The 63697-nt window shown below is 39.7% G+C and overlaps 2 protein-coding genes across 3 annotated transcripts; one reads left to right on the forward strand and one right to left on the reverse strand.

The window, feature by feature from the left end:
• Positions 1-8680: 8680 nt before the first annotated feature.
• On the forward strand, positions 8681-48445 carry hs3st2 (heparan sulfate (glucosamine) 3-O-sulfotransferase 2). Its single transcript, XM_026164498.1, has 2 exons — positions 8681-9643; positions 47201-48445. The coding sequence occupies exons 1-2, from the start codon at positions 9135-9137 to the stop codon at positions 47817-47819; spliced, it is 1128 nt and encodes a 375-aa protein (XP_026020283.1). The 5' UTR covers positions 8681-9134; the 3' UTR covers positions 47820-48445.
• Positions 11562-18690, reverse strand: LOC113020478 (uncharacterized). 2 transcript variants are annotated; one of them, XM_026164496.1, is made up of 2 exons: positions 18227-18242; positions 11562-18152 (listed from the first exon to the last, which is right to left on the reverse strand). In XM_026164496.1, the coding sequence occupies exon 2, from the start codon at positions 17948-17950 to the stop codon at positions 12302-12304; it is 5649 nt and encodes a 1882-aa protein (XP_026020281.1). In that variant the 5' UTR covers positions 17951-18152; positions 18227-18242; the 3' UTR covers positions 11562-12301. The 2 variants fall into 2 exon arrangements, with proteins under 2 accessions (XP_026020281.1, XP_026020282.1); XM_026164497.1 differs by having other exon boundaries at positions 16108-16165; positions 16552-18690.
• Positions 48446-63697: the final 15252 nt, after the last annotated feature.

Raw genomic sequence — 63697 nt, forward strand, 5'->3', positions numbered from 1 at the left:
AGACTGTCCAAGACGGGGCTCGAACCGGCAACCTTCCAATTACAAGGCAAACTCCCAACTCTTGAGCCACGATCACCCCAGATAATTAAGGAGCTGAGGGCCCAATAAGCTGTGCATTCTAACAAGATACCAGGTAGGAAAAAATAATGTGGAATACAATTGCAGAAAAACAGCAATGATCCACCATCTACAGAAAACATCAGCTGACAAAGTGGACCTCAAATAAGGCTGAAGGAAAAAAAGGGACCACAAGACCAACTTTATGTTTTTTTTTCCTCTTCTGTTTTTTTTAGATGGAAGGGTTTTCAAATTGTTTCTGGTCAATCACCAATTTAGGAATTATCTCATCTCTGCTCTTCACAGGCCTACATATCAAACAACTTCTCTGCAACGTAGCCAAACCCCTTTGAGTTTCTACAAAGTATGGGTTTCTTTCATGCCATTAAAAAGTAGCAATTTTCTTTCTTATGGCCAAATTGAAGGTTTGAAAAATAGCTTGTGGGCCATAGCAAGAAAGAAAACATTAAACATGTAAAAGGTTTTAGCAAAACACAAACTTGAGGAATGGGCAGCAATATGGAAAGGGCTTTCGTGACTGAGGATGGGGAATGAAAATAATAATGAGTGAATGATTAAAAAAAATAGTCTGCTCAGTCTTTCAGCAGAGAGGGAGAAGTTTAGAGTTGGAGGAATATTCCCCCAAGTGTTATTACTGTCATGTAACAGTCTGCTTATTACAGGAAAATCAAAAAGGTCAGCAGGGACATTGAAGTCAGAGAGTTTTTACCACATTTAATGATGAAAGCCCTGCAAAAATTCTTGATAGTCATGCACATGTGCTTTCAGTCCATCTTTGTCCAACTACTAGTAGAATTTCTGGATGTCAGCCACCTCCTCTATCTGCCAGTGGTACATACCACACAGGGGCCTGTCCTTCCATAACGGTTCCTCCTCTTGCTCCGCTTTCTTGGGTCTCTGCTGCCTGAGGTATTCACTGAGCACACGGTAGGTTGTGGCCATCTTTCTAATCTACTCATGGATGTTCGTTGTCTCATCCTGGACTGTATACTAAACAGAAGGAAAGAGGGCGGGGACTAGTGAGTGTCAGTACCACAGTCTCAGGGTGCTGGATTTGGGGTGAAACCCTCCATGCATGGCCAGGAGCTTCCTCATCTTGATGTCAGTGGCTTCTATCTCCTCCTTTAGCCAACTTATTATCCCAACAGGGTACCTGATCACGGGCAGGGCGTAGGTGTTAACAGCCTGGATCTTGTTCTTACTGTTCATCTGACTTCTCAGGACTTGCCTGACCCTTTGCAGGTTATTGGTGGTTGCAGCTTTCCTAGTGGCCTCATGGTTCCCATTTGCCTAAGGGATTCCCAGATACTTGAAGCTGTTCTTGATGTCTGCAATGTTGCCTTCTGGTAGATGGATCCCCTCAGCTCTGACTACCTTCCCTCTCGTTGTTACCGTCTGACTACACTTCTCAAACAGGAATGACATTCCAGTGTCCTTGCTGTAGATCCTGGTGGCTTGGATCAGTGATTCAGAGTCTTGTTTACTCTTGGCATACAGCTTGATGTCATCCATGTAGCAGAGGTGGCTGAAAATTGCTTCATCCTGTAGTAGTCGGTATCTGTAGCCAGTCTTGTTAATGATCTCACTGAGGGGGTTCAGGCCTACATATCAACTGATCTATCCATCTGTATGTGTGTATGTGTGGGTTTTTTGCTGTTAAATATGCATGTAGCATGTGATCATATTCCTAATTTTTGCTCTGTATGTTCATGTAGAGACTGTTTGAGTGGGAAATGTAGAAACGCTTCATATAATATTCTAATCATGCAGCCATTTCAGCGTGTGTGTAAATTAAACAATCTACAGTTTTGCTCGGAGCACAATATGAGCCAATTAAACATTCTCATCTCCGCTGGACATGAAATTCTGCTGGACTTCCCAACCAATATTTGTCATTGTTAATTCTCTCCTCAGGTGGAACAGCTAAAACCGAAATGTAGGGTCTTAAGAAATAACATCTAAAGCATTCATTCTTAACTTTGCAGAACCAATGTTTTAATTTAAAAAAAAAGGTACAATGACTTTACTGGATAGTAAAGTTGTGCAACAAAAACTTCTCTTAACCAAGCAATAGCAGCCAGTTAATTTTCACAGAAAGTGGTCTGTGTCATTATCGGACTTTCTCACTGTTCCCCCAGTTTGATTCTGTTCTGTGATACAACGGCCCAGTGAAAGACAGTTCTCATTTTGTCTGGATTCAGAATTGCTGAGCCCCAGAATAACAGAGGGGATTAGGTACTCCCCATTTGTGTGTTTTTCACAGGATGCTGGTCATCCAGAATAAAGAGGCTGTGATGCAATCAGAGAATACAAATCTGAGAGATACTGAAAGGACATCGAAATCCTCTTCACAGCCATCAATTGACTCTTGTCGCATTTAGGTAACAGAAACAGGAGTGTAGCCTCCTCTGCACAGTGATCAATCATTCAGCAAAGCTACCCTTTGTCTCTGTCATTGAGACACAAATAAAGTGCACAAAATCCATCAGCCATGTGGTCTGTCTAAATCAATAAGCAACTGTGTTCAGAAGTGCTTGCAGCAAAGCGACTGCTTCATATTTAACCACACCGATGTCCTTCTTTGGAGGCAGCTGTCCGTCAGACAGCTGCTACATCAAACTGGAGTGGTCGGTGCTAGAAAATGATGCAGATACACTTGATCAAAAGCATGACTGAGTAGCTTCTCCATAACCCAAACAACTTTATGAACTGACAAATGGTTAAGAAAAGAAGCGATGGCAAGATTTCCATTTCTAAAAAAGTCAGTGTTGGAAACTATTCCCCAGTGCAATTAAAAAGAGCATCGACTGCTTAGAATCAGTGTCTCTTACTTTATCAAATAAATTTGTATCAGATTTCTGCAGTGTTAAAGATAAAAGAAATCTGATTTTTCTTTTTTTTTTTTTGTTGCTAAATTTGTAACTAATTGGAATTTCAGGATTCCTCTCGACAGTTAAGAGTCTTTTTCACCTGCTAGGGGGTAAAATCTGTGGGTGTTAACTTCACTCTGCATGCAAGAGGATCAAAAATGTTTGCTGCATCTAGGAAAATTGCTGAGTACTGTCAAAACAAACGGTGTGATAATTAGAAGATTTTGTCAAATATTGAGATTCTCAGCAGACAGCGGAGAAGGTGGCATTTCTAAACTATGTCCCCCGTTCGGGAAGAAACAAAAGAAAGCGGTGCATCAGAATAGTTTGGATTTAAACAACGTGGGCAAAATGTCAGCAGCAATTAACAGACACCGCAGCTGACAAAGAGAGAGGTAACCTGCTGTTCAACGGCCTTTAGTCGATGCTTGGCTTTTGTTCTTGTTGTCTTTTCTTGATAAATCCATGGCAAATTCAGAGGAAGAAGAACTTTTAGGAAAAAAAAACAGGAGTTGTTATAATCATGGTTATAGTGGCAATAGAAACTGGTTTGAACTGCAGATACAAGGAATACACGTTTAAAAACAAGTTACCAAAACTCAATTATGAGAAAGCTGAAAAGTGATGATTTTGCTTCCAGAAGTTCAGCACATAACAGGTTTCATAGTCAAGGCGTCTTTATTGCAAAAGCTTTTGGGTGGCTATTGGAGAAAAAAAGAAGACTTTCCCCCCTAATTATTAAACAAAACACATAGCTTCTTCTACCCTCTGCATTTTAATACAATATGTTTATTAGGCAGTGCATGTGCATAGTGCTCAGACTCATGCACGAGATAACATGGTCTGCACTTGTACACCCAGCAGTCTAGTAGAAGTGACACAATTTAATTACATATCTTTAGAGGTTCAAGTCAGTCAGGAAATTTTATGTTGTTAATCACACACACACACACACACACACACACACACACACACACACACACACACACACACACACACACACACACACACACACACACACACACCTCCCTTTTTGCCCAGCACAGAAAGAGCTCCAGCACATTTGTTAATTAAGTAATGAATATAAAACTATTAATACATTCAATAGACCATTAAATGACCACCAGTTGGTAATTCAAGCGTAATTCTCTGACCTTAAAACACCAACATGTAGATAATTAAACTACATATACAATCCTCCGAAAGGACCACAAAAAAACCCCATAGAGTGCCACTAAATTTATTAAGCATCTTTAAATGAATTTTGATGGCACCATAATGGTGGTAGAAAAGGCTAATTGGGGTAGAAATGCCTTAGTTAAATTGTACAGGCGGCAGAAAAAGAAAGGTCTTAGCTAAAATAGAAGGAAGAAGCAAACTGTCGCTTCTTCCAGTCTTATCACACCAATGATTTACAGCAGCTCGCACTTGCATCACTGCCAGAACATTATGATGAGGGTTGTTCGGTAGTTATATAATAACATGTTATGGATTCAGTGAGAGGGAAAAAAAGAAGACAGAGAGAAATGCATCTTTGTTTTTAATGTTTGAAACATTAGCGCAGTCGAAGTGACACAAGACATTGCTGTAACTGCTCGGGTTCTGCAAACTCTTCTTTATTTGTCAAAATATCTTCTCTTAATACTTTTGGCTGCTCCCTTATTTCCCCAAGGGGTAACTACAGTAGATGGATCAGTATGTTTGAATTTTTTTTACACTGGATACCCTTCCTGATGCAACCTTCCTATTTCTCTGAGATTGGGACTAGCCCGAGAAGTGCGCTAGCTTGTGGCCCCCTGAGTCTGGATCTGTCTCCTCCCACTCTCAAACAGGAGATTTTTTTATGTATAAGGAGAATGTGTTAACCACTACACCATGGAGTCACAAACTTTTCTTTTTCTTTTTCTTTTTTTTTGTGAAGATATTAAGTAAAGACTCTTGATCTGGAGTGGGGACTGCTGGGTGAGAGTTAACCAGAAATAAACATGGCATATTTTGCTGTATAACCTGAGGTCTGAAATCCATCATCACTGTCATTGTCACCCCCACCCCTAAGGGAACAACAGCTATTGTCCTTACACCACTGTTTTGTTTTGTTTTTTCAGTTTATCTACAAACCTGCAGTCTACAGGAAGCCACATAATTTGCCACATAATGTCAGGTTTTCACATAGAGTGGGTGGAATAACTTAATGCTGTCAAGTCCTGATATCACACAGATACTTCTGATCCTATAATCTCTGAAAAGCAAGAAACTAAATGAAGAAGTGAGACATCCTGATATCCCTGGCATTATAGAATGATGGAAAGAAGAAAGGGAAGGTGTTTCATTACCACAGGGTGCTCTTGGCAAGGTTGCTTATTCTCAGTGGTTTATATCAACTTTTAAAAAAGAAGATTATTTGAATCCCCTGGAATAGTATTCTCTGTTTGAAACAGAAGTTTCACCCAGGATCCAGCTGGCAGTTTAGCAGAAATGGTATAGCAGCAAAGAGATACTATTTGAGGTTAATTGGGCCATAGTGGCAAGTGGTCAACTCAGATTAATTCAACAGGGAAATAGTGTGTTACTTTTGCTCTGCTGCAGGATCAGTATGAGCAAAACTAGGCACAGCATGAAAGTCAGCATGCTGCCCTGCAAATGTCATTTTCTGAAATCTGTGTAACAAAGTATCAGATATTGTAGAAACTTGTATTTAGAAGCAATCTGTGGGATACGAGCACATATCAGGCAACAGCTTTATAATATTCTGCTTCATTACTCAATGGGATTGCAGTTATGTGATCAGAAAACAAAAAAATAACCATCATGATTTCTAAAGTGTTGTGTTGTTTTACATAGCCCTGTAAATAAATGTGTTTGTGTCTGTTTTTATTTCCTGTTATGGATCTGTGTATGGTTATATATCATGAGCATTATTGGAAAACTCTATTATATCAGTTTATACTCCACTGTCGGAGATAAACAGGAGCTCAAGTGTTATGTAAAGATCCTTTTAATACCTTATGTCTGTGTAAGTGTGAGAAGGAGGTTTCCTAAAGAAGGTGTGTATTTATTTGCGTTTGTGGAGTGAAGTTGAAGCTTTACCTGCATTGAGTAAAAAGTCAATAGTGTTTCAAAATTGAAGCATGAATATATTTAAATTTTTTCCTCCTTTTGCTCTTGAATTTTAATTCCAAGTACACATTCAAAGCAGCTACAAGTATGAATGTCCTTGCATACTAGAGCCATTCTTTCATGTTTTATTTTTGAGTGACAGTAACTGAACTGTTTTTGACTCAGTCTGTCAATTTTGTTCTTTAGTTATTAGTGTCTCTATAGAAGTGATGCATATGTTTGGTGAAGACAAACATGAAAGACTGGTCCGGTCAAACATTCAGGTATGTGTCAGGAGTTAGGAATTTACAGGGGGAAAAAAATGTAAACTTCTATCTTACTGCCTGTTTTCCAAGAACAACATTAACTATTTTTCCGTATTTGAGCTGAAATCAGAAAGACAAATGTGGAAAAAAGGCAAAAGCAAATGCATTTCTGAGTTGCAAATGTTTTGGAGCTGGTTACATCCCTGGACACCATCCAACATCAGCTTCAGGTGAACTGATTCTGTCTGGTAAGCAGCACAGGGGGGCTGACAGATTATTTCATTAAAACTGTTCAGCTGCAGTAGAAGTAAAAACTTGCCACTTGTTTGTTTCCAAAAACACAGCAAAGCAGCATGGTGGAAAACCCCAAGGAGCCCTGAATGCAGTCTGTTTATAAAACAGCACTGAGTCTGCTGTGTGTCAATATTTCCAAAATGTATGTGGATGTTTTCTGAATTAATTAATAAGCAAGTTGTTCAAAATCTCTGCAAAAATCTCTGAATGGGCAACAGGTGCACTGGAAGAAAAGCTCCAAAGAACAAATATAATTCCAACACACTCTCTCACTTACCGCTGATACGTGTATTTAAAAAGGTACCGTACAAAGACCGTGTCCATATATTCACACACACCCAATCAAGCCATACTGGTTGATTAATACATTTATACACCATTAATCAGACGAAAACATCAGTTTAACAATGCTAATCATAAATACACATAGCCTTTTTTCTGCATAGGTCAAAGGTAGCAACAAACAATATAAACCCAATGGCAATCCCACATTGACTAAATCTATTAGCTGTAAGCAATGTGAGCAGGAGGTATATTCAACCACTTTGTGTTTTAATTAATAAAAACTGGCTGTTTTTCTGTGCAACATGATCCCTATTTGCATATTTATTTTAAATTAAAGCAGCAAGTTAATGATTAAGTAAGGGAAAATATACTATATGCACATATAGATACTAAATGTGACCTTTTAGTTCTGTGTGCAGTTTAAGAGTTAGAAAATGCATATACTCAATATTAAGCTTCTGCCTCATTCTGTTTATGAGGAATTTCACCTTCACCTCCATGCACCTAGCTGCTATTTAGTTTTATGTATTACGGTTTGAGTACACTTTTATCATTAAAATCCTTTATAAAACTAACTTTTTCACTTTCGTGCTTCACTCTTTTGTAGACTCTGTGCCTTGAAGCAGCAGCTCTATGTTGCTACATAACTCAGCTCTGAATATCTCCCCTTCCAACCATTTCACGCCCTTTCTGTTGCTTAGACTGTGCTTCAGAGGACACCGATACAACACACAGCTGCTACAAATGGATCCCAAACTTCATGAAAAAGGCAGGGATGCATCTGCACAAGGCTGGAGACGCAAACAGAATAGTAATATATTACATTGATATTTTTGCTTTAGAAATCTATCCACTCCTACATATTTAAACAAACTTTGACCATGACACTGAAAGAGACAAATATCTTTGCATTCCACCCCACATCCAGTTTTTTATTGTAGCGACACTGAGGAAACGTGATCTAATGTTCAGGTGTGCGTACAAAAAACACTCGACATGTAGAGAATTCCACTCAACCTTGATTAGTCATTTTGCTTAAAATAGAAGTTAAATTTGTAACGCACAACAGGAAACTTACTTTATGGCTTTAGAAGCAGCTGAGAACAGCTTTAAAGTCAAAGTGCTGGCTCTAAGAGATCTGAGCCACCATACACATTAATTCGGGCCCAGAATAGATTAAGTTTCAGTTTATTTGGTTCATTTTTGGGTAACAAGAAAATTGCTACAGCTTGTTTGTCATCCAGATCTGGCAAATGGAAGGGGGCTATGGCTGCATTATTCCACACAGTATGTGGTGTGTGCTGCCTAGGATGGGGTGGTGAAAAGAAAGAGCACAAAAATATAACCCAGATTTAAGCAGCACACAAAATAATTTCATGAAATTAACTTTGTGAGTCACCATGGCTGCAACAAGTCTTTCCCACCCATCTTCATCACTTTTTAATTTCCTCTAACTCTTTTTTCCTCGCCTAAATGTTCCACATATTATATAAAATATTTTTCGCAAGTTGCTTAGTGTCAAACTTTTAGGGCAGATTTGCAAGATATTATGAAGCTACACGTCATCATGGGCTCAAGTTTCAATAGGCTCAACCACAGTTTACCTTTTGCACGCACTTATAATGAAACCCACGTTGAAATGTTCCCCTGCCTGAAATATTTGGGATGTTCCTTTAAAAGATAAACGTATATAGAATTATGATCTTGTGCATGACGTCAGAGGGTTGATTAAATATTTATACCTGGTAGTCTAAGTGCATATATCTTCACAACTTCATTATGAAAGGGAGAGGCATCACAATCCCCACGAAGGCAAGCAGAACGCTCGCGCTACAAAGAGTTTCAGAGACACCGAGGACGCCTTGGACTTTTTCTTCTCTCACACAATTGACACAAGAGAAAAAGAGAAGGAGGGTAATGATGGGCGTCGAATTCCTTCGGTATACGTTTCGAGACAGTGCCATCAGTAATTGATCCAAATGACTCTCTTCAAACTACTTAAGAACAAGTTGTTTAAAGGAGTGACCCATTTTTTCTCTCTCTGCTGTGATCATATTCGGCTGAGCAGCCTATGAAAAGAAATAACACGACTTGTGCGCAGCTGATGCCTCCAAGAAACCACCCCTATCCTCATATGCCAGCCTGTCTGACTTTGGAACCCACATTACTACCGGACTCCGACCGCAGACCAACAGAGGAGGCAAGCTCCATGGAAAATCATGCAGGACTTTGAACCCATGGAGACATGGCACATAGGTTCCTTTCATCTGCGAACAGATTCAGCGCCAGATTCGCCTTCATATTCACCGTGTCACTGTCTTGCACCTATTTATGCTATAATATCATTTTTTGTCGCGGCACAATCATGACAAATCAGGGCTACGAGGGGAAACGGTGTCCGCCAGGCAAGAACGCAGGAGGGAAGAAACTTCTTGGAAAATTGGACCACTGCGCTTTGCTGAAAGCCAGGTCCACACTGGATGAGTCTGCTGCCCAGCGAGGAGCAAGCGATCTCCGCGAACAAAGTAAAGCCCCCTCTTCTGACAGTCACTGGACTGACGCGAAGTTGAAAAACATGAGTGTTGCGCAAAAATATGGGAACAAGAAGCTGCCCAACGCGCTAATAGTCGGTGTAAAGAAAGGAGGAACCAGGGCGGTGTTGGAGTTCATCCGGATACATCCAGATGTGCGCGCACTTGGAACAGAGCCGCACTTTTTCGACAGAAACTATGACAGAGGATTAGATTGGTACAGGTGAGAAAAACGAAGCAAACACTGAAAACTAATTGTTCTTTCACTAAGATAAGCACGTTTACATTGTTGTCATCGATATGGCTAAATATCGCACATCTTTCATTTTGTCTTTATGACTTGGTTTATGATACGGGAGCTCTTCCAGGTCCATTAAAGTGGATTTCTGGAAAGCAAAATTGCGTAATTAAAGCACTTATCATTTACTCTCTGTTAAATAAGCTAAAATTTATTTGAATGAGCTTAGTTGATGGGACTACAACACACACAAACACATACACATGTTGGGTATTACAAACACAGCTTCTAAGGACATACACTGGCTCTACTTTTTTACAAGGTGTAATGTTGTGTTTTTTCAGCCATGCACATGTTAGCTGTCACAGCTCCATGGTGCTGAGCAGACAGCGCCATGAGGCTGATGTAGACTGATGCAGTTCACACACATACACACACATCACAGTCAACACCACAGTTGACAAAGGCAGCCCGCAGCTCCTTTCAAACAGGCTGCACCAGAGCACAGAATGTTCTTGCATTGGCAGGTGAAAGGACCCACAAGCGCAACAAGCCCAGGGCTCATCTCTGCCTACAGGTGTGTTGTGTTCACTAGATTCCCATCTGCATGGCCTTTTATAAGTCTGACACGACACCTTTCTGACTTGTTTTTAACCCACAGAGCATTTCCAAATCTTAAACTCTAAGAAACAAATTGATTATATAGCAGAAAGTAAAAAGTATCCTCAAAACCAAAAGCACACTAATTGCCATGAAAGCGTGAAGTCTGCAAGTGTTTCCCCAAAACAGCTTGATGGTTGTTGTCTCACATCACATCACACTGTTGAAGCTCATCTTCCCAAAAACGTACCTACTATGGCATCAGCACTGTGCATGCCATTGCTTGCAAAACAGGGAGGAAGTCTGTTCTCAGGCTGCACTGCAGGAATGAACACCACGGACTGCAGCAAATTATCATGTATATGAGTATCTGTCCATCACGGCTCAGTTCATGTTTTCTCAGATGTCTTCAGACATGCAGTTTGAGACATTTTTTGGCTTTTAGCAGCAAGATTAAAGCACATTCAGAAAATCTGCATGCTAAAGTTTTGGACAATAAAATCTCTTGTTTAACTTGAATTTGAGCTGCTAAAAGCTGTAAGATTGATTGATTGGCAGCTAATTCTTAAAATAACTCATGTTAACATCTTTTAACTTGAAATTTTCACATCTCTGGAATTAACTTGTAATTTTAATGCTACTACAACTACTATTACTACTACACCAACATTTTTATTTTTTATTTTTTACAGTACATCCAATTTACTATTAGGTCATCATTTCACACCAGATTTTTTTCCCTTCCTAAAATTAAAGTTGTGTATAAAGTTGCAAAATAAAAAAATATAGCCCTTACCAAAAATGATTTTTGATGAAAATATTCATCATCTGTGGATTCCACATAGAATATGTTGGAACTCCATATTTATAATACATGTGTTTTTCTTGAATACTGTATGAACAAATTGTACTGATGCAAACATAAGAGAACCGCCAACACACACATATACACACACACACACCTACACACACACACACACACACACACGCGCGCACAATGATGGCCTAAAGACTTCTAATACAATGGAATTATCACAAAAGCAGATTCCTACTGATGCAAAGAGAACTGAAAATCCTTTTCATCCCAATCTAGTGAACCAGAGGCTAATATTAAAAAACTTATCACAGAAAGACATAAAAGGTAACACAGAAACCCCCAGCAATGTTAAAATAGTAAAACTTTAATTTTTAACAATATTTTCACGTTACTAAAGACTTTACCACTTTTTGAGATTGATCTTATTTTTGCTTTCATTTGTTATGAACCTTATATTGTGACTTAATTGTGTTTGCATGCTCAATAAGGAACTTAATTTTGAAACAGTGGGGTCGAACTTTCTAACCAGTTTCTTTATGGACATGGAGTCTTTATTGTTATGTGTTTTGCAAATCAAATTGATTTAGAAACAATGCATTCACAAACAAAGGAGCAAAATCTTGGAAGCAGTTAAACAGCATGAGGTGATAAGATGGCAAAACACTTCAGCAAGCACCCAGTAAACTTTCAGAAAGGCCCAGAGGATTGCATCTTTTCATTGCTGAAACTTGTTTTGAAGGGAGGAAGGTTCAGGGCTGAAGCAATCAGCGTCATGGGCTCATCCGGTTAGAATAAGAAAAGCAGCCATCTAATGCAGAATTATTTTCAGGGTACTCCTTTTATTCTCAAATAAATAAGGCAAAAAAGGAAGGAAACAAAGACACACATGGACTGCCAATGCTGAAAGAAAACAGAGATTCAAGTTACTCATTACCTTAACATTACATAAAATAAAAACCCAAACAGAACCTCACCTCAGCTGCCGCCCCGTGTGGAAGTGCGGAAAGAGTGAGCCAAAAGTGAATGCAGTCCTTATATACTGTGTGACATATAATGTGTGACAGGTGAGTGCAATCAAGGACAAGCACCACACCCAATCAAAGGTGAGAGAACTAAACAAGGTGCATCTGGTGAAGTGAGTGGGTGTGCTGGGATGTGCTAAAAGGTGGGTCTCTACAACAGCCGCCCCCATATTTCTAGTGAGAAATATGTTGATATGATCAGGATCAGTCTTCGTTAGGAAGCGAGGGCAGGGGGATCAGACAGGAGACAGGGCGGATATAGGTTTTATCCTGTACTAAGACCTCCACAGTTCTGATGTGGTCATCTGGGCTTTTCAGCAAGCGCGTCACTCTTCCTACAGGCCAAAGGGCTCGTGGAAGGTGTGAATCCATAATCATGACGACAGAGTTCAATGTGAGATCTGGTTTTCCCTTCTGCCATTTGGGTCTTCTTTGGAGGGATGGTAGATAGTCTCTTATGAAGTGTCGCCAGAAGTGATCTGCCAATATTTGTGCATGTCGCCATCGTCGTCGGCCTAGGAGGTCAGAATCAGAATAGGATACCAGGGGGAGTGATGAATCATGACGGCCCATAAGGAGAAGGTTTGGGGTTACGGGGTCAATGTCCGCAATGTCTGAGGATACATAGCCTAGGGGTTTTGAGTTAAGAATGCCTTCAATCTCAATTAGGACTGTTCTTAAGACCTCTTCAGTGACCATCTGTGCACCAATGGTTCTCTTCAGAGCATTCTTCACAGAACGTATCTCCCTCTCCCAGGCTCCACCGAAATGGGGTGCATGCGAGGGATTGAATTTGAAATGGATTCTTTTAGTCATCAGGACCGGCTGTAGAGTCGGAGCAAGGTTGTTAAAAGCTGCCCGTAGTTCCTTATCTCCTCCTTTGAAGTTAGTTCCTTGATCACATATAATTTCCAGGGGTGTTCCTCGTCGAGAAATGAATCGTTGGAGGGCCATGAGGAAGGAGTCTGTATCCATACTGTTTAGGAGGTCAAGATGTATACACCGAGTGGTGAGACATTTGAATATTATTCCCCACCTTTTCTCCGATCTGCGGCCTGTCTTGACCTTGTATGGTCCAAAGCAGTCTATTCCAGTGGAGTAGAAAGGTGGTTTGAATAACCTAAGACGAGCAGCAGGCAAGTCTGACATTTTTGGAATGATGGGCTGTGCTCTCCATTTCTGACATGCGACGCAGCTATACCGATGCCTGCGTACGGCTTCCCTTCCTCTGAGAATCCAGAATTTCCGACGTAGTTCAGCAAAAAGTCTTTCTGAACCAGCATGATGCAGTTTGTCATCATAATTTTGTATGATCAGTTTGGTCACTGGATGAGCAGGATCAAGTACTATAGGGTGAATGACATTCAATTCCAAGTCTGGGCTTTGCCGTAGTCGGCCTCCAACATGGATAAGTCCAGAATTCCTGCACAACACTGGTGACAAACACAATAGACGGCTGTCAGATGAGAGGGGTTTGTCTGACTGTAAACGGGCTAAATCTTCACCGAAACTGTCCAGTTGTGCCTGACGAAGGATTTCTTGTTCTGCTGTTTGATAATCAGCTGCAGAAGGAATGTTACCCTTTTGGTTGGAGAGTGAATGAGCCGTGAAATCCAATAGCTCTTGATACGTCCTGAAGCTGGGTGTGTATGTATGGGAGGGTATACTGACAATACCAAAAAAGTAGGATTTCTTTAACTCAGTCTGATCATCATCAGGATGGAGATCTGTACCTGTAGGCCAGTTATTTGGAGGTTCATGCAGAAACGAGGGACCCTCAGTCCACCTGTTTGGGCTAAGGAACTCTTTCAGGGATTTACCTCTCATAACATCATCAGCAGGATTTGTGGCTGAATTGATGTATCTCCAGTCTTGACTGTTTGTGAGGTTTTGAATTTCTGAGACTCTGGCTCCTACGAATACCTTGAAACGGCAGGAATCTGACTGAAGCCAGTGAAGTACAGTTGTCGAGTCAGACCAAAGGGTGGTAGTCCTGACTGGTAAGGTGAGTTCTGTTTGTATGAGCTCACTGAGGCGTGCGCCTAGTAGGGCTGCGCATAGCTCCAGTCTGGGTATTGTTAAATGCCGTTTAGGAGCAACACGTGAGCGAGCTAACAAGAAACTCAGTTCTATATGGCCTTCAAGATCATCTGATCTCAAATACGCGACAGCACCATATGCTCGCTCTGAAGCGTCACAGAAGATATGAATGTCTCGAACTGTGGTAGAAACATCCATTTCCTTAGAAGTATAGCAACGTGGGATGGCAATTTGTGGGAGATAACAAAGTTCTTCTTCCCAGGACTTCCATGCCTCTAAGAGGTCGTGTGGAAGGGAAGGGTCGTCCCAATCTCTCTCTTTTCTCCATAGCTCTTGCACCAAGGTTTTGGCGCGTGTTGTGAATGGGAGTAAGTAGCCTAATGGGTCATACAGACGAGCAAGTACTGCATAGATACGACGCATTGTGGTGGGGTGTGAGGCTAAAGTTCTGTATTTATAGGCAAACAAATCAGTCTCACAATTCCACAATAATCCTAATGTGCGTTCATGTGGGCCAGATGGCTTGTCTTCAGTCAGGCAAAGTTCATTACTTGCCGTTCTTACCTCAGATGGTAGATGGCTAATCACAACAGGATTATTGCTGGCCCACTGGCGAAGGTCGAAGCCTCCTTCTGATAGATGGTTTCTTAATTTGTCTAGGAGTGTTCGAGCTAACTCTGCTGATGGAAAACTCTGCAAGCAGTTATCAACATAGAAACACTGCATTACTGAAGACTGCACATCTTTGTCAGATTGATATTCCTTCACATGTTTCTGCAGTGCATAGATTGCACAACAAGGGCTGCAGGTCGTGCCAAAGGGGAGTACCTGCCACTCATACACTGAAGGGGGAGCTGCTTTGTTCATGTCACGCCACAGGAATCGGAGGAGTGGTTTATCAGGAGGCAGAAGACGGACTTGGTGAAACATGCCTTTGATGTCGCCACTTATTGCTACTGAATGTTGCCTAAAACGCAACAAAACACCAAGAAGTGTTGGGCCTAGGATTGGTCCTGGCAATAGGTACTTATTGAGACACTGACCTTGAAATGTGAAAGAGCAGTCAAAGACTATGCGATCTTTATTGTTGTGACTTGTCATATGATGAGGGATATACCAGGTTTCTTTGCTATTGTGCATCTCCTCTGGGCTAAGTTTGACTATATAGCCTGCTTGCTCCAATTTCAAAATCTGATCCTTGTAAGACATGGCTTTGCCAGGATCTTTAGCTAACCGAGCCTCAGTGTTGCGGAGTCTAGACATGACTACATTTGGAGGGACATTCAAAGGAGGAAAGTTTGCCATCCGAAGAAGAGGAGTGGCGTAGCGATTAACACCATTGATCTCAACCCTTTCTGTGGCCTGTTCAAGGAGTTCCAGTGCCAGTTGATCTTGCTTAGATCGGATCACAGATTTCTCACTGTATTCAGGTAAAGTGTCTAGTTGCCATAGCTTCTCAACATGATAACGCAGTACATCTGCAGATGAACTGAGAGATGTGAACAAACATTGCACGTGCTCTGTACTGCTCTGGGGATGAAAATCTGTGATCGGGCCTTGAAGTGTCCATCCTAATTGGGTTTTAACTCCTGCAGGAGACCCATATGGTCCCTGTCTCAATGGAGCAGTAGGCGTGATGAGGTGAGTATGATCTGAGCCTATGAGCAGGAGTGGCACTGCTTTATTAATAATGGGTAATGGGATACCTTGAAGATGCTTGTATCTCCGTTGGAGAGATGATACAGGGTAGGTGTGGTCTGAAAGTGCTAGGTGATTTGCAGTGAAGGCATTAGTAATTGTGTAGGTTTTCTCTGGGTGTGCGATGGGTGAGATTTTGAAACTTACGGAAGAACCTTGAATAGTTTCAACTTCTTGACGGACCGTTCCAAGTGATAATCTCTCTGCTTCCCCAGTTAGGTTGAGATGCTGTGCAGCTGATGTCAGAAGAATGGTACGCTGGGAGCCATCGTCAAGTACTGCATATGTTTCAAGGGTTCTTTTGCCATTTCGCAGGAGCACTTTCACGACCTTTAAAAGGACACTAGGACAATCACTAGGTCTATCAAAGTATAGCGTCCTCACTACAGGATGAGTGTCAGTTTTAGATCTCTTATTTACATCGCATAGGATCTGGAGATGTAGTCCCATACAGGTGGCACATGCTTTCTTCAGGTCACACTTTGCGGCCTGATGATTCCTAGCACAACGCCAACACCATTTGTTTACTTTTATCCAGTTTGTTTTCTCATCCTTTGTCTTCTGAATAAACCCAGGACACTTACTAATGTGATGTTCTGGTGAGCAGCAATATGCACATGTAGCCTTAGTTGTCATGATCGGCTGTGTTGCATGTACAGAATCATCAGATGTATTTGCTTCATGTAATATTGTTGTAAGTGGAGAAGCGTACTTACGGGCAGGTCGTGTCTGGTTGAAAGATGGAACAGGACTGGCCTTCTTTGGTTGACACCTGCATTCCATTTGCAACCAAGATGAGAACAAAGGCAAGGTATACGTCATTTCTCCCTGTTCCCTGTAAACATGCCGTTTGAAGCGACTGAAATGCTCTGCAGGCAACTTCACTAACAAGCGATCGACATGGGAGCCACAGTCTAGTTCCGCACGTCCTTGTTCTCCCATAGTGCTAAGCAACCCAACTAAAGCCTGTACTCGAAGAGCAAAATTATCAAGGCTCTGACCATCACCTGCTCTGATAGGAGGCAGTTCCAGTATATTCTTTAGCTCTTTCAATGCCAGCTGTCTTGGTTGCCCATAACGCTCATCAAGGGCTTTGATGGCTTGAGTGTATGGGTCAGGAGCGTAGGAAAAGGCAAGAGCTAATCGTTTAGCTTGGTCTACTTTGAGGTGATCAAGAAGGACATGATATTTGAAGTGCTCTGTCTCATGAGGATCAAGAAGGTTTGTAAGGGCCATCCGTAACATCCTGTATTGCATTTCGTCTTCTCTACTAAGGTCTGGAAATGAAGGACCTTCAAGCTTATATACATGTGTTCTCGTGCTAGAGGAGTGACCCGAGCTAGCAGTACCAGATATCAAAGGTTTCTGTTCATATGAGGTATTGGATGTAGCTGGTTGCTGCTCTAGAGGAGGGCAATGCTTGTGGTCAGATATGCGAATGAGAGGTTGAACAGGGTCTTCAGCTAAAGGAACAGCAGGTTGAACGCATGAGATCTGCTCGGGATCCTGCCGTGATAAGGCCAGGAAATCAAAGGGAGTCTCCTCTTCTGTAGCAAGGACTGGTCTAGGCAAACCAGTTGAAGGGATAGCAGCATCTAGTATTGTTGAATTAGGTAAAGGAGGGCTGGCAGCTGTAACTAAGCCAGACTGACGGCTAATCTGCGGGGGCTGGATTGGTGATTGACAGGTTGCTGTATCAGTTACTGGGAGCTGCTCAGGTTGTTGATGTGTTTGAAGACTGGCTCGTAAACTGCATACAGAAGCTTTGATTCCATCTGATGAGACTGTGCGAATGGAAGATCTGGAGCTACAAGAATGGGAAGGAGATGATTGAATCATAAATTGCTTAATCTCCCTCATGGTCGTTAGGAGTTCCCTCATGACCTCATCTTGGGTGGTGGGTAAAGGAACAAGGGATGTCTCTGGTGGTCTTTCTGACTCTCCGACAGGATCCTGCAGCCCATGTGTGTCTTTATCACTGTGCTGGCATTCAGTTTGGCTCTCTGTCTCACATGTAGCTCTTCTAGCTCCAGGGTACTGAACTTCATACTGTTGCAGGTAGGCAGGAGGTCTACTATCACGACTGGATTTTCTAGATGGCTGCTGTGTATCCATGATGCTAATACCTCTCCGGCTCGGAGGACCATGTTTTGAAGGGAGGAAGGTTCAGGGCTGAAGCAATCAGCGTCATGGGCTCATCCGGTTAGAATAAGAAAAGCAGCCATCTAATGCAGAATTATTTTCAGGGTACTCCTTTTATTCTCAAATAAATAAGGCAAAAAAGGAAGGAAACAAAGACACACATGGACTGCCAATGCTGAAAGAAAACAGAGATTCAAGTTACTCATTACCTTAACATTACATAAAATAAAAACCCAAACAGAACCTCACCTCAGCTGCCGCCCCGTGTGGAAGTGTGGAAAGAGTGAGCCAAAAGTGAATGCAGTCCTTATATACTGTGTGACATATAATGTGTGACAGGTGAGTGCAATCAAGGACAAGCACCACACCCAATCAAAGGTGAGAGAACTAAACAAGGTGCATCTGGTGAAGTGAGTGGGTGTGCTGGGATGTGCTAAAAGGTGGGTCTCTACAACAAAACTGGTGGCTAATTTATGAAAACACTTGCACACAACACAGTGTAGACATAATGCAACTGAGCCAGTCGCACATAGTATATTCATACACAGACCTTACAATAACGAGCATCCACACAGCAACAACAACAATACAATTACAGAAGAACCAAACATCTGAATTTCAATACAAAACAATGACGCTTCTGACCCTCTGCTAGTCCATTGCTTACTACAGCAACCTCCCATTGTCTAAATATGGCATTTAATACAGCTTAATGATACACAACAGTAACTGTTCACATCATTAGTACGCAAACTGCCATACTAGAAGTTCTGCTTCTGAGTCACTGAGTCACTCCAAATTTACACATAAATAAACCGAGGTCTCTCAGTGATATGAAGCACTTGTAGAAAAATTACAAAGCTAAAATGTTGCACACTTGTGGCAAACTGACAGTTCATATACACGAGATAACAACTTAATTAATTGAAACTTTGTGTCCAAGGTACTGTTTAAGGCTAAAACAATTATTATTCAACTGGATTTTACTGAGTTACTGAGGGATGTTCATTGTGTAAGACTGGCCCTCGGTGATTATGTGTCACAATGTTTAGGTTTTTGGCAGCACATCAAATTTCATTTAATTGTGTCATTTCTCTCCAAAGGCAAAGAAGATAATGCATTTATATAGGCTGTATGCATTTTCCTTGAAAAGAACAGAGCGCTCTCCAGTAACACAACGTATCAACTGGCATATTTGTTTATCACTGTGTGTCAAAAACAGCTGTTTTTTTTTAATTATAGTAAACAATACATTATAATTAATTTGTAATTATCATAAACAATAAAACAATCTGGTCCCAACTAATCAAAATGTTACACCAGACGTTCACAACATCTAGCAAAATTTTGCAAGGGATCACAGGTTGTACTGAGTCATCGTATCTCCGGCTTTAGCCAGGACGTTAAACAAAATAAACTCTGCACAAGTTTAAACTGACTTTTGTTCGTTAAGCAATAAATACAATACAAAACATCTGCGTGTTTAATACCTGCAATGATTAATTCAACAAGCAAACTAATTTGCAATAATAAAAAAACTGAGGTGAGATGTAATTAAATATCCATAAAATAAAATTTTAAGAGTAGTGTTTATAAATCCACAGTAATAATAAAAGCACTCAAATTCAGAGTAGACAATGAGACAAACTGAAAATGCCACAGCTTGTGGTATCCCCTTTATTCAAGAGCAAGCTGCCCACTCTAGCCTATCCAAGTGAATATTAATAAGTCATTGCAGTTTAATTTAAATATATATTAATATATTGGACAGTTTTATTGAATAGATCATACCTCATTTGATTTTTTTATAATAAAAATATATATAATAATAATAATCAGTTGCTTTAATAAGTAGCTCAATTCTTATAGTCATGAATTAGTTTGGGATTTTGCAATTTGGTGAAAATTATTTTAAAAATACATTTTATGATGTCATTCTTGGCGTTAGGACATTTCACAGCCATTTTCACTGTTTGCTTAGAAATCAAATGATTCACTCAAAAAATATTAAATTTTGATGAAAAAAATTTAAGTGTCAGACATGTTTGAAATGAAAAGCGAAAATAAACCATCATTAATATTTGAGAAGTTGTAAATGAACATATTTTACCCACATTAGTCATGTGGCTCTCCATTGCTAATTTAAAGTAAAGGATTTTGAAAGCTATTGCTTGACTTTCCATTACAAATGTTCTCTATTTGGGCAAGAGTACTGAGCCACGTATACGTTACACCAGTGTTTCCCAATCACTGTGTGCTGCAAGAAATGATCAGGTGTGCCGTGGAAGATTATCTGCTTCCACCTGATTAGTACTCTAAGCAATTGGCGTGAGTAACGGGCAGAATGATTACTTTCTCTTCCACTGGAGGGCAGTACAACTACCTGCTCTAATTAAATGGGTTACCAACTGCCAGTAAAACAGAAGAAGATGAAGAAGAAATTACACGCTGTGAGATGCAACAGGCAATAGATTAGTATTTGAAAAGAAAAAGTAGTCAATCTGACCTGGGTCCTGGAGAAAATTCCGACCCAGATGAAGGCCCTAGCATGAGTAGTGGTCAGAAGAAAGGAAAAAAGGGTATACTGGGGACAAGCTGAACCAGTTCCACTATACCAGATATGCAGGTAAAAATTATGCTTTTTGTTTGGTGGTGTGCCGTGTGATTTTTCTAACGTGAAAGATGTGCCGTTGGTTACACCCACACACTGTACATGGTCTGCCAATGAGTTGCTGTGGTTCCTAAACACTTCCACTTTGCAGTAACGCTGCTTACAGTTGATTGTAGACTAGCTAAAAAGGGAAGACAAAGTGACTTGTAATCATGACTCCCTATTATGGTACTCAAATTCACTGATCTCCTTAGAACCACCACTCTATTTTTTGTTGTATTTACTTATTTATGTATTTATTTTTACAAATGTTTACAAAGGCAGACTGCAGAACTTGTTGAATGTTTTTATCTGTGGCAAATAGGACTGAAAAACACCTGAATTTAAAGATTAAGAAATACAGATACAGCCATTCAAAATAGCCAGAGGTCAGCTGGCAGCTAGGAGTCACCCCTCCTTCCCTTGGGAGGGATCTACATTTCACTATATGTCATTTCTCTTTCTTAAACGTTGACTTGAATCGTTCGCTATAGATGATTTTCTCAGTATTATTGTATGGTTTTTACCTTCTATAAGAAAGTGCATTGAAGCCACTGTTCTGATTTGGTGATGTATATAAAAAAACTAAATTGAATTTCACATTATTTTGATAGCTTTCGTTGTAACCCACCCAATAATACAAAAAGTTATGTTTTGAAATAATAAGTTTTATTAAATAATAAAACTTTCCAGTCAGTTTGCCTATTTATACATTTTATACTGCAAACCACTAAAACTATTTCCTGGAAAATGAAATACAGAAAAATATTATTCTTGCATACAAGCTTCCTCGTAGATCCCAAGCCAGATGTGGAGGTCATTTCTGAGACTGGTAAACTTAATTTTCCATTTAGCTTATTGTTTGCTGGGTTATTACTTTTTCAGACCTCTGTTATGATTAGGAGCATTTTTTTCTGTTAGGTTGCAAATGATTATTTTGATGTATTCTTTCTTTTTTCTTTTAAGGTTTCTTAAAACCTTAAATTGTACAAAAGTCTTCAGTGACCCATAATTTCTCTATATTTTGCATATAGAGAGGAGCGACTTTCACCTAGTTTCTTTTTTACTTGCTCTCCAGACTTTATGAATGTATTTCAAAGCTGTTCTTTGGACAGTTCCTACTTTATAAGTCATTTTCAGTCCTGTACCTTAGAGGGTGGTGTCTTTCCAAGCTCTACTTTTACTTGCAACCACAAAAATGAAAGTGTATTAGACCAGTGTTAACTTGACATATGTGTGTGGGTGTGTAACTCTTGTCAGCTATTTGGACTTTGGGGTTTTGTGGGAGCTGTCTTTGGAATTGTGGGACAACACTGACCAAACAGAAGCGACCTCATGGTGCATTCCTGTTTGCTTGTCTGCAGAAGGCTCTTATTCACATCATTAACAGGTGAAATGAAGCTCAGCAGATGAAATGAGAAACGCAAAAATCCCTCATTTGAGCTTGTAATAAAATTCAAATTCAAAATACAAAGAAGATCATTGTTTTCATAACAGTCATAATACTTTCTGTCAAAGATTCCTGGAATACCATTTACATGTGTTAAAATCAGGGGTTGGAGAGCTGTTTGAATGTAATGTGTGATGAAGGAATCCACTGAGATGCTAATGACAGTCTGTGCTCTCTTACCTGTGTGTAAAAGTTAGTTTTGGCCTTAAAATTCACTCAGTGATTTATCAGAGATGTGCAGAACTTGGAAGGCGAGTTAACAACAAAAACAGGCGGTTAAGATAACACAATCCACTCTTTAAGACAAACTGTTAATAATATAATAATATTCTCTGGGGGCAGAGAGCGCTGTTTGCTTAGTCGCTCATTAAGACCAGGTTGATCGCTAATAACTGTTATTGCTCTCCTACCTTTCAGCACATGAAGATTTCACTTAAAACTAACTAGCTAAAAAAATAATTAATGACTGCAGGTTGGACACTTATTGGCAGGACATGTACCCATTGTCGCATTTGGAGTGTCTCTTTCACAGCGCAAAATGTTTGGAGTAGAGTATTAAACTAAATCACCAAAGTGATATGTTAAGAAACAGACAACTTGACTATGCAGGCAGGACTGTGACCACTAATGTGGGACTCGTAAGCAGAGTGCCAGAGTTTTGTGGTTCTCTCCTACAGCAGCATTTCACTGACCTTATTAATCTATCGAAATGTTTAGAACAAAGCGCCACATCTTTCTGCCAGAAATACACACATGTGCTACATATTATTGCGCAAGTAGTGCTCGTGTAGCAAGCCTGTAAATGAATGTGCCTCAGTTTTTCCAGAATACTGCTTAGGGGCGTTACTACTCATGTCGTCCTCGTCATTACAGTCAGGTTTCCCATTATGGTCAGGTTTCCATCATGGTCCTGTCAGGGACCGTAATGTACCTGTACCTGTACCTGACCGTAATGTAACATGATAGCATCACACAGTTGCGGTTGGACTCATCTATGATGTGAGTAGGGCTGCCACAAACGATTATTTTGATAGTCGACTAGTCACCGATTATTTTTGCGATTAGTCGACTAATCAGATCATCATCCATTGGACGTAAAACGTACAGCTTATTGCACCAGCAGCATCTGATCTTATATAACTATCATTAGCTTACAGCTTTAAGTGTTTAAGGTCTGTGCTAACTAAAAATAAAGACAAGATGATAGTTTATTAAATTTTAATGAAATTTGCAGATTGTTTCGGTGAAGTTTAATAAACTCCTTGCTATCTAAAATATAACAGGACACCGGAGTAAATTCTCGAGCATCTCACACTTCTGATAATCAGCTGTCTGCTTGACAGTTTTAGCTGTGCAAAAACTATAACTTTAATCTCAGCCAAACTGATTCACTCAGGAACAAATAAAATACTGAAAAAAGCCAAACAATAACATTTTTAAGTTATCTAAGTGACTCATATATCATGTTTAACCTGAGTAACAAAAGACGGCGGTGAGTTTGAAAACGATTTGCTGGGAGTCCGGTGCTCTCACGGCGCTAGTGAGCCTAGCCCCCGGCTAGCTATCGAGCTAGTGGGTAACAGACGTCTCCGAAAACGTCGGAGCGCTTTTGAAAATATGTGGTGTCTTGATAAACTGAGCAGATATTTGAGGTTTACACAGCTACATTCTCGCCTGAAAATATGTTAAACGTTTATTTTATGACCCAGAAAGAATAATAAGAGTAACATTAAAACTAACTAGCTGCCGCCATTGTTGGAAACTGAGCTGGGCTGCGCTATGAATTCTGGGACACAGCTTCTTCTTCTTCGGGGTTTAACGGCAGCTGGCATCCTTGTACATGCAGTGCTGCCATCTTCTGTTTCAGTCCGTTATTACACTCTTAAATCCTGCTACTCATTCCTGCGTCTTTTGTGATCTTACAAAGCTTCAAACGACGCGTCGACTATTAAATCAGTCGTCGACGATTTTGATAGTCGACGTAATCGTGACTAGTCGACTAATCGTGGCAGCCCTAGATGTGAGTAATCCGTTCTGCCATATCCTAAAAGATCTCAACCAAGTATTGATCTGGTGATCTGGAGTGCTGTGAACTCACTGCCATGTTAAAGAAACCGGTTTGAGATGATTTGAGCTTTGTGACAAAGATGCTTCTGGTAGCAGTCATCAGAAGATAAATACACGGTAATCATGAACTGATGGACATGCTCAGCAACAACACTGAGGTATGCTGTGGCGTTTAAACCACTTATTTTTTTAATACCAAATAAAAACAAAAAACTTGGTTTGATATTGGTACAGATCAGCTGTTATGTGTTGAGTGTTATCCTTCCTTCCAAAGGTTGCAGCAGAAATTGACACTAATCAGACGGGGCAACATTTTTCCTTTTATTTTCCAGTTTTGGTGAGCCAGTGCAAATTTTAGTCTCAGTTTCCTGTTTTTTGGTGTGATCCCCATCTTCATAACATTGTTCTAACAAGTGGCTATTTGATTTATTGTCGCCATCCTCTCAGCCTAAAGTAATCTGGCCAGGCTCTGACCTTTGGCATCAACAAGTTATTTTCACCCAGATAACTGCTGCTTACTAGATATTTTCTGTTTTTCAGACCAGTCTCTGTAAACCCTAGAGATCGTTGTATGAGAAAAATCCCAGTAGATCATTTTCTGAAATACTCAGCCCATCTGGCATCAACAACTCTGCCATGTTCAAAGTCACTTGAACCTTTCTTCCAAATTCTGATTCTTGGTTTGAATTTCAGTTGGTAATTTTGACGATGTCTACATGTCTAAAGACGTTGAGTTGCTGCTTTTAATTGGATGATTAGCTATTTGCATTAATAAGCAGTTGTACAAATTAGCAAAGAGGTGTACCTAGTAAAATAGCCAGTACATGTATATGTAAAAATGCCTTTAAAATTGGGAACATCCTTTTTTGAAGATGCTTCAAAAGAAAATCATAGCTCGTTTTCTTTTGTTTCTTCTATTTACATTCATTCTCAGCAGTTTATAACTGAGAAACAGTCAAAAACATAGAACATGTGAGACGAAATTAACTCCCCTAAGTTTCAGTAGAGTGGCCAGTTGTTTTGCACAGTCTGTCTTGTTACATTAAGCGTGTGACAGACCATTTAGGCTCAGAAGAAAAATGGTTCAGTGTTCATTACTGTGCTTCCTGAACAGAACACACACATGGCCTCATTTATTTTGTGTGAGGGTACTCGCATAACCATACAGGACCTGATGAAACAGACATTTCTCATAATAAGCTGTCTTTATTGTAGCGCAGCTCAGAGACATGCAGTGGTTATCATTAATTACCAAACTACTTTTTTTGCGTAGACAGCCTGAACCAAGAGAGTGCACTTTTATCCTTATAGAAAAGTTCAGGATATAATCTGATCACGCATAAACTCAGCATAGATCAAGGTATTGTGCTGAAAAATCACATTTTCCACCACAACTTTATTAATTATTGATTAGTAACGAGTAAATCAGTTCAACCTGCAGCAAGATGCATAAAACTATGTGAAGATTCACTAGTTAGAATCAGATGTGTGTTATTTGTGTCATCAGTTTTATAAAATAATAATAATTTTTATAATATCAGCTGTTGTGAAATTTTACACAAGTGCCCAAAGGTGATTTTCACTCCTGTCTTTAGTCGGAAATGCCTGCAGAAACTCCTATACTATTTGCAAATAACTATATAATTTGTTGCACAGTTACTGCAATTAAAACAGGCTGCTCCCTGACAGACGAAAACTACTGAAGGATAAAAAAAAAAATAATGGAGGATATCAGTTCTCTAAGTTTTGAGCGAAGGATGCTGGCAGAGGTAAAGAAAATGATGGGGGGGGGGGCATGGTCTTAGACATCCAAGGTCCACACATTCTTCATTTTTCAATATTCCTAGTTCATGAGGAAACTGGAAGAATTAAAAGCATATTTTTTGTGCACATACTTCAGTCATACATCAAGCCCCAGACCGGTTAGCTTTTGGTCCAGACAGAAATATCTGTTACCATGACATTTTCTGCAGATTCAGTCCCAGATAATGTATTGTAACTTTAGTTAAACCCCGGCTTTCCTGTAAGATAGACTGTTGTGAAATTCATTCACATGATCCTCAAGAAGAATTCTAATAACTTCCTTTGGCTATCTTTGTGGCAGAAGCTTCCAGAATGTATCACTACAAACGAAATTTAACATAACTAGAAAGAGTCTAGGATTTCTTGGAAATATCACCACATTTGTTAAGAAACAAAAGAAATGACCAAAATTAATGACTCAAAACAACCTGAGAATTGTTGCGGGATTTGGTGTCCGCTTTAATTTAATCCAGAGAGAGAGAGAGAGAGACAAAGACAACTTCCTGCTCATCATTTATAGGTTTGCAGTTCATCAGACCAGATACACCTGTGGGATGATCATAAGTAACAGATAAACCAGTAGGGGAAGGGAAGACTCAACACAGGTCAAGCAAACCAGCCAAAAAATTTGCTAAACATGGTGAACAATGTTGTTCATATAGTTCATGCTGTCATTTCGATAATGTAAGCAGTTTTCTTAGGCTTAATCTGAAGGCATGACCCTGGATGTGAATCCTTGTCACCAGAGTCAACGTCCTATATATTGTGCACCCACCATTTACCCATCAATAATCAGGTAAGCTTGTTGTTTACTGGTACACACTACTTTTTTTTTGACAATTTGAACATAAACTTCAGCAAAACCATTAATTGTTCTAAGAAACAAGTAGTGATATTGTAAATATATTGTTTGTCAAGCAGCACATGTCTGACAGTGACTGTGCCGTTAGATGCATAGAAAACAATACATATATATTCAAATTTTTCGTTTCAGTCATCCCTCTACTAAATAGTAAGATTCAAATTACTATCATTTGACATTATGATTGTGGAAATATTTTGCTGTCAGCAATCTTTAGCTCACTTTTAGTAATTGTCAGCTTGTTAACTTTCTCCTCTTGGCTAACCCAGCGTGTCCCTGCTGAGCAGGGATCAAATCCTGTCTGAGCTTCCTCTTCTGCCTTTGCTCTCTCCTTTTGTAGTTTCCCATCATCTAAGTAAACATCGAAAAGCTCTAAAGGTGTGGAATGTGCTTCTCGTCATTTATAAATATCCTTGACTGTCACATTGCTAGAGGCTATACTGTAAACTCAGAGAGAACTGCTAAGGGCTTCTGTGTTGATGTAAATTCATGGCATCTTGATTCATGTCAGTTAAGATGGTGCTGTAAAGATGAACAACTGGGTGAGAAGCTGAGGGGAAGTGTGAAGGGACAAATGTAATCTGCTTATCAGTGAATAAGACATTCACAATGTCATAATGTGGGTTTCATGTAAATGCAGATATACAAATAACGCAAAAATATGAATATAGCAGTTCATCAGCTGGAACTTCAGCAACAGCCCAACTGCTTTAAATTCATTTTAAAGAGTTTAAAAAATATATGGAATGAGCTGTAATCCTCCGGTGAGAATATGCAGTTTAGGATTTCAGAGGCTTTCCTGTCTGTCTCAGTGTCTTTCAGTGTCCATGGATACTTTGCCTTGCCACATGTTAATGTGACAGCTCGTAACTCAGTTCAATTGAACGTGTTATTGCTCAAGGAGAGCAAGTGTCAGTCATTTCCCTCTGCAGGCCAAACCATGAATAATTGTTATTTCAAGGAAAACAGGGGTCTTGAGTTGAAATGACAGCAGTTCAATGGGATTTTGTTTAAGGCTAAAAATTTCATGCATTTTTTCCAGTGCTGCAGTACTGCATTGTACAGCATTAGATATGTTTTGATTTTATAATGTAGCTGACGACATGCCTGGTGTCACAATGAACCCCTGCTGCAACACATCTGACTCAGTTAGTCTGCTGTTTTCAGCCAATTAAATTAGAGAAGTAGATGCTTGATTCTCAGGACACTGAATTGTTATTCACCTCTTTGCCTCACGTAGCCGGAGCTGGCCGCAGGTTTGCTGTAATCGCCTTGACTGCCCTTTGTTAACTCTTAATAGACTTTTGAGGTGGCAGGCTTCTGTTGCTGGTGATTAATGATCAGATGTCATCACAGCTGTAATCGAAGTGAGTGATAGTTTAATAATAGAGCCGCCTCACCAGTGGAGACTGGATCTGTGCTGTCATATCAGGAAAAAGGAAGATGCCATTTTTAGGAAGCGCATTGTCACAGACATTATGAGAATCACGCAGCATAAGAACATTTTCTCTGCACAGTCTACCTGCATAATACAAAGTGCTAATGGATTTAGACGCCATGGAGCAGGTCTGTGCATCTGTGGTATTGGCTTTTCAGGACATTTCAGGACAAATGGTTTGTACAGTTCAAAGAAATCATGCAAACAAAAACATCTGAAAACACTGGAACCTGTTTTTTTTTATTATTTCCAATTGGACAACTCAAGTTTGAACTGATTAATTTACATCAGTAGCAGAACATTGTTAGTTTGGTGTTCATGTTCCATAAATATGTTGCATAGAAAACTGAAGAGAGTAGCCTATGGGTAGATGACGTGGTGGTGGAGGGGTTGTATGAAGAAGAAACTTAAACAATCTGCGAAACTGGATACTTGCATTCAATATATGACATGAGGGCGATCGTGGCTCAAGACTTGGCAGTTCGTCTTGTAACCGGAAGGTTGACGGTTCGAGCCCCGGCTCGGACAGTCTCGGTCGCTATATCCTTGGGCAAGACACTTCACCTACCGCCTACTGGTGATGGCCAGAGGGGCTGATGGCACGATATGGCAGCCTTGCTTCTGTCAGTCTGCCCCAGGGCCTCCACCAGTGTGTGAATGCGAGAGTGAATGAATAGTGGAATTGTAAAGTGCTTTGAGGGCCCCGAAAAGCGCTATATAAATACAATCCATTATGAGGAAAGTGAAGAATTTAAAGTATGTATGGCACACAGCATCTTGAGCTGCTTATCTGAACTAGCTCGGACTTCACAATCTAAAAAGTGATTAAATGATGCAAGTAAATTCATCATATCTAACTTGCTGGATCTTAAATTAAACAGTAATGTAGATGAAGACTGTTTAAAAACATTGTATCCAAAGACATTAAAAAAAATTACACCAATCCTTATATAACAGGGCACTGAAACAGTACATTGTTCAGCCATAATTATATAAGAGTTTACACTAAACAGATTTTAACATTAGGTAAATGATTCGACTCAGTAATAAACATTTTTCTCCATGCACTACTGCCATACAAGTTTAAGTTCATTCTAGAAAATGCCATGTTTTTGCTTTTACACCCAACTTTTTGTTCATTGCTAAGGCGTATGACTATCATTACTCTGCATGCTGCTTATTCTGATAACACACTGGCAATGAGAGCCCAAGTGACTTTTTCTTGTAATTTATTGGGTAACTGTTTCATTGTTAAATTACTCCTGAGACTGGATAAACACGGCATGTAATGGATACTTTAGTTTGGGCGTCTCTGCGGTCAGTCTGTGAGCTTGCATATTGTTTAATGGGCAGGGTTCATTATTACTCCTTCTAATGGCAAACACTGGTTGTCCGATGGGAGGTAAAGACATTCACTAAATTTCTTTGCCCCTGCAGAAACACTTCACAATGTGATTAATGGTTTCTAAGCTAAATCCCAAACAGATTTGCCAACTCATTAAACTGATTTATTAGTCATACTCTGTTGCAACACCTTGATTGATTAAAAGATATAGGAAGAATGGTGTGCAGAAAACACTGGTTAGTTCCTTAGCTCTCACAGTCACATGTGTTTTCTTGCTAATTATAAAAAATAAGGTCGAAAACAATAGTTGTTAATGGAATATAATAATGATCATTTAGATTAAATTTTTTTTAAAAAGGAGAAAAAGCCCCACTGGAATCATTGTTTTAATGGGTACATCTAAATAGTGAAGCAAAATGTTCACGCTCCATAAGCTCAACTGTGATACAAAAATCATTAATGAGCAGCCATTAATACCCCACAAACATGGCACATATCTCACATTAATAGGGCAACACTACAAAGCACAGAAATGTAGCAAAGATCTCACATTGAGTCTTCGATTTTAAGGAGGCAGTGTTGGTAGCTACGAAGAGGAAGAGAAGTGGTCTAGATGACATACCTGTGCATATATGGAGATGTCTAGGGATGGGGTCTAGGGGAGGATACCCGAGAAATGGAGAAGAAGTGTACTGGTACAAATTTTCAAGAAGACGAGTGATGTGCAGAACAGTGGTAACTGCAGAGGGATAAAGTTGATGAGCCATGTCAAGCTATGAGAAAGAGTTGAAGTTAGGTTAAGAAGAGAACTGATGATCAGTTCCTGTCAAGAAAGAGTACTACAGATGGTCAGATGGAGCATCATTTCTTTGCGGATCTAGACAAAGTGTAAGATAGGGTGCCAAGTAAGAACTGCCACAACATAAAAAGCCGCAACATAACTAAGGAGACGAACACAAACAAGGCCACCCTGAGGGGAATCAGTTTAAAAAAAAAAGGTTTATTGCAAACTTTAAACAGAAAACTGACAGGGCTGTGTTCAACACGCCACTGGGCAACCAATTAACACATAAGGCAAACACAGGTGAGAATAACAAATGACAAGTCTAAACAGGCTAAGCTCAACCATACACCGGGGTTAACCCACAAAGTTCACCACTTTGAATAGAGTTGAGCGAGCACAGTTCACAGAGGGAGGCAGGAAGGGCAAATTGCACACTCTCCAAAACAGATGCCCCGAGTGAAGGTTTTCCAGTGTTTTGTAGCGGCAGGTGAGCACGATCAGCCACTGATTGCTTCACGGAGTGCCACAGGATCCCCAGGCAGCCAATCGTCTATGTAGGTTGCCATAGTGCAATCTGCATGCACAGGGGCTGGCATGAGTCTCCAGCTAGCCAATCGTCAGAGAGTCCTGGCACTCTTGGCTTTGCTTGAAGGGAAAAGGCGGTCTCACTTTCTCCAAGGCCCAGGGCCGTAACAGGTACTGTATGAGGAAGTCAAGAATGACAGAAGTATGTCAAGTACTGTATAAGAATAACCAAACTGTGGTGAAGTGTGTGGTAGGAGTGACAGGTGGGCTCAAGGTGAGGATTGGATTACAACAGTGATAAGCTCTGAGCCTTTAATTTGGAATATTGATGAACAGGTTGACAGTTGAGGTCAGACAGAAATTCTCAAACTATAATGTTCACAGATGATATTGTGATCTGTAGTGAGAGTAATAAGATACCACCATAGAAGAGAACCCGGAGAGGTGGAGGCATGCTCTGGAGGGAAGAGGAATGAAAGTCTGTAGAAGCATGACAGAATATATGTGTGAATGCAATACGTGAGGGAGAGAGCTGTAACAGTGAATTTGTAATGAGTAGAGGCAGTGAAGGCAGATGAGTTTAAATACCTTGAGTCAACCATCCAAAGCAATGGATAGTGTACAAGAGAGGTGAAGAGGAGAATATAAGCAAGGTGGACTGGATGAAGACAAGTGTCAGGGTGATTTGTTACAGAAGAATAGCAGCAAGAGTGAAAGGGAAGGTTTACAAGTGATGTGTGGTTTGGAGATGGTGTCAGTGACAAAAGGACAAGAGGCAGAGTTGGAGCTGAGAGAGTTGAAGATGTTAAAGTTTTCACTGGGAGCACTGGGAGCGACGAGATTTGAATATAAATGAGTTTCAGAGGAATAGCTTGGGTTGAGTGTTTTGGAGACAGAGTTAGAGAGGCAAGAGTGAGATGGTTTTGAAATGTGCAGAGGAGGGATAGTGGATATGTTGGACAAAGATCTCCACACTCAGTGGGATTGAAAGGATTGAAAATGAAGCTGCCAGCCAGGAACAACAGTTTGGTATGAGTTTTAAAGAAGAAAAAAAATCTTTAAGGTCAACTCTAGAATACAGAATAGTTCAACCAAACAAACCAAACCGGTTCAAAAGTAACTGTATTTTACTGAAAACTGCATCCAAGACAGCAGCAATTGCAGCAATTTCCCAGGTTGTCATGCCCAACTGATTGTTGCGATTTTTGTGGCTGTAGTGCTCCTTCCACCCACTTCAAAGGGGTGTGCTTTTAGCCAGAAAAGAAGGTTGGCTTGTTAAGTACAATCCAAGTCAACTCCATTAGCAGAAGAGAAATATGGACTGAGTAGGTACAGCACAACTATTGCTATCTTAATTAAGTCGGAGATAAACTAAAGAAACTTCTGCATTGGCTTCATTTTTCTGAATTTCCCATCTGGTATGCTGACTACGGTATATATGAGTAATGCACAAGTTACAGATGCACTTTTATTTTCACTGAGAGAATGAACAGAGAACTTATGTTGAACTGGCAAAATGCAGTAGTGTTTTTTAAGTCCAAGCCACGGTAAAATGACAGTAATACATTCTGAGTTCATTGATTGTTCACAAGGAGATGATTCAAAGCTGACCTTTACTTGTTCTGATGGTCTGCATCCCTGATGAACCTGCATTGCTCTTTGGAAGTTTAAGTTGTTCAGCAAAGCGCATCTGGAGAAGATCAGTTCTTTCTTCGCCTCAGTCTTTCTGTGCTGGAAGTGACACAGCAATTTGCAGCTATACACTTTGTAGCCTATTAACAGTATAGCACACATGCAGGATCACACATAAAGGCCTGCTTCCTCATTAACAGTTTTAAATTAAATTCTGCTGAATTTTATCAGCGCTATCTAACCATTTGTTAACCTAGGCTTTCTGCTTCACAAGGGATGTTTTTCTTTACATGACTCATACTCTTCACAAAATGATCCCTAATGTCACCTGCTCCAATCAGAGAGGTTACATGATGATGATGATGATGATGATGATGATGATGATGATGATGATGATAAAATGGAGACAATATTGGAATTAATTTTTACTATCTGAATAGGTATTATTGGTGATAGTATTGGTGAAAGTACAAAACATACAACAATACAAAAAAGAAACATGACTTGGCAGAGGGAGGTACTAAGATGGAAGACTGAATGGCTTAAAGCTTGATATAGCTTGCTAGTGTGACTTTTCTGTCTCATATGTGTTCTTTATTTCCTAGCTAAATGACTAGGGTATCCTATACTATACACATAATATGGTCGAGAGGAGATTGTGTGTTCAGGGTTTCAGTTTAAAACTACATGTGGCTAGATGCGCCATGTTCTCATTAATTTTTTAATTTACAGTGTGTTTAAAGCGAAATATAGATTTAATATATAGTTAATTTGCTAAGCTGAACCATCAACATCAGGGATGAAGCCTACCTGTAAAGTTACACCTGCAAAAACTGTGTCACATTATTAGTGAGATTTGTACATATTTAGCCAACGATGCAGGGAATGTGTAAAGGTTTGTATACTTGATTCTAATCTTGTGATAAGTCTCACATTGCAGCTGCTAGAACACAAAACACACCAAGAACTCCTATTCCATCAGTAGCATTCATTGTACTTTGATCTGTCAAAAAAAAGTGAAGCAGTTTCCATATCTTTATTATGCTATTGGACAAAGTCAGAGCTGAGCACACTCAATCACCTTTAATGTTTAAGAGTATCTAGTTTATAGTTTCAGAGCTTGAATGTGCAAGCATAACTTTAGAAAGAAACAGCAGCACAGAGAAAACAGTCAGGATTAAAATGGTTATCTAGTATTAACATGTTTTTGTTTTTCCTTTCTTTTAAATTGCACTGTGTTTTAAAGCCCAAGATTAAAGACTTCCTCCGGCATTAATTTCCTGTCAACACTTTTGCATTTTACTGTTATTTTTTATGTGTCCTCTAAAGAATTTTATTACCATTTTATCATCATGTGATAATATCTCTGATTGAAGTAGGTGGCACTCATAGAAACCAGAGTCATATAACGTCAGAGTCATATAATAATGTGGAAAACCCCCTATTCTGTGTGAGCATGCTCAGGGCCTGAAACAGAAAACGCAGTTTAAGTGAGAAAGCTGATAACCACTGTTGTTATACCCATTATCTCTCACTGGGATCTTCGGTTTTCTCAAAGCAGCTAACAGAATGAAATCATCTTTAATATATACCCCTCAGGTGGCACACAGAAATAACAACAGATATTGTGACAAAGCCTCAGGAAAGGCAGGCCTGTTTACACGCAAGGGCAATCAGGGAAGTGGCGACAGCTGTGGCAAACTAAACACAGGTGTAGACAATCAAGACAATGACACAGGAAAAAACTAATGGAAGGAAGGAAGGAATACTGAGGAAACTAAACACAAATAACAAACTCCATGTAACAGTAACTGGGACTCAACTACAACAAGAACTAAAGGCTCACAATTGGGAAAAAAGCACATAGAATCACAGTGAAACTGAGCAAAGAAATATAATATTTTAATAACAATTTAACATATTTCTAAAATAACAAGAATGAAATTGAAAATACTAGATGAGAAAGAGGACCAACAGGAAATCGAAATGTTTATATTTATATATGTTTATATTAATCAGAAATTATGAATAATAATGAAACCAAAAACACTAAGAAAATTCAGAACTTACAATACTGGGACAAAATCCAAGTAGTGTTGAAAAATTGAACTTCCAATTAAAGACTTCAGAGAGGTTATGTTTGTAATCGTTTGGTGCCGAATTATGCAGTATTGATAGAAAGCAGTCTGGGATAACCTAATTCTAATTCAAATTCAAATTCAAATTTTATTTGTCACGTACACAGTCATACACAGTACGATATGTAGTGAAATGCTTGGACAACTGCTCGTGACCTAAAGAAAACAAAAAAGGAAAAGGCTATGAATAAGATAGGAAATAAATATGAAAAATTAAAAAGGGTAAATTTAACTAGGAAGGAATAAAATATAAATTAAGGTTAAAAATGAAATAACTGTACAACACAAATTAGAATGAAGGGTAAATTTAACTGGGAGAATAAGACAAAATATATAAATTAAAGTTGAAAATAAAATAACTGTACAACAAAATACACAATATAGAACTATATAAAAATGTATGAAGAAATACAAATAAATATATACACAATAACAGCAGCATATACACAATAACAGCAGCGTGATTTAAGTAATGAAGTGAAAACAATGTCCAGAATGTCCAGTGTGTGTAAAAACCATATGTTTGGGTCAGTACTGTGTGGTGGTGTGATTGAGAGACCGTATTGCCTGCGGGAAGAAGCTCCTCCTCAGTCTCTCTGTGTTGGTCTTCAGGGAGCGGAATCGCTTTCCTGACCTCAACAGAGAGAACAGTCTGTTGTTGGGATGGCTGAGGTCCTTCACGATCTTCCTGGCCTTGGTCCAGCACCGCCTGCTGTAGATTGAGTGCAGGTCAGGGAGCTCGGAGCGGATGGTGCGCTCAGCTGACCGCACAACCCTCTGTAGAGCTCGTCTGTCCTGCATGGTGCTGTTCCCGAACCAGGTTAAGATGTTTCCCGTCAGGATGCTCTCTATGGTGCACGAGTAAAAGTTCCTGAGCACCTTGGAGGGCAGTTGGAAGTCTCTCAAGCGTCTGAGGTGGTAGAGACACTGACGGGCCTTTTTCACCACGGTGTTGATGTGACAGGACCATGACAGGTCCTGCGTGATGTGAACTCCGAGGTATTTGAAGCTGTCCACTCTCTCCACTGGGCACTCGTTGATGACAGGGGTCTGGTAGTTCCTCTCCTGCTTAGTGCTGAAGTCCACTATCAGCTCCTTTGTCTTACTGACGTTTAGAAGGAGGTTGTTCCTCTGGCACCAGTTCTCCAGATTCCTAATCTCCTTCAGGTAGGCCATCTCGTTGTTATCAGAGATCAGGCCCACCACGACGGTGTCGTCAGCAAACTTGATGATGGTGGTGGAGCTGGTAGTGGCCACACAGTCATATGTGTACAAAGAGTACAGCAGGGGGCTCAGAACACACCCCTGGGGGGCTCCAGTGCCGAGAGTGGTGGAGGCTGAGACATGTCCGCCCATCCTTACTGCCTGTGGTCTGCCAGTTAGGAAGTTGGAGATCCACAGACACATAGATGAGCTGAGTCCCAGATGCTCCAGCTTGGTGGTGAGTGTGGAGGGAATTATGGTATTAAATGCAGAGCTGTAGTCTATGAAGAGCATTTTAACATAATTCCCCCTTCTAGTGTCCAAGTGAGTGAGTGATGTGTGGAGGAGATGAGAGATGGCATCGTCTGTGGAACGATTTGGACGGTAAGCAAACTGTAGTGGGTCCAGTGTGTCTGGTAGTGAGGAAATGATGAAGTCTCTGACCAGGCGTTCAAAGCACTTCATCACTACTGAGGTGAGGGCTACAGGGCGATAGTCATTGAGAGAAGCAGGGTGGGGTTTCTTCGGGACAGGAACAATGATGGACTCTTTGAAGCATGTGGGGATCACCGACTGAGATAGAGAGATGTTGAATATCTCAGTGAACACAGGAGCTAGCTGGTATGCGCAGTCTCTTAGGATACGACCTGGGATGCCGTCTGGTCCTGCTGCTTTCCTGGTGTTCACTCTCTTGAAGGCTCTCCTTACTTCATGCTTGGAGATGACGAGCACGTTTCCGGTGCTGGCAGTATCTTCCTGTCTGCAGCCGTTAGCGCCGCTAACACTAGCATTGTTGGAGTCCTAGCTGCAGCCTCGAAGCGAGCATAGAAAGTGTTCAGCTCGTCTGCCAGAGTCACGGCCGCGTTCGTCATACCGGTTGTTGGTGCTTTATAGTCCGTTATTGTCCTTAGTCCCCGCCACAGGCTCCTAGAGTCACTCTGTTGGAGGTTGTGACTCTAGTTTCCTCCCGTAGCGCTGCTTCGCCTTTTCACCTTCCCTCCGCACGTTATATGACGCGGCTTTGTACGGTCCATGTCCCCCGTCATGAGTCCCGTGTTGTAGGCAGGGGGCGGGATCTCAGAGCGTCGCGGATGTTTATCCACCCACGGCTTCTGGTTGGGAAACGTTTGTGATAGTCTTTGTCTCCACGGTATCATCCGCTAGTTTCCCGATGAATCCCACAACCGCTTCCGTAAACACGTTGACATCATCATCGGAGCTGTTTCTGAACATGCCCCAGTCTGCGTCATCGAGTGCGTCCTGTAACGCGGCCACCGATTGATCCGTCCAGCGCGCGACCTTCCTCTGAACCGGAACTTCCTGTTTCAGCCTTTGTTTGTATTTTGGGATGAGGAAGATGGCGGCGTGATCAGATTTGCCAAAAGGAGGGCGGGATTGTGCCTTGTAGCCATCCTTGACCGTAGTGTAGCAGTGGTCCAGTGTCCTTTCACCTCTGGTGGGGCAGGAGATGTGTTGATAAAAGTTCGGCGCTGCGCGTTTGAGGTTGGCGCTATTAAAGTCCCCCGTCACAATAAGCGCAGCGTCCCGGTGTTGTGTCTGGTGCTGTGTGAGTGCCTCATGCAGCTCGCATAAGGCGGTGACCGTGTCCGCTTGTGGTGGAATATAAACGGCACTTATAATGACCGATGTAAATTCCCGAGGTAGATAAAAAGGACGACACATGATGGACAGTAGTTCCAGATTTGGTGTGCAGGAGCGTGTGAGAGGAACAACGTTCGCACTGTTGCACCAGTTGTTGTTCACCATTAAACACACGCCGCCTCCCCTTGACTTCCCCGAGTCCCGTGTCCTGTCCATGCGGTGAACCGAGAAGAACTCGGCCGGCTGGATGGCGTGGTCCGGCACCGCTGGGTTCAGCCATGTCTCGGTGAAGCAGAGGAGATTGCAGTCCCGAATGTCTCTCTGGAACTTTACCCTGGCCCTGAGGTCGTCAAGCTTGTTCTCCAGTGACTGGACGTTGGCGAGCAGGATGCTAGGCAGAGGTGTGCGGTGTGCACGAGCTCTCAGCCTGTTCCTGACGCCGGCTCGCTTCCCTCTAGGCCGCCGCCGCTTCCCTTTGTTCTCCCTCAAGATCTCAATCGGCCAGCTCGGATCCGGAGTTAAAAACTTCGAATTGTGAGTACATTGTAAACCAATAGAAACAAGAGTGTCACTGTCATACCTAATGTACCCAATGGTGGTGATTTTGCCAATTTCGAAACGCTGAAAACTAACTTAAAAAACAAAGACAAAGAAAAAGTGGTCGGAGCAGTCGTGACGGCAGCTGACCTCACCGGCGCCATCACCTAATTTAAATCTTTATGTTATCAGTGCATAGTATAGTCATAAGGTTGAGGGTAATAACATTTTTAATAGATACGTTAATAACTGTAACATAATAAACTTTAACAACAAAGCTGCATATTGCACAGGGCAGTGCTTACCTATACTGCACCACCGGCCTACTGCAGTTGACCAATAAATATATATATATATATATATATATATATATATATATATATACTTTTACACCCAGCACGCCCCTGCGGGCGGTTTATCCTTCAAGCTCGGGTCCTCTACCAGAGGCCTGGGAGCTTGAGGGTCCTGCGCAGTATCTTAGCTGTTCCCAGGACTACGCTCTTCTGGACAGAGATCTCCGATGTTGTTCCTGGGATCTGCTATATATATATATATATATATATATATATATATAACAGATAATAACAAGCAAAATGCTGTACCCGGGTTTAATAGGGAATCCTTGGTACTTCAAATGAAGATGTTCATATTTGTAGGTTATTAATTTTGTAATGATATAGCAGCATCTGGGGGGAACTCAGCATGGAGTCCAAACCCCCTGCTTCCACATTGCCAACAGAGAAAATCATTGAGCAAACTAGCCAGCAAGCTTTTTCAGGTTCACTTTAATATTTAGACTATCTTTCAGCATACTACACTTCATTAATGAGAGGCAAGGACTGACGTGCTTTCTGCAGTTGACCCCAACAAAGCTGTAGATAAGAGATGCAAAAGGATGTTCATTTCTGTGTTTTCTTCCTTTTCTCATTAATATTCTACCACAGTGTAATGTTTTCAAAATTCATTTTTATATGACGCTCATACCGACATTGTAATTATTACCAGAATGGTCAGAGTAGTTATTCTAAGACTAACTCCAGCACAAATTCTAAATGTCACCACTTCAATCATTTAAGTCAGTGTTTTTAAAATTATAAGTGTGTTGGTAAGAAGTGAAAACATGTCACTGTGACATTATTACATTAAATCAGCTGTTGAATGTTTTAATTAATTTAAAAAAAAAGTGCAATTGCAGATTCAAATGCAGTGCTGAAGCATCCAGAACAAATTAGCTTTCATCCATGTTCTCCAGGAGCCGGCCTCATTTACTGTATTGAGCAGATCTTCCACCCATGAGTTCATTTTCTTGAAGTGATTAAAATGTCAGAGCCAAGACTGTAATGCATCCTGACTTAAAGTTTGACCAAGAATTGTGAAGTAGATTGCAAATTACCCCCAAAGAATTTACTACTTATTCTGAGTGAGAAGGTGGTAATCAATCAAGGCACTTCACTCAAATGTCAGTTAATCAAGGTGTGTGTCTGGGTTTTTGTGCATGTGTTTGTGTTCGCAGGTCCAAAAAGCAAAGTGTTCAAATGGGAGTGTATTTTAATTCGAAGCATTTTGATTCAAACTTTCAGAAACAGTGACTGCCCCCCAAACAAGTCTAGGGGAATTAAAATCTATATATTTTGTTGTAACAAATAATTATTATCCACAGAGTTCGTGAGCAGCTTTTGCGTACCTGCTGCTGCAGGAACCCTCAGTTTTATCTTTTTATTTCAGATGCCGTCTGCAGTGCTGATAGTTTCTTGGTATGGTGAGGGGGGGGGGAAAAAACAAAAACGCTGAAAAGCACAATTTTTGATGATGGGTTCAGACACCTGCCTCAGGTATTGCATATTCTCCTTCGGGCTTGATTCCTGCTATCTCGGTAATGAAGAGACACACAAATGAGGCTGCTACTACTGTGTGTTTAAGTGAGCAAAGGTGTATGCTTTATTAAAATAAAATATTCAGTCTGTTTCAGCTAAAAATCAGCCATACCCGACCGAATTGTGTGATAACCAGACAAATAAACTTGGACATAAACCTTTGCTCCAGTGTTCACGATTAACATCTCTCTAAATATCTCACTAATATAAAAGTGTCCCTGTTAAATGGTTATGATTTTAATATATAAAAGAGGAACATCATTGTTTGATTATTGGATTTTACTTTTTGCTCCCTGGCTGAAGTTATAGCTAGTTAAACAATATGATGAAACATCAGGTAATTATTTAAAGAATCATAAAAAGAACGTGAGAGTCGGAGGATGCAAAGCCGAAGATAAATGTAAAAATAATTTATGTGTAAACAGATAATGAAGAAAAAACACAATTTGTTTCATAATTGGTAACAAATTGTGCTTCATTCAAGAAATTCCCTCAGAAAACAATAATTAACTCATATAAGATTTATTCATCCATTAATGACAATTACTGTAAACACCTGAATAGTTTTAGTAGGAATCACACTCACTGCTGGTGTAATGCTTTCCACTCAGGCCTGAGAAAAGTTGGTGGAGATATCCTGTACAGGCTGGGAAATCAGCCCTATTCAATTCTGAAATAGATTTCTAGATGTTCCCTGAAGATATATTTTAAATGGCCTCGTCTCATTTTCCTGGTTTTGGGCTCATAGAACATGTACACAAAAGCTGAGGTAGAAAGCATCCATGTCTGAGATTAACTAAACCAACTGAACACCTCCCAGCACACATTGATGGGAAAAATTTATAGAACTATTACCACTCAATCTAGATTTTATAAATCTTTCTGGACTAAATAGATTAAAACCTAAAATTCTAAACATGTATTCATTATTTCAAAGTTTTCCAATGATTGCATTTGCAGAAAATGCATTTTGTTCAAGTGTATGTAACGTAAAGAAATCATACATTGCTATTTTGTGCTCACTGGTCATTACTTTCTAATACTGGAAGGAAATAATCCATTACTTTAATTCTTTCATAATGTTGGATGTGATATCTGAAGAATCTATTAAACCTACACTGATTACACTTACACCTTCCTATCACTGTGAGTCAGACCACCTTCAGATGTGTTTTAGATGCATTTGATTTCAAATGTATGCTGCATGCATTAGCACCTTTCAAATGTTAATGTGATTTTAACATGCGGCTGACTGCAGTGTTTTCTCTGTGGACATGTTTATTTAAAAAACTACGTGCATTTTCAAGTAAAAACCTTTTGTCTTGAACAAAAGACCAGAACAGGAGAAGCAGGTCACAAATGAAAAAAGCCAGTAGACCATGTGGTTTAATCTGGTTGGTGGATTACTCCTATTAGAAACAAAAAGCATAGCGGTGTACTACAAAGCAGGTTTAATGTAGTTGGGCGTTCTTGGCAAAAACCTCAAACTCCATTTAGAGGTAATGACAGTATAAAAAGTATTTAGCATGTTTCTCTCGTTACCTGGTCTTCCTGCTTCAGGTTCGCATAAAATGTGACATACCATTTCACTCTTTTGAGCATCACGAGAGGTTAAAGTGGAATCGAGCATCTAAGATTGGGTGTAACAGTGCATATATGAAAAAAATGACTTATAAGACACATGATAATTTGTTTTGTGAGCTCCAGTAGATTTTTCTTTGTGAGCACACTGTGATCAGCTGGCCTATGCTGTACTCCAGTACTCTGCGCTCTTTGTGGATTTAGTCAACCTGGTCTACAAGCTATAAGTAGATAAGTATAGCTCTATGGCTGATTTCCAACACTGTTAAAGTCTGAGAAATATGAAAAAATATCAGAAAACACTTAAACATCTGCAAAAATAGAATGACATAAGGCATATAAGGTGAAAACAGAGTTTGTATAATTCTAACAAGCTTAACAGTCAATATTTGCTCTGTCCAATTTTATTCTTCAACACAGCCTGAGCTCTCTTAGGCGAGCTTTCTTGTAATTTTTTACGTAGTCTCCAGGAATAGTTCTCCAGGCTTCTTCAAGCACATTCAAAGCTCTTTTTTGGATGTTGGCTGCCTTTTATTGTTTCATTGTGTGTATCCAGGTGTGCTTTATTTCCACTGACAGTGTATTTGGGATCATCACCCTTCTGAAAAATTAAGCATTTGGCAGTCAGATGATATCCAGGAAGTACTGCATGGTGGATCAAAATCTGACAGGGTTTTTTTGTGTTTATAATTCTCTCAATTTCTACAAGAGTCGCAGCTCCACTGGATGAAATCCAGCCCCAAACCATGACAGAGCCTCTGATGTTTTACACATGGCTGGAGACACGCACTGCTCTCCTGACCTCCTCCGTACATATTAGTGACAGTGAGTCATAGATCAGTGTTAAGTTTAAAACTTTAAATGATATAGCACTTTTAAAAAAATCTTAATTTACACTCTCTCCTTGGCAGCAGATAGCTATGCTTTGGTTCTGTTGCCACAGTTTCTTTTTCCACCATGAACACATAACAATGAATGTGTTGAAGATGTAAGCAGACACGTAAAAAAGGCAAGGCTGTAGCACACACACTCACACACACATATATAACCCACACCTGTCTCTAAAACATTTAGAACATATCAGAGTTTTTGTTTTTTTGTTTTTTTCTGATAATTTTAAAACAGCAAGATTTTTAGACCATTGAGTTCTGACACCCTCCTGACTAATAAAGAAAATGGCAGATCAATGTGAAATTACTGTTATTGATTGAGTATTCTGAGTGATAAATAGCCTACAAAAATAACTGATCAATTTTCTGTGCTTTGAGCTGCCATTCCACTTGTGTAAAAGACACTAGTGCAGCACATAAGGACTAATTATTAAAATAAAATACTGCAACTTAGTTTTCATTTGGTAATATTACAAGTAGTGTTTTTAAGACAGTTTAAAAATTGTGTGTATAAATGTATTCCTTCAGAAGAAACTCAAAGCAAACTGTAAATAAAAGACAATGTGACATTTTCAGATGACTTCATGTGTTTGGCATCAGGGACAAAGGGAGCCAACTTTGTGACACTGAAAACTTTAAGTTCAACATAACATGATTTAATTGTGCTTTGTAGAATACCATCAGGATGGAAACAGGACAATTACTCCAAGCCACACTTGATCAGTTTCACAAAAAACAACTTCCTGGTCCAGCCTCACATACGATTCAACAGCAGATACGGGAGGTATGCTTTAGACTGTGATTGACATGTTGCTATGGTATTAAAGCACAGTGCGCCTCAGTTTCTCAGCCGTGCCTCATCAGGCTTCAGAACACCAAGATGTTTTTGATGATGATGATGATGATGATGATGGCTTCACAACTGGGCTTTATTAACACAGTAGCTTATAACATCCTTTCCTCCCTTAACTTAAAAATAGAAATGTATTTGAGATTTGTGGGTTTTTTTGTTCTTTTTCTTTAAGGAGATCTTGTCAATACAATATCCATGTCTAGTCCTGCGCCTCACTGGGAATAAACAAGCTTAAAAGACAGGCTCACTACCAGTGGGAGTTAGGAATCCCTGTCAAATATCTTCTAAATTTGACATCCTTATCGTTTTCATAAATGTCACAGTCCCAGCCTCTTCTCCCTGCACTGCAAAGGTGTTAACATGTTCTCCACAGAAAAAGAGTTGTATATGCTTGCACAGTAAACACTATGTGCCCTTTCTCTGTATGTGTTAATGTTAATCTTTGTGTAATATTAAATTGCAGTTTTTAACCAGTGCATATTGAATTTACTTTGCAACTACACAATCTTCATCTCTGAGGGTGGTAAAAACGTAAGGAATTGACAAATCAGATAACAAAAACACTTATTCGAGAAGACAACTGAAGATCTCTTTAGGTTCTGCACTGCCTTTTTTTATTTTTATTTATTTATTTTTCCAGTGTGTAGCAAAGCTGTTTGCTTGGAAGGTGCTGTTCTTATAAAAGATTAATAGTTCCCTGGTGGCCCCGAGGCACCCGAGCCAACAACTAAGGATTCATAAATAAAACTAAATGGATCAATAATTCCAAGACTGTAGAGGTAACCTATGGCTACCCCTACCTTGAAAGAAAAGGCTTTCAGAAAGGTTAGGTTTTAATCGAAGCCTTCCTCCGGTAATAATAAAGAAAGTTTGATATTTATCATCAGAACTGTGTAGTAATGTATCTGATATCCAGAAACCAATTCACATGCTGAGAATGTAGCTATGTAACATGGTTTAAAGTCACCCAGCACTGTGCTGGACTTGCAGATCAAAAGTATAATGTTTATTTTTGCCATGTCCAGAACCTAATTACTGAGGTTATATGGACACTAAATGTGGCTAATTACTAACCACAATACCATAGATAGTATTTTTTTCACAGATGCATATGATCCAGTCATGAAGCATATCAGTATGTTATGTGTGTGTTCTAAGTACTCATGCAAATGAATGTTGAAGACTAGCAAACAGAAAGCATTCTCCAAGGCTTCAAGGCTCATCTGACACGCCAACATCCGAAGTTAATGTCAGTGTTTTTTGAACATCTCTCACTACCTGTCGTTTGTTTTAATTAGCGCTACACAAGGGAGTTGGGGTTTGACACTTTACAATCTTTAAACTTTTTACTGATGTTTCAGCATTGTTTCAGTGTGAACTTTGTGTCAACCCCAACTTTAGATAAACTATGTGGATAAAAGAGTACTGGGCCAGAATCCCTAATCTTTGAATTCAGGTGTTTTCAGTCCTATTGCAGCAAGTGTACAAAAATCAAGCCAGTAACCATGCAGTCTGCCCTGTGGAGGAATAGATCATTCTAAAGAGCTCACTGAATTTGACCGTGATACTGGAATAGGATGCCATCATTGTGATCAGTGAGTCCATCAAATGTTCTCCATCCTAGCTGTTCCACAATCAGCTGTAAGTGGTATTATTGCAAACTGGGAGGTGTAAGGAAGCACAGTAACTCAGCAACAAAGTAAGAGACAGCATAAAGTTACATAGTACTCTGTTGGCCCAGCAACTGCAGAGTTTGAAACCTCCTCTTGCATTAACATCTGTGATTAAAAAAAAATGCATGCCAGGAACTTCACAGCATGGGTTTCTATAGACGAGCAGCTCCTGGAGGTTTAGGTGTCCCGGTGCAGTCTACTACAGCATACACTATATCTGGGTGTATGTTGTTTTGAGATTTCATGTACAGTACAGAGTCTAAGGAGCTGGAAAGAAAAGTGTCTGGACTTCTTTAAGCTTCTTGAAGAAGTTTCACCTCTCACCTGAGAAGCTTCTTCAGTTCTAAGAGCAATTGGTGCCGAGTCCCAGATTTTTAAGCCCTATTGGGAGTGTCACTAAGAGGGTCTTGGACTCCCTGTTGTCCCTCTGCCTAATCACAGCCAAGGTGTAAAAACGGGTGTTGGTCACAATCAGCCAAGGTTTCAGGTGATTGTGAGACCTTGCCCCACCCTATCATGTGAATTACTGAGAACAAATGACCCAATGTGTGAGTGACTGTTAAGGTGTCTGGGAAGGGATCTCAAAGCTGGATTTTCACTAGCTGGGCCCACGTCCTCCGTTTAGGTTAGACAGCATTTTAGTAGATGAAGGTGAATGGCTTGGACGTGAATTGAGCAGCGGTTTGGGGAAGGCCTCGAAGGGGACTGCTGGTGGCTCCCGGGCCTAGCAGATCCCCATGTACTAAATAGAAGCGAAGAAGTTAAAGAATTGGCACATAAACGAGAATGAACAGCTTGTAGAACTGGGGGAACATATATAGATAAGAACCGGAAGAAACATGTTTGGAGGCGTGGTCCCACCCCTGAAATTCGATACTTTATCTCCACATAGATGGCAGACAGTTGGTGTCGTGAGCCACCCCCTCTGTTCAAGCAGGGTCGTTCACAGTGGACGTAGATGGCTTCTTTCATCTGGGACTCTCCACCAATTGCTCTTAGAACTGAAGAAGCTTCTCAGATGAGAGGTGAAATGTCTTCAAGAAACTTAGATAAGCCCAAACGCTTTTTTTCCCCAAGCTCCTTAGACTACGATGACCTGGATGACTGAGACCCTTCACAGACATTTACAGTACAGACATTTAAGCATTCTTTTTAACATGCCATCAACCCAGCATTTGTCCTAACCACCAAATATCAAACATATTGCAGACACAAAATATTAATGTTATGTTTTCAGGTACTCTGTAATCTGTAATAATAAACATAAAAGGCTATTTTAAAAGAACTGTCTCGGAGCTGTTCCTATCAAATTGGTGAGTTATTTTGCCAAAGCTACAGCAGTCACTTGAATATGTAGAGCAAAGACATAACTATAGAGAAGTATGGATGATCTCTGAATCGTGAACAGGGGATCCATTGTCTCAACAGCCAACACCAGATGGTTATTAATCAACTTTTATTGAACCAAAGTGCCAAAGCAGAATGACATATTACACTGCGAAGGGAAACTCTTGTGACAAATAGGACGAATAAAATCATTTGCCTGTGGATGTGCAAAGCCATTATCTTGGCAGCATGATGATGATAATTATGATGCATGTTTTGGTTGTACAAGCTGTCCTGTCAGCACCGAATGCCTAACAAATACATCCACACCGTGTTTATTTGGGTGTTTGTTTTAACAATGCAGTGCAAAAGACGGACAACTTTCTTTGTTAGCTCTTAAATATTTTGTATTTTTCTCTTGCTGTTATACAAAAGTCAGTAAGATTTGACATTGACATTTAATTAATGCTTTTTTTGTTTCTTCTTTCCTTATATTATTAATTAATATTTTCAATGCAAGACCAAAATAGACATATTTGTGAGTAATAACTTTATAACTATAATAAAAAGAATTAGAGACACACTAAGTTTAAATTTCAATTTGCCATTATGCATAATTTGTGCTTTTGATTTTGGTTGTTATTAATGACAATATGCTTAACTAAAGATTTTGGATCTTCCTCATTGTGGAATTGCTGCTTGCCTAAAAATATTTGAACACCCACTTTTTTTTAGCTCTGTGATCCAACTGACAGCCTTTAAACTTCCACCTAAGATAGATGTGTGTGTGTGTGTGTGTGTGTGTGTGTGTGTGTGTGTGTGTGTGTGTGTGTGTGTGTGTGTGTGTGTGTGTGTGTGTGTGTGTGTGTGTGTGGGGAGGGGGGGGTTCAGTCATAAAACATAAAAGCATGTGGAAATATTCCTGGACATGAAAATAACAACTCCTGGTGACTCATTCATGTGAATTTTATTTTTTGTCTTTCTTCCCAGGGGACTAATGCCACGTACACTAGACAGCCAGATCACATTAGAGAAGACTCCCAGCTACTTTGTTACCAGAGAGGCTCCCAGACGCATTTCCAGCATGTCCCATGAGACCAAGCTGATCGTTGTGGTGCGTAACCCAGTCACAAGAGCCATTTCTGACTACACACAGACGCTTTCCAAGAAGCCTGACATTCCCACGTTTGAAGAGCTGGCCTTTAAGAACAGAAGCTTAGGTCTTGTTGATACTTCCTGGAATGCCATTCGGATTGGGATGTATATTGTGCACCTGGAGAACTGGCTGCAATACTTTCGCTTGTCGCAAATGCACTTTGTGAGCGGTGAGCGACTGATAACAGATCCAGCAGGGGAAATGGGACGTGTCCAGGACTTTTTGGGACTGAAACGAATTATTACGGACAAACACTTCTACTTTAATCGAACCAAAGGTTTCCCCTGCCTGAAGAAACCAGAGAGCAGCAGCCAGCCACGATGCCTCGGTAAATCCAAGGGTAGGACTCATGTACAGATTGAGGAGGAGGTCATAGAACAGCTGCAGGAGTTTTATAGACCATTTAACATCAAATTCTATGAAACTGTAGGACAAGACTTCAAGTGGGATTGAATGTACCTTATTGAGAGAGTGTTGTTTATTAAAATGTCTGTACCACTGGAGAAATGTATCTTTAACAAAATATTTGAAAGAAAAGTTTATTGAGATATGTAGATTAAAGAAAAGATCTAAAAGAAATGATATAGAACTCTGACTTCAAAGCTTAAATATAGAAATGATTTCACAACATTCCCGATCATTCTGGGGACAAAAATTTCTTTAAGAAAACACTTAATATATACAAACACGGTTTTCTTGTCATACATGGCATTAGGAATTCATTAACATGCAAATAGTTCTCCATTAACTAATTCATTAAGAAGTAGCCAACACCTTCTTAATGAATTAGAAGGCTTAGTCATTTAGTCACACCAGACATAAAAAGATTGCATTGCTTGAATATTCATTAACAAGATTGCTTATTTATTCAGTATTTCTGCTGGAACTGAACCACTGTCTTTACTGTCAAAAAGCACTCAACATGATGTCGCAGCAAACCGCCAAACCGATAATAAAACCAGCCTGTCAGTTATTCTGCAATGCATTTTATTGCCTTACTGTTGACAAAAGCTTGCAAGGAAAATTAAGAATGTGTGAATAAAAAAAATAAAATGTGAATAAAAATCATCATCTTTATTAAAATGGCTTCTGTATTACTGATAAAGGTTAGAATTTGCTGAACTCATTCAGCTCTTGCTGTGTTTACATTTTTGTTGTGATCATCAAAATAAAAGACTGCATTCAAGGTTTTATCTTTTTTAAATTCTTGGTGTGAATAATCTTATAATAGAGATATAATAAAGACATTTTTCCCAGTTAGAAAGCACAAGATCACTTATACACAACCATCTTATCTATTGAGATAAAAAAAAAAACAAAAAAAATTCTCCTCTCGCCCCTGCGGGTGGTATTGCCTTCAACCTCGGGTCCTCTACCAGAGGCCTGGGAGCTTGATGGTCCTGCGCAGTATCTTAGCTGTTCCCAGGACTGCACTCTTCTGGACAGAGATCTCCGATGTTGTTCCTGGGATCTGCTGGAGCCACTCACCTAGCATGGAAGTCACCATACCAGGTACTCTGATTACCAGTGGGCCACTGATATCTTCACCCTCCACATCTTCTCGAGCTCTTCTCTGAGCCCTTGGTACTTCTTCAGCTTTTTGTGTTCCTTCTTCCAGATATTGCTGTCATTCAGTATCGCTGCATCTATCACTACAGCCGTCTTCGTCTGGTTGGTTAGCCACCACCATTTTGTTCGTCTGTATATGGAAGTCCCGCAGGATCTTAGATCGATCATTCTCAACCACCCTATGAGGCGTCTCCGGCACAGATGTTCCTGTACACTATGCCGGCCACTTAGTTATGCCGTTCCACTGGTGGGACTTCTGGATGTCAGCCTCTTCCTCTATCTGCCGGTGGTACATACCATGCAAGGGCCACATTAACCACATAAATTTCACTCTGAAGCCAATCAGAGTGGTCATTAATGATTTCCACTGATGACTCCAAAATTCTCAGAAAAAAAGGAGAAAATGAATGAAAACAAAAGTCAATCTTCAAAAGTACTGATGAGCTTAAAGAGTCTGACTGTAGAGTCTGAGATAGCTCTTGGGTTTGTTTGTTTTTTTGCAGTTTCTCTAAGTACTGCACACTCTGGTCCTGGGCTGAATTTGGTGGGATGTCCACTCCTAGGGGCAAGATTAGGGCATTGTGTTATCACACAGCTGTATGTAATCAGAAAATATCTGAATCTAAAACTTTACAAATAAAAATTACACACACTTTTCATGACATCAGCTAAACTTAATAGAAACTACAAATGAAAATGCCTCACAGTGTCATTTTCAGTGATGTTTCACAGTAATGACACGGGATAGCTTCATCTTGAAAGTGTAGATCATATTAGAATATTCTATATTAGAATATAGAATATATATATATATATATATATACAAGGAAAACATCCTGGCTGAACCAATTTGCTGTACTAATTTTCAAACTAGTTCTTGCATATTTAGCATATGAAAAGCAGTAAATTCTTCTATAGGTGTTTCACTTTCATTGTTTAATCTCCTGCTACAGGGCTTTAAATTCAGGAGTTCTATCTAGTCACACTTAGACTAATGTGCAAATGTGACAATGTGACCTTCCATATTAAGGAAATTAGATATTCACTTGCATTCCGACTGTGCTCCACCAGTACATGTCCGTCGGCCAACGGCAGTATTTAAACTGTCATTTGTGATATTCCCCATTAATTTTTGATTAACCTGCCAATGCTGTCTTCAGCTGCCTGCTACTTAGTGAGCCATCAGCAGACACACCAGTTTAGCAACAAGCTCAACTTTATCTCTGCTCAGTTAATTATAACTTTTCCCCAAGAATGCTTAGAGCTTGATGACATGGCGCTGAGGAAAAGCTCCCACATCATTGCCACCATATGATACCCAATGAATACTCTCATGTGTTATCAGTCCTAAATATGACTTTTTTCCCCGTGTGACTTCTATTAAAAGATAATAAACTTTTTTGGAAATATTCATGCTTCCTTAACCAAATGCAACAAATTGCACTGGGCCACATAGCTTTTCCACATTTATATTTTTGTTGTTGTTGCTTCTTTTTTTTTTTTTTTAAGACAACCTACGCCTTCAATGTCACAGATGTAGCTGCGGCGATCAAAGCACACAGTTCATTGATGTATATATTGTATTAACTCCTCATTATGAAGAAACAAAGGTTCACAAGCTGTCTGACTAACCTTTCTAACCTTCAAAGTAAATACCAAAGAAGCTCTTGTAAATGTCATGAACTTTGAAAGACTCCCAGGTAAAATACACCTCTGCTACTCATCAGAAATGTCTGGCCGTACACACTGAAATCCATTACCATGGAGTCCATTTATTTTCCTTTTTATTAAATAAAAATAAATAACGAAGCAGAATTCAAATATGTCTTTTACAGTCACCTCTTGTGGACTCTAAAGCTGCAGAGTGCTTTTGAAACTGCCATTATAAAAGTCTATTGAGCTTGTATTTCAACCTCGAAACTTCTCACACACTTCACAATCATCTGTGCGTGTGTGCCACTGTATTTTAGGTAAGACATCTAAAGAAAAACAGCTATTTATATTCTCTAGCTCATATACCCTGTCTAAAAATAAATAAATAAATAACAATAAAATGATTTAAAAATGTTAGAATATTTGTAGACTTGTTCTCTCTAGTGTGCCTTGTTTTATATTCAATTTCTTGACATTTCCACATGCAGTGGAAACTGATCTCCACCTTGTTTCTTGGTGGAATGTATAATTTCTCCCAAAAAGTCTTTTTTTTCATTTGGGGTATAGTGTGACAGTATTTATATGGATACATCTCCTTGTCCCCTTTAATGAGCCAAAGCCATGGAGGATAATGAGGATGTCCCTTTTCTCGATGGACAATGAGAAGAGCAGACTTTCTTTTAGATGATTTGAAACTTGGCAGCCAGAAACCCCTCTAGATGAAATCTCATTAAATACTAAAATGGCATACGCGGTAACCTCTACCTGCATCGATGCGCTGTTTGAATATGTCATCATTCCCCAAGGTATTTCCTAGAATATGTTCTATCACTGTGCATCTTCAAGTACTTCAAGCTTTTCCTCTAAATTAAAGGATGTACAAAACTGATTTATTTCCACTGCAGATGCATGTTAGGATTTTCTGAGGACGTTTCAAATGTCTCTGCAATTTCACCATGGTTGATGCGACTGACAAATTTTTGTGCCGCACTAATGAAATTCTTCCCATTAAGAGCACTACACATTCTTGGGAGAAAGAGGAGTAACATAGCCACACACGCACAACTGCTATATGTACATGCACACACCACTAACCAATGTAAAAACCTTTCCCCTCACCTCATTTCCTCTGGTCTGTTGAACATGTGCTGCTTGCCTTACCTTCAGAAAGGTCAAGTGCAGAACTGGTCTCCAGGCACACACTCAACTAATTAAGCAGTAGTGGTGGAAGATGCGTACCAGCTCCTAGGAGACCGCTGCAGTCGGTAGCCACCCTCGAGGCTACCGAATATATTGTTTCGAATGCAAGCACAGAAGGGATTTGCATTACACTGCTCTTGTGAAATATGAAAGACCACTACTATTATATATCAGGACAGAAATCAACTTTATGGTAACATTGAGAAAAAACCCAAAAACCAATGTCTGAATCACTCAGCTATTCCCATTTTTTAATGCAAATCATTAAAACATTACTTATTATTAAATACCATAAAACAAATGCAAGTATATATATATATATATATATTATCTTAATTGTGATAGTATGAGAATGTAAATGCAAAATGCTTATTTGATTAAAAGATTTGGTCATTTATTTTTATCCATCAATGGCTTTATCATTGAAAGGAAATGTTCCTTAAAAAGAAAGAGAAAAAAACAAACAACCAAAAAGAAACTACCTCTACTGCATTCCAGCCAACAGCATTGCAGAAGTGTTCTTCTGGATGATATTTTTACTGGAAAAATAAGACAAAAATGCATATAGGTACTAGTTCAGTGCTGAATTTACATTCACCAGCTACTTTATCAGGAATGCCTGTGCTTCCAGGTAATAATCACACACATTTACAGTTTGCTAGGTTATTAGTATGTTATTAAATAGAAACAGGCAGGTCTGCATTTTGCTGGTCTGTTTCCTGCTTATTACACAGAAACTACCACAGTTAATTGAGTGGCAATAACTTCGAAATTACCACATTATTACAATATTGTTTCGGCCTTGTTACCCTACTATTACCACTTTATTACCGAGCTGTATTTCCACATTATACCCCCCAGTTCTTGGGCCCTCAGTATCCAATTACATAAAATCAACTGTAACCACTGTTACCATGATATTACTTGGTTACTACTTTGATAAATGCATGGTAACAATTTAGAATATACCACATTATCAAATTGTGTTTCTTCCTTGTTAATCTACTATTACCACTTTATTACTGTGCTGTGATAGAAAGTGCTACCCAAATATCTAATAAGCCAATCACATGGCAGCAACTCAATACATCTAGAAATGCACATTTTTGAACCTTGAAGGAGATGGGATACAGTACCATACAACCACACCAGGTGTCAATCTCTGAGTTTGTGTCAGCTGGAGGAGACAAAGATAGAATCCTTGGTATCAATACTGTTAAAAATCGTAATTTGATCTTAATTCAAAATGGGGGAAATTCAAAATCTCTAAAGCATATTTGCCAAATACATTGAACCCCTCCTTTACAGAGATCTGGTAAACGGTCTTTTAGCAACAATCTGTACTTTAAGTCAGTATATAATGCAATATTTAAAATTTGCAAATAATCTGCTCAAAACTAAACTGCCATTTGTATTTATTTTTTAATTTTTTTGATAAAAACATTGAGAGAACACATGACAAACTGTTACAGAGGCGGCAGCTTTGGAAGACGAGCAACTATTCAGGGTTGTCAGAGGAATATGCTCTGCCCGCTGCTCTCCATTTAAAAGTGGGATCACAGACAAAGTCAGTTCAGTGTACAGGACTGTGCCCAAGGGACCTCCCAAAGGAGAAGCAGAGGTACGCAATGATAACAGACTGACTCTCCAGGATCCCTGATAAATGTAGTCTGGAACTAGTTAATTAAGACCTTTTTCAGCTATGTGAATGTGCCTGGCAGCATGTTCAAGATTGCTTAGCAAAAAAAAAGGAGCTCAGCCAAATGACCACCACTGACCCAAACTTCCACTACTTTTCTTCTTCTTACTAAATCCCAGAGCCCATCAGCCTCAGTTACAAGAAGCTCATAGTTTCGGAAAACTTTTTTAGACTGAGCAGGTGGTGAAAATGAATAAAATATCATTTTAAAAAAACATAAACTTAACTCCCAGTAAAAAAAAAAAAAAAAAAAAAAAAGAACATCTGAACTAGTAATCTCAATACTGTTACTGCTGGCCAATAATTTCTCACATACACCTAGTACAATAAATAATGACTGTGTGTAATATGCCATGTGCTTTGTGTTCATCAGAGATTGTATTCAAGTAATTTTAAGACATGCTAAAGACCAGATGATTTTTATTATGTCCTAATATATAATGTATGAATTGCATGATAATTTATATAGTGCCTTTTCTTTTTTCATACTTTTGGAATATGATAAAAGCATACCAAGCATAAACTTATGACCATCTGCGATAATATTGCGTTGGTTTTGCTGCCAAACACGCCTGACCAGTGGAGGCATGGACTCCACTAGACCCCTGAAGGTGTGTTGTGATATTTGGAACCAAGATGTTAGCAGTAGATTCTTTCAGTCCTGTAAGTTGTGAGGTTGGGTCTCCATGGGTCTCAGACTTGTTTGACCAGCATATCCCTTTAGATGCTCAATCAGACTGAGATCTTGGAAATTTGGAGGTCAAGTCAACACCTCAAACGTGTTGTTGTGCACCTCAAACCATTCCTGGATCACTTTAGCTTTGTGGCAGGGTACATTATCCTGCTGAAAGAGGTCACAGCCATTCCATGAAAGAGTCCACGTGGTCTGGTTTAGGTAGGTAGTACTTGCCAAAGACATGAAAAAAAACCATGATTAATCAGACCAGGCAACCTTCTTCCATTGCTCCATAGTCCTGTTCTGATGCTCACTGTTGGAGCTTTAGGTGCTGGACAGGGGTGAGCATGGGTACCATAACTGGTCTGTGGCTGTGTAGCCCCATGCACAACAAACTGCTCTGGACTGTGCATTCAAATAATGTTCTCTGATAACCAGCATTAAATGTTTCTGCAATTTGAGCCACAGAAGCTCATCTGTTGGATCAGACCACAGGGGCCAGTCTGCAATCTCCATATGCATCAGTGAGCCTTGGCCACCCATGAGTCTGTTGCTGGACCACCGTTGTTCCATCCTTGTTAAATTTGTTTAAATCCTCATGCATGCCCATTTTTCCTGCCTCTAAAACAACAACTTTGAGGACAGCATTTTTACTTGCTCCTTTACATATCTCACCCACTATCAGGTGATCTATCAAACGCTCCCAACCACTTCTGCTCCCACTATGAGTACAATGCTTGCACAACTGTACACTATTTAAACTCTTAGTCTCTATACTACAATTACAAATTATAAGAATTATACTTGTGTTTGACTTGTTTGAATGATACTGCATATTTGTGCTGCTTGTTCAGACATAATTATTAATGTAAGGTTGAAATTTATGAAGGCATCTCTAATGAAATGGAACTATAAAGCTGCCATGATTGTTTTCAGGGTATGAGCAAAATGCCATCAGTGTCATAAACATGGATGAGGACGTGCTCTGTTGATATAATGCCTCATTGACCCTTAATGTGTAGGCATTTTAGGGGGGGTGGGGGGGGGGGGGGGGGGTAGGGGAATCATTTTTGAATATAACTCTCTGTAATTGTGGAACTAATGGCCTTACTTTGGAGAACAGGAGACAATAATCAGAGCAAATGCAAAGCCACTGAGATTGCCTCTGTCTGCCTGGGATGAATTCTAGAGAGAAATTAGCTTAGATTGTAGCAAAGGTTTTTGCAATCACACTGGCTCTGCTTTAGCGTAATGTGACTTATTAAAGCATTTCCATTGTGTCATTACTTTCATGCTTTCAGAGAAAATGGGCTCATTCAGTCAGTTTCAGTCCAACTCCTTCTCTTATCTTTTACCGTCTCGCCTTTCAGCAACCCTCAACCCCCAACCCACATATTAAATATTTTAAGATATTTGCTGCTCACTCCAACCAGCTCTCTGCCCCGATTACTCTTCCTCATAGCCTTTGATTGTTTGACTGCGCAGTATATTTCTTTATGCAAAGGAGAATGGGCATCAATGTTTTTCACTGGTTTTAAGATTTTTTATTTTTTTAAGAGAGAGAGGCATCTATCTGGATTTCAAACTATTCTGCTTTTTATGTAGTTCAGTGTAAGGACATAAATGTAGATCAATTTGCTTTAAATACAAGTTTAAAGCAAATTGAAGATTTAAAAAAAAAGGATAAGACAGACTTAAAAACAACTAAATGGTGAGAGAGAGAAAAACAAACTAAGGACACAGAAGAAAATAAATGGGTAAATATACCAAGGTAATTAGGAGCAGGTTTAAATAATCAGGGTATCACAGAGGCAGGGACAGGTCAAAGATGCAAAGAAAAACTAAGATGTACCAAAAAACACTGAAGACAACTAACAGACAAACAGGGTTATTTAAAATAGATCTAGAGACATAATGAATTAAAACCGCGCACATACAATGGTCATGACAAACAAAGTATTACACTCTGTGTCACATATTTAGGGACAAATTAAGGATTGTCTGATTGACAAACAGAACTCACTGAGGTCTGCACTACTGCTGCTTTGAAATTGGAAATCCAGACTTCCAAGTCCCAATTTGGAGAAGTCGCACATCTCCAACATCACCATCCAAGATGGCCGCAGTGCATGTAAACAGTAGACAAGCTTGAGCCTTCAGTTTTCAGACTTTCTTCTGCCCTCCCTTACTAATGCTCCAATAGGCCTGCACAGCTGGGGGCTTCCCATGATGCACTGAGCAGTTCTTCTTCATTCACATCTTTTCACTCTCTGCTTTCACTTTGGTTATACATCACTTTGCATTTAATTATTAGTTGTTATTAATCTCTGCGTCTCGTCCACATTGTCTTTCCCCTCAACCCCACCTGGTCGCAGCAGATGCCTCCCCTCCCCTGATCCTGGTTGTGCGGTTTCTTGCTGAGGTTCCTTCCTGTTAAAAGGGAGTTTTTCCTTCCCATCGTCGCCAAGCTCTTGCTTGGAGGGGTTAGTCTGATTGCTGTGGTTTTTTCTGTGTTATTGTAGGATCGTTATTTACAATTTAAAACACCTTAAGGTGATTGTCGTTGTGATTTGGTGCTATGTAAATGAAACTAATTTGAATTGAACTGAACTGAAAAAAGTCCAAAGTTCCAAGAAGGCTCTATACAGCATCTGTTAAAAAAAAAAAGAAGAGGCATTGTTTTTCTAGTGACGCATGAATGGCTTCACCTTGCTAGGGAGCAAAACAAATCTGTATTTTTTCTTTTCTTTGCTATTCTTCTCAAAAGTGAACAATTTGGGAGTGACGTTACTCGCAGCTCCTACATCCGACTTCTGAGGTAAAAGAAACACAGCATTATAAACAGGATTTGAGAAAACGTAAGGTTACAAAGGTGTTTCACTTCTTACTGAGGTAAGAAGTGGTAACTTGCACAGCAGACCTACTCAGGAGCAGGTAATACTGTAGATAAGAGATCAAGGGGTATGAAATCACCACCTACAGAGCAATCAGTTCTCTGGAAAATAGTGTCCGTTCCTGGAAAAGCCGCTGGATGTCAGTGAGCAGGCAGTAAGTGAGTGTATACATTTGAAAGATATTCTACAGTTTTTGTCTTTCTCTGTTGAGCCTCAATCAACAAACAGAACTTTTAAGCAGCAACATTATTCATGCTTTTTTCCTGTTTAAAGCAATATTGTTCTATAAACCTTAATACAGTGACATCATCCTAAAATAAGGCACCCACATCTTTTAATTGCTGCCATTTTTATGTTTTCTTGGGTTGCAGATGAAAGAAAAAGGCCAAAACAGTTTTACAGAAACTAATGAACATATTTAATTAATTTAATAGAATAGCAATTGTAATTATATTTCAGATATTACAGGTATGTTAAACTTGATTCATGGTATAAGCCCAGAAACATTACTCAGTGACAATAGCTAAAATTATTGTTTTTACACTTGGGTTACATAGAGAAAATGTGCTAATAGCAGGGCTAACGAGGAGCTGCAAGCCAGACATTTATTAATATTATTCATATTTTTATTATGAATTTGTAAAATACAGATATGAAAGAAGTATTGATCTTTTCATCAGAAATTTCTAACATTAAGCACACAACCTCAAAGATGACAAACTTGGCACAAACAGAAAGCTACAGCCATCCAAAGTAAGTTTATATCAATAGCAACTTTCAAACATTATGACTGCTTTGAACAACAGCTCACTAAGACACAAAAATACATCAAAGAAATGGTCACAGAGACCATTTAAAAAATATATAATTGATTTTAAGTGTAGTACGTAGATAAGGGCTAAAAAATAAAGAAAAGGAGAATTAAAATTAATTAAGCTATGGCACACAGAGACTTTTTCAATTAGAAGTGGTTGAAGTTATAGCGAGATGAGACTTTCTTCAGCTCATCATAGACAGATAACCTGAAGATTTAAGTATTTTGATCATTAAACAAGTCTGGTGCTTCTAAAGACTGAATATGATTAATGTGGATGTTTATGGTTTTATTAATTCATGCATCTAGGATTTTCTGCAATCCATTGCTTATTCCAGCACAGTTATTGATTTTATAGAAAGCATTTAAACTTTGGCAATATCCCCACGCTGAGAAAAATTTAGAACAGACCCAAAGAAGACACGGGTAGTGTGTGTTAATGCATGCCTCATTTTGGCATTTTTTCAACACTACGTGCTAAGAGCTTAAAATGATATGTTAATGCACACTTAAAACAACAATCTTCTCTGCAAATGAGAGAAAATCACCCATTTAATGTCAGATTTCATCAGTTCTCCTCGTGTGGAAGTACAGTTATTTAAGTCTGAATGATTTCAAACACACCCTCGAAATCTTGAGAGAGAAGGTAAAGACATAACAAGGCTCATCTGTTCTCTCTGCCTGTGAAATGGGTGCAGCTTAATGGCTTGTAGCTGGCAGAGGCGCTTTACAGCTATATGCAAGCAACAAAGAATCAATGTGAAATGCATGACAAGTTACTCTACATGGGTTCGAAATGTATGAGGATTAATGTTTGCTGACATAACTGGGACTTTCAGTGAGCTCCACTGCAATTGTCAGCCTTTGTCTTATAGTATCAAAGTTGTGTAAGACGATTCAGTTGAATAAAACATTGGTTGTACACAAAAAGACAGAAAAGCGTGGCAAGAATCTCCTCTATTAATGGCCGTACTATTTGGATAGTAACAGAAGGTGATGAAACAACTCTGAGATGAGAGTTCAATTTGTAATCATGAGTTTCAGGACCTTTTTCGACTCCCCAGCATGTAAATATTTAACAGAAAACAGAGCTTGTACTGAAGAGTTTTGTACTGGATTTTCTCTGAGACTGAAGCAGAGAATTTATTTATTTTATCATGTTTGCTCTGCAGTTGCTCTTATATAAATATTGTGTTATCTGTAAGTGTTGAGGAGTGACTTACCACAAAGTGTCAAGAACAAGTAAGTGCAGTTCTATTTGCTGCAGATTTTTTTTCTCTTTCTAGAAGTCGTGTTGGTGCTTTAACACAGCCAGAAATCAATGCTTGACTTTGAAGTGAATGTCTGTTTCTTTAAAACACGCCAACGCTTCCAAACGTCTTCAAGGAGCTCATGCTGAAGGTTTCCAAATGCATTTTTCTTTCTCTCAAAATGAATGACATGTGTGCTTCACTCAGCAGCAAGAACTGAAATAAAAAAAAATGATGACATATCAAAATTCAAGGACTACTCAAGTCTTAATACCAAAGTATGATTCCAGTAGTTAAAGCTAGAGTCAACTATGCTCCAAAAACTTTTTGATACAGTTTTTTCCCCACCTTAATAGAATTCATGGTTTTCACGTCACAGAAAGTTTCCAAAAAAGAGATAATTTGAGGGTGAGTTTTATGTTACTGACTAAATTTGAGCTATTTCTTTTTCTTGTTAGAGGATCATTTTACTGTATAATTCTGGCAGAATTAAAACTGAATAAAAAACACTGAATAAAGAAATTATATAACAGTTAGTGAACTTTGTAGTGCTATTTAATAATGAATTTGGTCATTAAAACGAATTTGTTATTTCTTATCATTTTTATGTCAACATCAAAAAAGTACTTCAATATGTTATGCACATCATGTTTGCAACAATACTTTCCCACTTAACTAACAGAACCGTGTGCATGTAGAGGGTACAGTGTCCGCTGAAGTTCATCATGGTGCACTTACAGAACTTAGAGAAGTAGAACTGGCAAGCATAAACTCAACTCTGTTTTATCACTAAGACAACTCAATGTTTTTTCCTCAAGCTAAAAACACATTAGAGCAAATAAAGGGGTATGATGTGGTTGAGGAGATATGATTCATGGGGCCAAGCAATAGCAGTGTGTCCTAATTGCTTGTTAAATGTTCTGAAAATGGATAGTGGCCTTTCAAAAACTCCAGAACTCTGTCATGCTTTCTTGCACTGAGGAGAGTTGAGCCTCTTTGCCAAATACTCCCAAGACAAAACGATATGTCAGAACCGTGGCCCCACATGGTCCATCATGTAAAGGTCACACATATTGCTGCACAGAGAGTCTGATGAGCATCCAAAGAGAGAGACCATGTTAAGTCGACAGGAGATGCATTTCAACACAGAGCTGCAGTTTGGTACCGATTATCGCAAAATACTACGAATATTTCACGCTGTAATGCACTGTCCCGTCCAGCTTTTAAAGTGACTGCTGCTGCATTTTCCCCATTTAGTGACCGTGAGCTGGCTTGTCATTTTTCAGCACACCAAGTTTGATTTCAGTATAATGAGGTGCTATGAACTGAAATGCTGACATTGCACTGTTGACACATAATATGAAAAAGGGACACCAGACAAATCTTATGAAGCCTAGAAGGCACTATTTGATAAACAAACAAGAAAACTATTTTTTGCACAGTTTTTTTTAAACTATCCATCCATTCGCTTCTGCTTATCCTTTTCAGGGTCGCGGGGGGCGCTGGAGCCTATCCCAGCTGTCATGGGGCGAGAGGCGGGGTACACCCTGGACAGGTCGCCAGTCTGTCGCAGGGCCAACACACAGGGACAGACAACCATTCACACTCACATTCATTCGCACATTTACACCTAGTGACAATTTGGATTATCCAATTAACCTATCCCCACAAGCTGCATGTCTTTGGACGGTGGGAGGAAGCCGGAGTATACCCGGAGGGAACCCACGCAAACATGGGGAGAACATGCAAACTCCACACAGAAAGACCCCGGCCTGATGTTGGAATTGAACTCAGGACCTTCTTGCTGTGCGGCAACAGTGCTAACCACTGTGCCACCGTGCTGCCTTTTTTTAAACTAATTTTTTTTAAAAACTAACTAATCAGCTCCAAGTTTGGATTCGTGATGCTTTCTACAGTTTAGGATTAGGGTTAGAGCTTTTCTTTTTGATAAAGCTTATAGTTAAAACTGGATCGGGTGACCCTGAACCATCCCTCAGTTATACTGCAGTAGGCTTAGGCTGCTGAGGGACTTCCCATGATTCACTCATCTCTTTATACAGTTTTGTGTTGTTTGTTTCTTTGTTTTTGTTTAAAATAAAGCCACATATTACAGTGCATTACATTACAGACATCACTATTATATTTAAGCAGTAAGTGTTCAACTTTGGCTGTAGCTCCCATAGTTCTCTCTCTGTTCCCTTTTCTTTCACCTCACCCCCAACCCATCACAGCAGATGCTTACCCCTCCCTGAGCCTGGTTCTGCCAGAGGTTTCTTGCTATTAAAGGGAGTTTTTTCTTTCCCAGGTGCTTGCTTACAGGCAGTCATCTGATTGTTGGGGTTTCTTTCTAATGTAGGGTAACATTATGATCATCTGCCTAATATTCTTCTGCTGCCAAAATAACTCTGACTGGCTTGAGGCATGGACTGAAGGTGCCCTGGGGTATCTGGCACCAAGATGGATCCTTTAAATCCTGTGAGATGCAAGGTGAGGCCTCCATGGATTTAACCTGTTTGTCCAGTAATGAATAAAAAGCACACTGTAAAAACAACCCGAGTAGTTTAAACTAGTTTAAAATCCACTATCAATATGTGCAGCAATAAATGTGATATGTATCCAAAAATTTATGCACCTAACTGTATATATTATATGCTGCATAACATGCTGCATTAGACTGATCAAGATAGTGTTTCTACTATGCCATCCTTGTATTATTCAGAATAGATAAGTGTGTGATAATGTACTGCAGAGGTTACGAAATGCCACTGAATCAGCAATGTTTGAAATCAGGAGCCTTCAGCCGTGCTGCCTTAAACTTCAAAGGGAATCAGCTCAGCACTGTAGTTTTTGATCATTGGAGACAATTGATCTTTAGTGTTAAAAGAATATTTATGCTTCAGGCTTCCCTCAGAAATTTTTCAGACAACCTGCCATGAAGCGTGTGATTGTAATATCAATGTCAAGAAAAATTAAAATCATTTCCTGATAGTACAGTAGTGTATATGTTCTGGGATTTTTCTGTTTTCCTGCAATTACTTAGAAATTTCATGTTCAGCAGCAGTCAGTTCCAGACAGTCTGAGGATTAAATCAGTTGGATGGATGCTTAGAGACACTCATAGACACAGTTAGCGCTAAAAATGCAGTAAAGGTGATTGTTCTACACTACACTGTTAAGTGTAGGTTTGCATCTGTGGCAATTGCACTCATGCACTTAAAATACTTCTTTTTTCTTTTGTTTAATATATTTTTATGCTCTTTTGATCCAACCATTTTCTTCTGCTTATCCAGTGCATGATAGCGGTTGTGTCAAAGCCTATCTTAGTGTTCACAAGCAGGTCACAAAGCTAACATAGAGAGACGGACAATCATGCACACTCACCTATGGCCAATTTAGAATCACCAGTTAGCCTAACATGCATGTGATGTCTTTTCTCTTGCTGCTTGATCTAATATGTGCTTTGAGTGCTTAAGTAAAGTAGAACAGTGCTATGCAAGAACCAATCTATTTACCATTTGCCCGTCTACTGCAAACAAGAAGGGGCTCAGAACCAATCCCTGATGAAATCACACCCCCACTTTGAGTCCACCTGTTAGTCCTACTGCACATCCCACCACTGTCCACATATCATGCACCAGCCTCACATACATGTAGAACCACAGTCAGTACCCTGCCATATGCTTTCTCTAAATCCACAAAAACACTCCGACCTGCTCTGTACCTCTCCATCAACACGCTTAAAGCAAATACAACATCTCTAGTGCTCTTTCTCAGCATGAAGCCATACTGCAGCTTATTCTCACCTCTTTTTCAGCCTACCTTCAGCATCTGTTCCCATAGCTTCATGGTATGGCTCATCAACCTTATCCCTCTGTAGTTACTACAACTGTGCACATCACCTTTGTTCACGGAAATCAGTACAAGTACATCTATTCATTCCTCACACATCCTCTCTCTCCAAGACTGTGTTGAGCAATCTGGTTAAAACATCAACGGCATTTTCCCAAGACATCTCCATCCCTCCACAGGTTTGTCACCTGGACCAGCTGCCTTTCCACTCCTCATCCTCTTCATAGTTGCGTTTACGTCCTCCTTACTAATCCTCTGCACTTTCATATTCACTATCTGTCCTCCTTTATCTCATTCAGAGCACTCCTTCCACCGTCTTTTCACTTGTTAGTACATTTTCACATCTATCTTTCATTCTTTAATCACCCTAACCTGCTGTGGGGCCTTTCCAGCTCAATCTCTTTACCTAGCCAACTGATATAAGTCATTTTCTTGTTTCTTAGTGTCCAGCCACCTCACTATATGTCTTTTCCTTTGCATTTGCCAGAATGGCAGTCAGTAGTTTGTAAAATCGCTGTTGGATTTAGGCCAGGTGAGCGTGTGGGCCAGTTAATACTATCAATTCCCTCATCCTCCAGGAACTGCCTGCATACTCTCACCACATGAGGCTGAGCATTGTTATGCAGCAGGAGAAACCCAGGACCCACTGGACCAGCGCAGGGCTTGACAATGGGTCCAAGGATTTCATCCCAAAACCTAATGGGAGTCAGGCCAGTTACCTAGCCTGT

This window comes from Astatotilapia calliptera, chromosome 4 (assembly GCF_900246225.1).
Source record: "Astatotilapia calliptera chromosome 4, fAstCal1.2, whole genome shotgun sequence".
NCBI classification, from domain to species: Eukaryota; Metazoa; Chordata; class Actinopteri; order Cichliformes; family Cichlidae; genus Astatotilapia; species Astatotilapia calliptera.

Bases quoted from the DNA above. Each gene is read 5' to 3' on its own strand.
- hs3st2 (XM_026164498.1), top strand. From the start codon at position 9,135: ATGGCACATAGGTTCCTTTCATCTGCGAACAGATTCAGCGCCAGATTC. The intron at 9,644-47,200 runs GTGAGAAAAACG...CTTTCTTCCCAG, and splicing joins AGAGGATTAGATTGGTACAG to GGGACTAATGCCACGTACAC.
- LOC113020478 (XM_026164496.1), bottom strand. From the start codon at position 17,950: ATGGATACACAGCAGCCATCTAGAAAATCCAGTCGTGATAGTAGACCT.